Source organism: Lissotriton vulgaris, chromosome 3_1 (genome assembly GCF_964263255.1).
Source record: "Lissotriton vulgaris chromosome 3_1, aLisVul1.2, whole genome shotgun sequence".
Taxonomy (NCBI): Eukaryota; Metazoa; Chordata; class Amphibia; order Caudata; family Salamandridae; genus Lissotriton; species Lissotriton vulgaris.
Window position 1 is genome coordinate 705468269 of NC_141689.1, and position 72089 is coordinate 705540357.

Here is a 72089-nt window from a genome sequence, read left to right on the forward strand (position 1 = left end):
GCTATTACACCAACACCAGTTAGTAATGAATACTACTGATTGTTGGGTTTGTGGGCTCATGCCTCATAATACAGAGAGGGGCATGCCGTATTTGGTTTTTCCATTTTCCTATGAAGGTTCCGCCTGGGCTTATTTGGCTATGTTTTCTAAACTTTATCAAAATCAGCTGCGATATCCTCCTGGCAGTCCATATGGTGGTGGAGCAGACTTGAGTCATAGTACTTTGATTAAGGGAATTGTGACTATGGCTAAGATTGCCCAGATTAGTAAGATTCCTACAGATGAGAAGGGAGCATATGATGGATGGAACATATGTAACATATGTTACTAGCCTTACAGAAAAGGCTAAACTAAGGAGCTCTCCGCCAATCTGGACTGTACCTCATCAAGGTAATTTCTGTTTACAAATTAATGGTCAGAATGTCAAGAATCAGCCAGAGAGGAGTATCTGTTCTCATACCTATGTCTATACACCTCAGATTCCCTCACTGTTAGTGCCATCACAAGGCACATATTTTATCTGTCACGATAGAGACTATACATGGCTTCCTACTTATTTTTCAGGAACATGCTATGTGGCTTTTCTTCTTCCCCCAACGTATACTGCTCCTTCAAGTCATTACAAAAAGAGACATGGTTGGGGAGTCTTTGATCAGGAAGACACAGCAGGACAGGAGGCAGCTGACTCATTAAAGGGTTGCTTCCTTTCTGGGGCCCAATGGCCAATAGCAGAGACATCAGACACCTAGCTTGTGTTGTTGAGGCTACCATAAATGAAACTTCCGGAGCCTTGAGTAATGTGACAGCCGAGCTTCAGGCGAATCGTCTTATGACTTTACAAAATCGGATAGTTTTAGATATCATCCTTGCACATAGGGGTGGAGTCTGTAAATTGATCGGGTCTAGTTGCTGTGTTTACATTCCTGATAATGCCCCTACAGTATACCAAGCTATCTCCAAGTTACATACCATCTACGAGTCTATACATCAGGACACGGGAGATTGGTCTGTGATGGGATGGTTTTGGCGACTACTGTCCACATGGGGATGGAAGATAATAACTTTCCTTGGAATGTTCTTAGCCATTATCTTCTCTTGTTGCCTTTGTGTGCAGTGTGGCCCTGCAATATGTGGTCTTTGTGCCGCTATGTGTGTCCCGAAGCCTGCGTCACGGGGAACAGAGAACATTAGAATGATGTTACAGCAACAGCACAATGACCTCATGGCCATTGACATCGACTCAGATTAACTTGAGTCCCTGATGTATTGCCTGAGTAATGGCAACAGGAGAGTCTGAGGTTCGCGATTTCAGATTTCTAGCTTCCATTTTGTGTCCTGCCGCCATTTTGTGTTGCCCTTACTCAGGCAGCACGGCGAACGATGTGCTTTTGCTTTTTCCAGCTGCTACGTGTCCTTTCAGTTAAAAAGTAACTCCATTGTCCTTGTTCATGAAACCTGATGTCAGGGTTTGGCTGAGTTCACTAATCCATGTCTGGTTCGATTGATCCCTGTCTCAGCTGACTATTTACCCTCTCCGATTCTTTCCTTATACCATCTTATCCGACTGGCCTTCGCTATTCTCTCCTTGTATGCTCCAATTACACAACTATCCTTTGAGACACACATGCATGTCCTGCCACCTGCGAGAGGGGATTGTAAACACCATCACTGATTAATTTGTCGGGAGGGGTGGCACACGGGGTCCGAGAAAGGGGCGTATTTTGAGACACCTGATAGCTTGTTTTCCAACTTTTCTTATTGGTTCGTTTTGTATGTGTAGGGAGTGGGATATTGTAAATGTGTTTACTATAAGAGATTGTACGACATGGATTGAAGTCGCAGTCTCCTTAGAACCCACCTCGAGTGTAACTTCTAGGATAACTGTGCTTAGCTGTAGCTAATAAACCTGGCTTCCACGCTCAACGGAGTGTCCCGTGTCTCTGCTAGTTAAAAGGCAGGTAAATCCGGGGATTTAGGCGTGCCCTGCGACGCCCGGCCCATAAGGCTGGGTTCTCCACTGCTGGGGGGCCCTTGCGGGCCCCCAGGGTGTCGGGGGTGGGGGGTACACAAGGGATAAACCTATAGTACCCCCCAGCATTTGCATGTACAAGGCGGCAGGCACAGCACGGTGCCTGCCGTTTTGTGCATGCAAATGGTAAGCATGCATACTTAACCTTGTTAACCTTGCGACGGGTGCTGCTTCAAGCAGCACCCGCCGCAATCTTAAATATCCAGGATGTGACTGCCAGGGTGGCGGTCACATCCTAATTTGCACGGAGGGACCGCCGCTGCCCCTGCGGACGGTCCCTCCACCTCGGGGGTGGTGGACCGACGCAGGTCCGTCCGCCATCCTTCTGAGGCCCTATATGTTTGTAAAATTGATGAGATTAGTGAAGAAAACACACCAACTTGATAAAAGAGGGTTGAGTGTGTTTGCTGCATGCCAGAATGCCTTGCAGATAAAAGGCTGTGAAATATGAAACATGTTTCAGATGATACGTTGGATTGAAGCAATGCACTTTATAATTTGATAGCAGCAAGCATGTGGAGAAGGTCCTTGATAAGGTCAGTTTTATTTTTACTATAGGTACATATGTATTCTTTGCTGTGTTCTACCATAATATTTTCTCATCAATAGTGTTGATCACTAATATTGTGGAGATAATATTGTGATGTCAAGAATGTGTGGTGGCCGCAGAGAATGAAATAAGGGTATGGTCACGGGGGGTCGACAATGGGAAGGGCGACTTGATTGTAATATTGCATGCTGTGGGAAATATTTTTAAGAAGTGATGCGTTTGCCAAAGGTACTGTGTGACATGATAGGTACAACTGAACTTTATATGGAGAGGTTTAATGTTTATTGTTCATGTAGTATGTAAATGACAACGAAATGACAATAAAAAGTTTTTTTTAAAAAGAATGTGTGGGGGAAGCTTCAATGGCCTCTCGACGGGAGCCCTGGCACTTATTTTTGGGGAAAATTAAGCACTGCAGCCGACAACCCGGTATGCCACTGCCCTGTGGCCTTGGTTCCCTCGAGTGGGGTGTGGTCTCTGGTTCTCTGAAGGTAGCTATGTATCCAGGCATTCCTGTGGATTTTCTGCTGGGGAATGACCTAGAGTACACTATCTGGAAAGAGGTAGAGCTCAGGTCTCATCTGGAGATGAATGGATTGCCTTAATGGAAACTTATTACCACACAGTCAATGACACATGGCGGGGGAGCCAGAAGGATCTGGTGCCTGAAACAGTGGCCTAGATGTCTGACAGAAAGAGGAGGGGCAGGGAGCACAGGAAACCCAGCCCAGAACTTTCCATAGCCTGGGAGGTGGCTGAGCCTGAGTATGAAGTCCTGCAACCTACCTGCAAGACGTTGCTGCCCTGGTCCCCTGCCGCTTGTCATCAGGCAGTTTGCCTGGTCGCAAGCTGCAATAGGACCATTGCAGGCAGAGTTCTGCAAAGTACAGAAGGACTGCCCCACGCTTGAGGGCCTAAAGTGACAGACTGAGTTCCAGAAAATGGCTACATCTCTGGTGATCACCTCATGTACTGGGAGAATGGTCTCCTGTGACCCCTGAGTGTGGGTAAACCAGAGTGTTGGTGGTCCCCCAGTGGTGTAGGGACTTCTTGGAGCAGGCTCATGATATCTTTCTGGCATGACATCTAGGGGAAGTTGAAACCTTTGTCCGCTTGGTCACCCACTTATATTGGCCCCAAATGAATACCACATCAGATACGTTCTGTTGGATATGTGTTATCTGACAGGCCAGTAGTAAGTCTGGGGTAAAGCGCAGGACACCCCAGAAACATTTCCTAATGGTGGGAACACTCTTTGATATGGTGGGTGTTGATAGTGTTGGGCCTCTGGACCCCAAGACAGCCATAGGCAGCAGTTTCAGCCTGGTTTTGGCAGACCACTCCACAAGGTACCCTTAAGCCATACCCTCAAGGACAGTAACTAAGCCGAGGAACTGATGGGATCTTTAACCATCTTAGTTTGCCCAAAGAAGTTGTGTCTGACTGGGCAGCAACTTCATGTCTGTCTACATGAAAGCCATGTAGGAAGAGTGTGGGGTAACCTACAAGTTCTTCTTACCATACCAACCCCAAATGAATGGGTTCAACAAGAGCCTGAAAGGCAGGATTATGGCCTTTCAACTATCCTGACACATAAGTGGGACATCCTTTTATAATGCCTGCCATCAGGGAGGTCCCACAGAAGGGAATAGGTTTCATTCCCTTTGAACTTCTGTTTGGCCACATTGTGAGAGGACTCCTAAGTATTGTCAAGGAGGGTTGGTTGTATGGACCAAGCTCCCAGTAAACACCAAGAAGATGTAGTGAGCTACAGTTTAGCCAAATAATCTTAGATGAAATGTTTCAGGAAGGAAGCCACTGAGAATCTTGATGACAGCTAGGAGATGATGAAGCAATGCTAAGGCCAGAAGCCCACTCTAGTAGAATACCAACCTGGCTAAAAAGGATGTGCCATGGAGCCTTTGGAACCCGGAGCCTTACAGGACCCTGTGATATGAAGAGGAGGAAAGGGAAGTGACCTACCTTGTGGACCTCCAGACATCCAGGAACCTCTTACGGGTATGCATGACAACAGACTGAAGCCACACTTTGAGAGGTCTGAATTGACAATGCTCATGGTAACAGATGGTGGCAAGGAAGAGGAGAGTGAAATCTTCCCAGACCTACTGTCTTCCAATGAGTATGAATATGTGTGTCTTGTAAATGTGAATGTGTGTGTCTTGTAAAGCGCACTGCTACCCGGAGGCGTCCTGGCGCTATAGACCGTTGGGGAACCCATCCTGGCTTTCCCTGTGAGATGTTCCCTCCTGGGTATCTCCAAGGTGAAACCAGGCATCCCCGGCGTTTGTGGGGGGCCGTTGTGGAGATGAGGCAAGCTAATGCCCAGAGTTGCCGAGTGTAATCCCTGGTTAGAGTAGGCACCGAGGCAAGAATTATCGAGTCCACTGACCCTGGTTCACGACCCTGCCGTGTCGGGAATTGAACCCTGGTCCCGGGCCGTCCCCTGCTTCCGGGTCTGCCACCTCTAACCAGTGAGCCACACCACTCACTAAAGTAAACTTAGACCAAAATTCTAAGTTTATGACTTTTGGTATTCACAATACCAAAAGTTTACGACTTTCGTAATTCTCAAAGATATGTTAAGAGTAGTATATTTGTGTCTGCACTCAGGGTGGAATCTCTGCACTCTTGGAGGCATCTCCGCACTGAGTGTGGAGATTCCACTTCACACCCAGAGTCCAGTCTCCACACTGCGGGCTTAGGTGGAGATTCCACTCCAGTGCGGGAGTGGAATTCCGCATTCGGGGCAGAGATTCCACCAGAAGTGCGGAGATTCTGCCCACGTGCAGACTTAAAGATACTACTCGTAAATTACATTTGTGAATATTTGAAGTTGTGCACCTAGACTTTAGGTCTAACTTTACCTTTGTGAATACGAAAGCCATCAACTTAGACTATTGGTTTAAGCTTAGCTTTGTGAATCAGGTCTATTGATGACAGAGCAGTATAGGAACTGTCACAAGTTGCTTTGACAGTTCGTCTTCCATTTCTTTCTTTTCCCTGGGCTCACCGACTGGTATACATTGACCCAGGAGGCAGCATGCCTTTTTAAAAACAAAATGTATGGCTGTTCTGGTTAGGTGAGAGCCAATATCAAAGATGAGGTTTCTAAGATGCTGGGTTTGGGGGGTTGATTGAGCCCTTCTGTAGTCCCTGGTCCTGTCCAGTGGTAATGGTGCCCAAGGCTGCCCCATCAGGATGCGCCCCAGAACTTCATTTCTGTGTGTATTATCGGGTCCCCTATTCTCTTGCCAAGACTGAAGCTCACTCCATCCCCAGAGCTGTTGAGCTCATTGGCAAGTTAGGGGTTGACAAGCTCTTCAGTTGCACTTACTTAACATCAGAGTATGGGCAGATTATTACCCTAACTGAGGGGGGGAATGAGAGTTCAGCATGATGCCTTATAGGTTAAAGAATGCCCCAGACACCTTCCAGAAGTTGGTCATCCCACTCCTAGCAGGGCAGGGCTAGAGAACGTCAGAGCAGCTGACCTGGATGAAATTGCTGTATTCACCTCCATCTGGGATGACCCCCGTACAACTTCAAGGAAGGGCTTCAGGCACTACAACAGGCAGGCCTGACTATCAAGGGAAGTGAGTGCCAGATAGGGCAGGATGCAGTGGTGTATTTGGACCACGAGTTGTTGAAGGCCATGTACAATCTCTCCAGCCTAAGATGCTGACCATTATGGCTTGGGAGCCTTCCAGGACTCAGATTTAGGCCCGACAAGGCATAACCCGGTTGCTGGCCTCTGCTGAAGAAAACCTTGATCCCTAAGTGCTGTCACCAAGGTTCTGGACTCTTGGCTGGTGTTTAGTGTTCTCCTCCGAACAAATCCTGAAACCTAGAACATAGAAACATTTTGTCTTCAAAGACCTCCAGAAGACCAGAACGAACCTGTGAAGCAGATCCAATGAAAGGCTGTTGCCGCTGGGCCGAAGATTGCCATAGCTCATGCTTTGAGCTTTTTAACAGCAGCAAATCCTTTTCAGCTGTACCTCCGGAAAATGTCATCTAACCTCATGAAACCCTCTTCAGCTACAGCATGAAGCTTTGCCCTGTTGGAAGAATCTGAGCACCAAAAAAGTTGCATGGTCCAAAAGTATGAATCTTCACCAGGTGAAGGAGGCAAAAGTACCCAGCCAGAGAGACCTTCACATGGCACAACATTCTAATTTATTCCGCTCTGAGCTTTCTCACCAAAAATCAACAGCTTCACCTAGAACTCGTCCAGTATCTATCTGATGACACAGTCTGCTTCTTTGCCCAGCTGAGGATTTTTGACTTTCATTTCAGACACTGAGCACAAAAGTAAAACTTCTGGACAGGTTGAACCTAGTTCCTGTATCCAACCCGCACCCAATCGCTATCAGCCTTAACTTGTGCCTAGGTACTGGTCAAGCACAACGAGATGACCTTGCTTAACTCCGGCTTTTGTGCAATATATTTTACAGTTAAAATTTAAAAATTCAAAACTCTGAATTCCCTTATTGGATTTGTGTCATTGTAATTACTTTGCCTATGGGCCCGATTGACAGAATGAACTTAAGACTAAATCCTAAACTTACTACTATTTGGTATTCACAGAATGCACTTACTACTTTTGGGATTCACAGAATGCACTTACTACTTTCGGGATTCACAGAATGAACTTACTACTTTCGGTATTCACAGAATAGATTTAAGACTACTAACTTTACGTCCACACTCGGGCCGTAAATTCCGGCCCGGAGAATACCGAAAGTAGTAAGTGCATTCTGTGATTACCAAATAGTAGTAAGTTTAGGATTTAGTCTTAAGTTCATTCTGTGAATCGGGCCCTATGTGTTTAGCCTCTGTGCTCTGTGCCATAGTTACCAGGGGATTTAGCTCAGGTTTATTTAGTGATTTTAGTGGGTAACCTTGACAAGGATTGTGATTAATATTTGGAGTGGGTACTCACCGCCCTCAACTAATACTCCAAGGGGTATATGCACAAGAGTGTGTGCTAACTACCGCAAGAGTAGCGTAACGCAACTTTCAAAATTGCAGCTTATTGCGCGAAAATAGCCCTGTGTCAACGTGGAATTCACAACGTGGCGCTAGCATGCGATAGATACCAGATAACGCGTCAAATGTCCGCATGAAAATCAACGCCACGCCACAAAAATACGATACGCGAATGCCAAAAAACATGCCATGATGCCAACCGCGTTACAAAAAGTACCGAAAACCAGCCACAGGCCTGCAAATCCCATGCGTCTGGTGGGACAATGCACCATAAAAACCACAGTAAAAACACACCAGAAACAAACCAAACCACATAGCAACATGAATGCATCCTGACCTAGTGCAGAGGCCAACTCGAACCCGACAACCTCCACAGACTACCAGCAAGGAACAACAGGGTCGGGGAAGGCTAAGGAGAAGAGGAAGAGGAAGATGAATTGCTGACCGCAGGTGACAGAATACGACCAGCAACTGCCCATTAGCAGACCACCTGGAATGCTGTTGGAGTGCGGAGGAGGCCAATAGGTGCCGGCGTGAAGTGGCAACCTAAACTAGGCACAAACCCCCTACCAACATGAAGGCAGCAACAGCAACAGGAGGCGGCAGTCCAGCGCCACAGGAAGCGCTGGAAGAAACCCAGGCTACAGTCATCAGTGTGGAGATGGTGCAAGGAGTAGAGAGTACAGACACAGCTTGAGAGGACCTGACACAGCATTAACAGGGAGTGCAACGAACACGGACTGGGGGACGGGGAGATGGGCACAATGGCATACATGCACAATGAGGTGTAGCACACTGCACACCCACAATCACCCAGGATCAAATTCCAGATCCCCTGGGCACACTTCAGCACACAAACATAGCAAGAACAGCACACCCACATTGACCACAACATGGCACAATGCGCATAGCCGACACTGCAGAACAAAGGACACAACTGGCTCCGCACAGAAACATGCCTACTACATCTGACGGAGCCGGAAACTGTGAAATGGAAATCTACGCGTACGGCCTCACATCCGTCATGTAGTCTAAATGTACACTGTCCCGCAGAAGAATCCAGCACCCCCCAACCAGTCACAATGTACATTGCCATACAGTCTGCATGCAAACCAGCACAATGTGCTAACATACATGTCAACACAAAGTGAACATACATCTCCCCTTCACATAGCAGAGGGGCACACAACACCTTCAGCAGAGCACAGAATACAACACATCTGTGATGCCGGAGAGGACCACCACACCGTCGACACTGACGCCCAACAACAGCCCATGGTTATCCCATGCAACCCCCCACCAGGACCCGGCCAGCCAAGCTACTCAGAGGAGAACACAGAGCCTGCAACACACCACACAGCAGGAAGCACCTGTAAGCACAGCTGGCACGCGACACTTCACTCACCCACACATGGTACCCCAATGCCATGTGTCAGCAAGCCAAAAAGGAGGTGGTCCAACAGGTGCTGGTGGGTGCCAAACCCATGGAATGTGAACTAGGATACATACGTCGGTGTTGGTCACCCTTCAGGGCCCACTCACACCGCACTAAGGAGACCCACACTACCATAGAGACACATATAGATGCACTTTCACAGTATAGAACCACGTCCAGGGGTGCTCAAATAGCAGTTACACATCCATGTTGGCTCTGCGTACAACGGCCCTGGCCACTTCCTTTACAATTTGAGTGGGTGACGATAAAGCTACATGTCCAAGCTCCAACCCGCTGCCTGCGGTGACATGTCTGCATACAATGTACACAGCACAATGTAATGTCGTAGGGCCCAGGGCCCTCATGCATACAACAAGACCACAGGGACACACGCATTTATCATGTTGAACTGGCTATGGGCACATGCGCCCAGCCCCTTTATTGGCAGGGTCGCATGTACAGTGATGCCTGTGCTGGATGTGTGTGGGGTGAGTGTAAGCCATTCCACTCGGAATGTCTGGTGCTGGCAACCACTTGAACATTGGACACCAGTGCAACAGAAACAGAAAACACATGCATAACAGAGTCAACTGCTGAGCAACATGGAGTGAGCTGGAGAAAGTCCAGAGGGCAGCCAACACTGGGGTTGAGACCCTAGAGATGAGCAAAATCATGTCAAGAAAAAGTCTCGGATTGTGTCCCTTCGATATATTCCTGATGCAGATGCAGTGTGGTGTGTTAGACCTGCATCATCTTCCACATCAACGTCTCAGTCGGTCAGGACCACAGTTTCAACTCTGGCACATGGCGGTTGGAGGTGGTCCTTGCAGAGGTGGCGTGTGGCTCCTGCGGTGATTCGATGTCCGTGCCAGTCTGGACTCGCTTTGGTGTGTGAGCCCTGGTAGGACGCATTTGGACCATGAGGCTGCGTACAGCGCAAGGCCACAGAGAAATGGCGTTGATGACCCCAAGGCCAACTCTTCAGGGGCCATCCAATGTCTCAAAAGAAGGGGTCCTGGACCGGACCAGCACAAAGTTAGTGGCCCCAGATGCACTGCGGCAGGCACAGGCACCCAGCCACGGGCACGGTGAATTGCGGTGCAGTCAGATGGGACATGTGACCTGAGCAATGTCCGAGGTGTATGTTGCAGAGGGTTGCAGGAGACAGTGGAATGTGTCCTCCAGGGCATGATGCGGAAGGTTTGATTTGATCCGGAAGCAGCAAATTGTGGGGTGGAAAGCGAAAGCCTCGTTTTCACCACCAATTCAGTGTCATCTGCATGAGGATGAACACTGGCCCCTAGGCCATAGACTCAGACGCCACCAATGTATGAACAGTGAGTGTCCATGGGGTACACTGGGGCTGAGAGGGGATGCAGTCTGTGATGATGCTGGTACACTGATATGAACTCCACCATTGCTAAATCATGACTCTGTGACCTACTGGACCACACTGTAGGCCGGAGGCAGCGGTCAGCAGTGGCCCACAGTCACATGTGATTGGCTCGCGATGCACGGACTTAGTGACACCAGGGCAGTTATCGGTAGTGTACGATCTTCTCCGTAACAATGATCCTTTTTTTCACCAAGATGCAACACGTTATCCTCTTACACCTCTCTTTGCGTGCAATGATATGTAATCTGCCTTTGCATACTCAATGTTCAGTTCCAAATCTGTGACCTACTCGAGCACAGCCTAGGCCGAGACCAGTGCAGGCAGAAGGCAGCGGTCAGCACAGGCAATTCCCTGAGTGTCGCCGGCATAGGTTGGTGGCCCCACTAGCCTGCGTAGTTCAGGTTCAGTGGCACCACGTGTTCGGTCACCTCCGTGACTGTGACCCGGCTTTCATCCAGACTGAGCCCATATTCCTCTTCTCCTCTCTGTGCGACCACTGGTGTGGACTCTGCCATTTGTGATTCTCGAGTAGGTGCTGGATGTGAGTCCTACTGGTCAGCAGGGTAGTCCTGGTGCCACATCCACGTGTCGCCGGCTGGCATTGAACAGGGTTTGTGGCAGCACGTGTCGCTGACTGGTGTTGAACAGGGTTTGTGGCAGCACATGTCACCGGCTGGCATTGAACAGGGTTTGTGGCAGCACGTGCCGCCAGCTGGCATTGAACAGGGTTTGTGGCACCGTGTGTCGCCGGCTGGCGTTGAAGAGGGGTACTGCCACCATGTGTCGCAAGATGCCCATATGGAACTTTGCCTCAATGATCGGGGGGTCTGGTGCTGTGGCTGCTGGCCCGGATTAGGGGTCACTGCCATTCAGGACCCAGGACAGTTTCACATATGGGACCTACTGGGCCACAGAGGACACCAGTGGAGTATGTAAATAAGGAAGGAGTAATGTGGGCCAGCGTTGGGGGGCCAGAGATGGTCTGAGAGGCTGGCAGGGTCACAGGCCTCGGGCTTAGAGCTTACACAGGCACCTGGTGGGCCCTCTTTGACAAATGCCATTGTTGGAAGGTGATCAGTGTGGCCTGGCTGCGCAGGGGCGAGCCTAACGGGTTTGTGGTCCAGCAGGCCGGGTATGGCAGGTGCACAGGATCGCAGGCAACTCCTGTAACAAGGACGGGGTCAGACTCGTGGCGGGGTGAGAGGCGCCACCCTGGCAGAGACGTTGGGCTTTCCGTAAAAGGACCACACCCAGGACTACGTGCTTTTTATTCACACCCCAGATGCTGGCCTGGCGTACGCAGGGCAATCCCACTCTGCTCACACTTACGGTTTCGTAACAGGCAACATTTCCATGAGAACCCCCACTGGCTGGGGTGACATGGTTGAGTCCACTGTCCACTACACTCCATACACCAGAGCTGTATGTCTAGTGAATATGGGTGTGTTCTGCATACTGCTCTCTGTGCAGCACATCACTGGCATTGTGTACTTTCCCAATCATGGTTCTACTGCATCCTTCACACATGTCTGGTTGCCACCTCCCCCCACATTTGGCTAGTGTGTGATTGAGGTGCCATGCCATTGATGGCTCATGTTCACGGCTTGCCCAGGTTACCATTGTAAGTTGTTCTGTTGTGTCTGGTGGGTGGGTATGTTCTTGTGCATGTCAGTTATGATTTTGTGACGTGTGCATTGCCAGAATTGTGGATTGCATGGTTGTGGAGTTCAGGTGAGTGAGGTGTTCATTTGGAACTTGCCAAGGGGCTGTGCATTTCCCTTGGTGCTATCCTGGGAATGTTGGTTGCTGATGGACTGTCGGAGGATGAAGGGATCATGCACATTTGCTGTGTATTTGGAGGCGACATTGGTGAAGGTCCCACTGATGTTGCCTGCACATTGATGTGTGACGTGTGCTTCCTGTTTTGGTGATTGTGTGCTGTGTCACCAGGGGGCACATGGAGGACATGTGGGCTGTGGATTCCCCCAATGCGTGTGTGCATCCGGCTATAGCGTATGGTCCTTGCTTGATCTCCAGCGCCTCCTGCGCATTGTGTTGGACTTATGGGGACTGGGGTGCCAGGGTGATGGTGATGTACAGGACAGGTGTGGGGGACTTGGATGTGGCTGACTGTGAGACTTCGCTGACTCTGGTGGTTGTTGGTTGGGGTGTGCTAGGGGCCAACAGGTGCAGTACAACCAGCAGGTGTGGGGTTGGATGTTGGTGTCCTCTGTGTCGGTGTCGTAGGCCTGTTAGGCAATAATGGTCAGGATGCGTAGGATGGTTGTCCCTGTCAGTCTGTAGTGGACAGTGACTTTGTCAGATGTTGGGCCCGTGAGGCAGGTGTGTTTCCTGGGGGGCTGCTGTCTTTGTCTGCGCTGCCTCTGTGGTGGCCTGGGGGGGGGTCCGGGTGGGGGTTGGGGTCCAGGGGTGGTGTCGGTGGGTGTTGTGACCCTCTTGGGTGTCCGAGCTGTATGATGAGTGGCTCCATGGCATCTGCTGCCCTTCCGATGATGCCCTGGGCTGGGCTCCCTTTTGTGGTGCATGCTGCCGTCCAACTTTACACCAGGTCAGAGCAGGTGTTAATTTCAAGTTGCTATCGCGTCTTATCGTGCTTTTTGTTTTCTTATCGCATATCTGACTGGTCGTTGAGAATGTTGAGGTGATGTATTGTCGTGGCTTTTTGCACGGTAACTCCTACTCTGCATCTCATTAGCAGTAGTTGCGGAGGTCCTCTGTGGCTATGTTTTTTGCGGCTGCTATCGCGTGTTAGATGATGCTGTGAAATGTTAACACCAGCTTGTGAATGGGGAGGTAAATTTATCACGACTTTGGCTGCGATAAAGTACCGTTAATTCGGCGATAGCTCCTTGTGAATATGCCTCCAATTCTCTACAGTGTTTATCATGGGATACTCAAAATCTATTATTATTTTTGTTGATAGATGTTAAGAGTTCATGACATATTGCTACTTGTTTGTTAGGGGGTAGGCATGTATTTGAGAATCAATAGTGCTGTGCTACCATGGGTGAATTTAAATAAAATTCACCCATGGTATAACCCTGGGCGTAGTTCGCGTAGTAGCGCTAAGCGTACCTACGCGAAGTGCACTTCACACTACGAACGCTACGCGTAGCTGTGCGAACTGAATAGCTTGGTACGGAAATGCTGTTCGCAATGATTTCACAGTGACAGATGCTTGTCCGCACTGTGCAATCATTGCAAACGGCATCATGCACAGTGAAAGCAGTCGTTTTCTGCTGCTCAAGTAGATTTGTACTGGAGCAGCAGCTTTCTCAACACGAACTGGTAGTTTCTCATTGCGAGCTGTCGCGAGCGTACAAGATGACCAATGAGAAACCTGACCTCCCCGCATTGAGAATCTCGCCAGGAGGTTTATTTTCCATGCTCGCGATCAGCAACTTGATGTTGGCGATCGCGAACGAGGAAAAAGTCTCACCGGGATTTGATTTTGCTTGCTCGCGATCACCAACTTGAAGTTGATGACCGCGAGCGAGCAAAAAATGCCGTTTTTTGCACTGTGCTACGTTAATGTGTGTGATTGTTGGGGGAGATCATTCCTTCATCATCTAGTTTGTGCTTTGAATGAGTGTTAGTAAGCTGATAATAGGGGCAAACATAATTATTTTTAACTTCTTTTGTTATTTGATAATATGAAATATTTGCTAGTATGTGTTTTTAAGGTTGTCTGCTATGTCCATGTTTAGAGGTATTGAAGCCCTTGTACTTTATCTTGTTACTCTTCTTGTTATTAGTCTTTTAAGGTTAGTTATTGATGACAATTGTTCTGTTGCTTCCTCGGGGGCATGCAGTATACTATCTTTTAGTAATTAATATCTTAATTACACTTCAGTAATATTTGGCGGGGTGTTCTCTGACATTTCCCACTGTATCATATACAACATCCATTGGAGTAGTATTTTGTAAATTTCCAATCTGTTTTCTTGTTCGTGCTACTATGTTCACAATAAGTACAGCCTATTTAACATAAAAGGGGCCTGCCTATCTGGTATGTTACGTACAAAGCAGTCTGGAACTTTTTGGTGTTGTGATTTATATATAATATTATAAATAATATGTTTTTAATTTTATACATTTATGAGATATATATGTGTGTTTATATATATATATACTGGCGGTCGCCAGTAGGTAGTTATAGTTAGGATCTACTTCCATAGGAAATCCGCAACATTCTATTGGGAATAACTTTGGCGCCGGTGGACGAATCTTCGCAAATTTCTCAAAGAAGATGGCCCGCTCCGCTCCTTCCCTTAAAATGTTGGGGGGATTCGTCAAGCGGGGGGCCGAGATAAAAGGGGGGTCCCAAAACGTGTTTTCCCCATGTTAATTTCCATCGAATACTTTATGAAGAAAAGACCTTTCAAATTTGCAGGACACAGTACCATGATCATGGAACTAACAGAATTATGTTTACTGAATAACATCTTTCTCTTTCAGGGGGATTTATTTAGACAGATCTCCAGGACCGCGATGGGCACCTGCTTCGCCCCCAGCTATGCAAATTTATTTGTAGGCTGGTGGGAGGAGCAGGTGGCCTGGTCCGCCGGAAATCGCGAGTGGACTGACAACGTGGTAAAATGGCATAGATACATAGACGATCTCTTTCTGGTGTGAAAGGGGTCGACAGAAAGTGCCAAAGATTACATCTCTCACCTTAACAACAACAATGTCAACTTGCAATTCACTGGTGAGGTTAGTTCAGTGGCATTGAACTACCTCGACCTCCAGGTAACCATCAAAAACAATCAGGTGATCACATCTTTGTATCGAAAGCCAACCGCTGGAAACAGGATCTTACACGCTGACAGCAGACACCCCATGAATCTGAAGAGAAGCATTCCTTATGGAGAGCTATTGCGTCTCAAGCGTAACTGCTCCCAGGAGGAAGACTTCCAAAATGCAGCTAAAGATAGCATTGAAAGATTCAAGATAAGAGGTTACAGTCCTTCCCACCTGAATCAGACATTGAGAAAAGTAACCAGAATACCGAGGGATGAGCTACTGAGACAAAATAAGGATAAGAAAATCGAGGATGGAAAATTCCGTTTGATTACCACCTTTTCGGGCAATGCCAATTTTCTGAGATCCACTTTACGTAGAAACTGGCATATCCTGAAAACGGATCCGATAATTGGGATGGACATCCCGATATGTCCTCTGGTGACTTTCAAGAGAACGAAATCCCTTAAGGATCTCTTACTACATAGCCATCTAGACACTCCAAAAACAAGAACCAACACTGTGGCAGAAATTAAGGGCTTTTTCCCATGCGGAAAATGCAAAGCTTGCGCGTACAGCAAGAGAGTCTTAGGTTATGAAATACCTGGTCTCAGAAATCGTAGATCTATCAATTCCTTCATCACATGCCAAACACCATATGTGGTTTATTGTCTAATGTGCCCCTGTAAGCGAAGTATATAGGGAGCACCATCAAGAGTGTAAAACTAAGAGTCCTAGAGCACATGCGTGCCATAGCAAACAAAGACATGACATCACCTGTAGCTAAACATTTTGCCATTAAACACCGCAGCAACAGGGATGATCTGCAACACTTTGGGATCGATCAAGTCCGGAGCATGAGAGGGGTGGTAACAGACTTACTAAACTCAGACGCCTTGAATCCCGATACATAATTGACCTGCAAACTAAAATTCCAACAGGCCTTAACAGTGGGGATAAATTGGCCATTCACCTAGAAAAATAAGCTTAGAGACACATTTCCAGGGCCACCACACCAATCTCGACAGAAATGGTTTCACCATAGGAGATACCACCAAGAGGGTTTATTGCGGCAGTTTCTAGCGATAGGAACCGCCATAGTCGATCCACGGCAAGATTGACTAATGGGAATGTGCCTGTTATTGGACTGTACTACTATACACCTCCATTTTATGCCAACACTCTAAAACTAGTAGTGTGTTAAATATACACGTGGACATCACTTAAGGTTGAGAACTAAACCAAAAAGCTAAGAATCATAAATGCTTCCAAACAACCTTCTTACACGTGTATTGAATGTCAAACAATTGTCGTCGATTAACGACTTGATCAGGCCGATACACGGCTCTATGCAACATTGTCAAATGTATTTTAAAATGTTTATACATGTTTGATAATATGAAATTTTTCAGTTTGAATCATGAACTGGATCTATATGGTCTTTGCCGATTTTGCACACTCTAAGATGGTGCTCAAGTAATACCAATGAGTTGTCCTACCTCACTTTCTGTATGAGAACGCATGCTGCACTTTAAAATGAGCTTCGGTGCAACACTCGTGTTGACACATTGATAAAGGGCTTGACCCAAAGCGCGTCTGTGAGAAGCGCTTGAATAAATTTGGATAACTGACAAACACCCCGCGAGGGCTGCCTTTTTCTTTCCCGGCTGGGGAGGAGACTTGGAGCGGTATCTATACACGGTGCACCACCGTGTCAGCGGCACCCACCGCCAGTGCCCCGTCGCTGTTGGTGCAAACCTGAGCTGAAATATATATATATATATATATATATATATACATATATATATATATATATATATGAACGTAATCTTCAAACCTCCACACACGAGCGGCGAAAGAAGAGGCAGACCCCACGTTATCCGGGCAAGTTGTTTTATTAAGTGCCTTTCAAAAATGCAACGTTTCGAGTACTGGCGTACTCTTGTTCACACACCACATTCTTGTTTAGGGAATTCTTTTATAAATGCAGTTCTGACCCCTCCTATGGGCCACACCTACCACACGTGCAACACATGGTTAAGCCTCCAGCCTGATTTAAACAATTTAAAGCCACAGTACGTATTAGTACAATGAAATGTATATTGGCGATAAACAAACATTAAACCCATATTTAGTATGATAATGCATGATGTGGACTTCATCATAATTACTGAAAATGTGTGTTAATTGTTGTACAAATACGTTAATATTTAACATATCTTAACTGCATGAATGCATTTTGTTAAAAGTCACTAGTAAAGTTGTTGAAATGATATGCATCAATGCATGATTCAATTCTCAGTCAGTTTACAATCAAAAACTAGAAAATTCACAAATTATTTGCGTAAAGCATTATAAATGGGTTTTGATGTTGAAAATAATCACAGTACCGTTGATAAATTGATACAGAGCTTTGGCAAAACTTTGTGAAAAAGGAAAAATATCTCATTAGAAAGCACCTAAGTGTAAGACTATGGGATTGAGCTACAGTCCTATATACTTATTTAAAATTTATACATTATAAACTTTATATTACATAAATATTGAGGACTATTTACAGAAAAGTTGTTTTGTATGTGAAAAACATAAATCCAAGTGCTCAAATATATTCACAGTGCAATTGAACCACCTAAAGAAATTTTGAACCAGTGATTTTTAAAAGACTGCCCTGCTCAGAGCCCTGACCGGCCAGTTCTGAAACAAAAATCGGACTGCAGATCACCTAAAATAGGTGCATTGTTGTGTATTATATACAATTTGGGACATGTATGGTTAAACATTCTTCGCTGTGGTGGTGTATCAGCTGAGAAGTCAAAATACAATGCAATTGTTGGATACAGAGTGAGTGTGTTTCATCTCTATTCCTACAGAAAGTTGTGCATGTCCTCTGTCGCATTCAACCCGTTGGGCTGTTTGCTGTCGAGCCTGATAATATACCGCGTTTCCAATCGGCGTAATAGTTTATCGCGATCGCCACCGCGTCTGAGAGGAGCAACAGCATCGATGACATAATATGATAGGCACGACAGATCCCTGTAATGCCTGCTGTTGAAGTGGCGCGCCACCGGATAAGCACTATCGTGATTAACAATGGCACGAAGGTGCTGCAGTATTCTAACATGCACCTGGGCACCAGTACTGCCCACATAGCGCAGACCGCAGGTGCATGTTAGGATGTAAACTGCAAACTCCGTTCGGCAGTTGTAATTGCCATGAATTGGAACTTCAAAGTCAGAGAACGGAGTGCGGTAATGGGTGGTGTTCTGCCCGAATTTACATGCTCGGCAAGAGGAACATTTATGGAAGCCTTTACCTCCCAACCATTTGTTGACTGCGGGTAATTCAGGGCTGGATTTAACCAATTTACTGTGCATACTGTATGCATGCCTGAATGTGATCACGGGTCTGTCTGGAGTGATGTCACGTAGAACACCATCAGTTTTTAAGACTGCCCAGTGTTTGGCCATTATGGATTTAATTTTGCGGTGTTGTCTGCTGTATGTAGACTCTTGATCTTTCTCGACTCTTTTGTAATGCATTGGTTAGACAACCTTTGCTGTATCCTCTTGCCTGAAGTCTAGCTAACATTGCAGCAGCACCTTCCTCAAACTTCTCTTCTTTGTTGCAAATTCTTTTTAAGCGCAACAATTCACCAAGAGGGATATATATATATATATATATATATATATATATATATATATATATATATATATATATATATATATATATATATATATATATATATATATATATATATATATATATATATATATATATATATATATATATATATATATATATATATATATATACTGCTTCTTACACATAGTAAAAGATGACCAGCCTTCATGCTAGGTTAAATCCCATTCCGGATTTATTCCGAAAATATACTTTCAAACAAACGCGTTTCGGCATAGGCTTTCGTCAATGTTGACGGGCTTTACCGTATCAACTTATATCACATTACATATGGTGAAAGGGAAAGGGTATTGTTGCGATCTCCAGAGGAATTGGGCGCCATATTGGAGCATGTTATACTATCATTGAATACCAATCTATTGCAATCCATTGCATATTAATATTAGAGTAAGTATGCTCCTAAAATCAAAGCGTTTTGTATCTTCATTTCATTTTAACATTGCACAAATCATGTCATCATTGTAGCGTCATAAATAATCAACGTGTGTCTATGGCATATATCCCTTGATTCATTATAATTATGCTCTTGATGGGCTTAAACATGACATGACGTAAACACTGAAGGTCAGATTTACAAGCCCCTTGCACATCATTTACACTGCTATTGCGTCACTTTTGTGACGCAGCGATGGCGCAAATCCTGTTCCATGGTGTGGGGGTACTTACAACGTGACGCATCTGGGAGATGCGCCACGTTGAAATGCACTGCGCCACATGTAGGCGTTCCTGTGCAGGGGGGGCGTTGCGGCGCAGGAACGCATCTTAATAGTGGCAGAGTGAAATCTACAAGATTTCACTCAGTCACTTTTGGGCCCATGCTGCGTCAAAACCCTGCGCCTGCCTGAAGCAGGCGTAAGGATTGACGCAGCATTAACTAGATAGGGCCTCTAACAATGCGTCACTTTTACGGCACAGATGCGTCACGCATCTGTGCAGTTTTTTCCCAATGGTGCGCCGCATTCTAAATGCAGCGCATCCATGATGACGGAGCTGTGGCGCACAATAACTGGCGCATCCCTGCTGATTTTCAGGGATGCGCCAGTTATTGTAAATATGCCCCAATGTGTATATATTAAATTCATTGGAAACTTAATCAATCTGAGTCTGTAGCATATTGCCACTCTCAATAATGACACCCTGTATGAGTTTAATAAACATGTAATTAATCAATTTCAGACATGCTGTCCTTTGAACCGTTAACTTAAAGTGAAATTAAAATAAAGTATATACATTCTTACTCAATCCTGGCTCTTCCAATCACACTGAACTTGTCCCTTCCTCATTCTAAGAGAAGGATCCGCTATCCTACAGATGAACTGTTAAATCTTCCCCACTATTTAAGCCACCTGGTGACTTGGTTTGGAGATCGATAATGAAGCGTGACTCCAGTCTTCTCAAAAAATTTTCCCTATTAACTCCCCTTATGTTTTTTTGGAACATGGTTCAGTCAAAAATACTGCAAAAGCAGCCTGTTGCTGTCATGATGGGATGCAAAGTGGCGAGCAGCTGGGTAACTCATGTCTATGCTTATTATAGCTCTTTGGTCCTAGTTTTCCAAAGGAGAATAATGTTTTGACTTCCCTATATCTTTGGGGCCAGTTGAAAAATCTTCAAACAATTTTCTAAAATAAAGTGTTTCCCTAGGTCTTATTGTGCATGGACAGTTTTGGGGTGATCACCAAGCGGAGCTCAACAAAAATATGGCATCAAAAAAAGTGTATTTCCCATGTTAATTCCGTAATGATTTTAGACAAGACTACAGCATGAACAACTGAACAGAATTACACCAAATTTGGCAGAAATAAAGCACTTGATCTAGTAATAGCCCTTTTTGTGATTTGGTGTAAGTCCGTTCAAAAGTTTTTGTGATATTAAAGGAAAGACAAATTTGTATATCTAGGGTAGAGAATACTTGCAAATATTGACAATCTCGTGTAGAGATCTAATTGGCTGCCAACACTTCAATCAAGAAGTGTTGACATCCAGTTTAGCACTCAGCCTAAGCCAAGTTCTAAAAAGCAACTTAAAAACAAAGAAATGGGGTAATGGTAGGAATACCCTGACCCCCTATTCCTGGTGCTGGGGTCCCCCAGGTACCCTGCCAGGGCACAAAAAAGCATTACAAAAAATGTGCTGCAAAATCACGAGTACTCGGGAATTTGCAGCAAAAATTGAAAAAAATTAGAGCGGTCTCCCACACTTGTTTAATGATGAGCCCTTGGGTGGGCCAGGCCTCGAGGGCTTCTTTTTATATACTTAAATAGAGGGGTGGGCTGCGTGGCCCCCCTTCTGGGCCATATACTGCCACAGAGACCACCACCTCCCGGGGCCTTGCATATAATAGAGGGAGCGAGGTCATGCAACCACCTCTCCCAGACCATGTACGGCCAATCGACCACCACCTCCAGAGAGGTGGTGGTCACTTGGCCGTACATGGTCTGTTATTTTTTAGAAGGCGGGAACTGTCCAGAACTCCCAGGGGCTTCCCCTACAAGAATAAAGGAGAGGGGCAGCGCTGCCCCCCCATCTGTACTCACTAATGGCCCTGGGGAAAGCCACTCCCCAGGGCCAACTCCCTATCTCACGGGGTGCCAATCCCCAGGATATAGCTGTTTCCTCTCGCTTGGTAGGAGCTTTGACAGCTCCCGCCAAGCGAGAGCAAAAATTAAGTTTGCTCACAGCGGGTATGTGCATGAAAATTGCTCCTGCTCAATGGGATCAGACGTTTCATCTGTTTTAGTGTACTCTGTCAAGCGGTCAGGATAACAGATGAAAGAATAGTCCTGCATGCAGGGAGCAGCATTTTGGCTGCTCCCTATGTGCAGGAGCAATAGTGGGTCCTGCTGGAGTTGGGAGGAGCCTGCATGCACCGCAGGGCATTGGGGCTCCCCCTTGGGCCCCCATTGTGATATATTGAGATGAGATATTTTTATAGAGAGCGCATTACCCGAGGGTGTCTTAGCACTGAGCAGATCAAGAACCGAACAAGGTGAAACAGGCTGAGGAGAACCCTAGGTGACTCGGTTGTTTAAAGAAGAAATAGACAGGCCTTTAACTACTTTCTTTTTTTGTGTTTATTACGCTTTATTAAGTAGATAACTGTTACATCAAAGATAGGCTATGAAAAACAATATGACTGTAATATAATAGAGATGGAGAAACAGGCAGTAAACAGAGTAGAAAGCTGTTTTCATTTTATCAATAACATAGCGAGAAAAGGGGAGGGAGGAAAGAAACAGAAAGAAAAGAAAAGGGAAAGGGAGAATATAATACAATTCTATAAATTGAAGATCGTGGAAACAAAATTGTAAACTTATTAAAGAAGAAGCAAACACTTAAAACTTCAGAAATGAAAGCCAAAAGTGAAAGGAAACAGGGAAAAAATAAGGTCGGAAAGAAAGCAAAGACAATAATGATTTATGGAGGTTGAAAATTCTCAGAACGATTACGTAATGCATGCATTGAAATCTTAGTTAAATAATTTGTTAAAGATGACCAAAATACATCTCTATTTACATATGGTTTAACAAAGGAGGCAAATTCAATATCTAATCTATGATAATGACAGACATTATTCCACCAGGACTTCACTGAAAGTTTAGTTGAGCAGTTCCAGTTAAGTGTGATTGTCTGGAAAGCTAGGGCCAACATCAATTCAAATAAACCTTTTTTCATGTAAAGACAATTACAATTATTCTGATAAACGTCCTGTAAAAAGATTCATATTTGATAAGGGCACATGTAGGTTAAAAATAGCTGAACTGTACTTCCAAATCTCCTCCCAAAAGGAAGAGACAGCGGGACAATAAAATAGTAGATGCATCAAGTCTACCAATTTTTATCATTAGTAAGTGTAAAATTAGCTATGGTTGAGGGTGTATAATATAATATATGGCAGAGAAAAAACAAGGATTGCGTAGTGGAAGCAGATCTAGAAATCTTTAAAGACCTGGCCCATAGCTTGTTCCAAAAATCTATGCTCCAATCACAATCCAGATCCATCTCCCAAACAGTTTCTATCTTAGATTTAGCTCGAACAACATCAGGGGTAAGAAGATGTGTTTATAGCAAGGAAGACCTAGGAAATACAGTTAAGACTCTAAGTATTGGATCCACTACGGGAGTAGGATCAATAGAGGGAAAGAATTAAACACATCAAGGAATATTTCCATGAGGGATGAAAATTTGTGCCAGAAGGAACGCGGACATTTAAAGGTGTTCTGAAATTGAGGAAAGGAACATAGAGATAAACCATCAAACAGATCCCGAACCCAGATAATACTGTTGTGACGTATCTAGGGCTCTAGTGTAATTTCCCGATTCATGCCCTTATATAGGTATAACTTATCAAGTATTACGATTGTTGCAATTAACTTCTCTTGCATGAGAAAGAAGACTGCTCAATAAATAACCTTTTTATTGAAAACGTTCGTCTCTCTATTTCTCTGCACTTCTGGGGAAACGAAGCATGCAGGATTGACTGAGTAAAATAGCCATCTATTGTTTCCGCGACCCTGAAGATATATTTTTTATTCTAGGGAAACAAAGTTGTCATGTTATATGGTTGTCAGAAACTAATCCCTTCTTGTGTATTCAAGAACGTTTTTAGTGACCTCTGAGCTAGCTGGCATTCACAATTAAGTTGAACGTACTCGGTTGAGACCTAGATGACTTCAGTCCTACGTCCAAACTATCTTTTATGTTATTCCAATGCACAGAGCCTATTGGGAATATAGGAACTACACTACAATACCTTTAAGTCTCCATGATTTCCACAAAAGAGGCCTATTATTATTGGTAATAAGACAATTGTACCAAAGGGAAGACTAAAGGAAAGCATCCCTAGAGGTAATTTCAGATTGACAATGCGGTTTTAATAATGAACAAGTATGTTTAAACAGCGGAAGTGAGGTAACATCGACCTTTGTTGTGAATGCAAGGACATCCTTAACAGAAAAGGGTGCAAGTAAGGAACGTTCAATTGTGACCCACAAAGTTGCAAAAGGGGAGATTTCAGTGAGGAGCCATTTAGAAGCTAGATGAAGACAAAATGCCTTATGGTATAGTCGGAAGTTGGGAACGTTCACTCCTCCCACAGATTTAGGTTTACGAAGATGTGACAGACAAATGCTAGTTTTTTTTATTGTTCCATAAAAATTTAGAGAGAAGGGTATCGAGTTGTTTAAAATAGACTTTTGGGATGTGTATGGGAATCATAGACAAAATATATCATCATATACGAGTAAGCATCATTTTAATAGAATCAAGCCGTCCCCACCAAGAGAGAAAGAGATTTCCAGGAGGAGATAAGTTTCGAAATAAAATCAATCATTTCCTTCGTATTAAATTTAACTAAGTCTAGTATAGAGTTATTAAACCAAATGCCTAAGTATTTAAGTTTAGAACTGTTCCAACGGAACCCTGTGGCATCAAAAAGTTTTTAAAACAGAATTTGGTAAAGGGTAGAATTTCTGTTTTGTCATAATTAATTTTATACCATGAAACAAGGGAAAAATCTGAAAGTTCTTGCAAAAGGGCAGGGATAGAAGTTTCGGGATGAGATACAAAGAGTAAGATGTTGTCCGCATATACAAAACTTAAAATGTTGATCACCATAAACAAAACCAGAAATAGATGTATTTTGACAAATATGAGATAAAAATAGTTCAAGTGATAAAATAAAAAGGAGGGGTGAGAGAGGGCAACCTTGATGTACAGCACGCTGTAAATTAAAATATTGAGAAACAAGACCATTAACTACAACAGAAGCTTTAGGAGCTCTGTATAACAGAGAAATCAGAAAAAATAATTTAGGACCAAAACCATGCCATGAAGAGCTTTAAATAAAAAGGACCAGTTCATTCTATCAAAAACCTTTTCTGCATCGATGGAGACTGCAGCTAAAGGATAGGGAAGAGTTGAGGCCTTATTCAAAACCTTAAATAATAAACAAGAGTTGTCCAATGTTAATCTAACTTTAGTGAAACAACATTTCTCTAAGCCAATTAGTTTTGGTGAAGAGGTCCAAGGCTTTACGCGAGTAATTTGGCAAAAACCTTATAGTCCACATTTACTAGGGAAATACAACAGTAATTTTTACATTGTTTGGGATCTCGACCATCTTTATGGATTATACAGATTGCAGCTTCTAAAAAGGTGCCCTGTGCCTTACCAGAAGTATGAAAATATTGAAAGAAATGTACAAGTTTTGGAAAAAGAAGGTTTGAAAATGTAAATAACATTCTACAGTGAAACCATCCGGGCCTGGAGTTTCATTTTTATTAGGAAAACTTAAAGATTGAGATATTTCCAAGATGGATAGATCAGATTCTAGAGGAGCAAAATCCAGATTTACATGTAATGAAGGTGGGACATTGCTAAGATATGTGTCGATAGAAGAGGGATGTGAGGAGGACTCTGAGGTATATAGATTTTCATAAAATTCCATGAATTTATTTAAGATGTCTTGGTCTTTAAAGAGGAGTTTTCCGTCTGATAAATGAATATAATCTATCAAAACACGTTCCTTTTCGAGACCTAAGGTAGTTAGTCAGGAGCTTGCCAGCTTTATTCCGTCCACTATAATGCCGAGCATTTGTTCCGAGAAAAATATACCAGTGCGACCGTCCCAATCCAGCTCCCCTCCCCGCTCATGCCTCCCAGCTGTCCAGCTTTCCCCGAACCCTACTTAATGGTGGCCGTGCCACCGGGTGTAAAAAGGCAAGCCCGCTCTGCATCCGTTCATGACCCGACTGCGACCAGCACCGGGAACCCTGGATCTCTGCTCTGCCAACGCTACGACCCAGCGGCACTCCACGCTCTCAACCCAGGCCATAACAACAACTGCAAGCTAGCATCACCAGCCTACACCCACGGACCCTTCAGCTGTCACCGCTGCCGGCACACCTGCAGCACGGCCAAGACCACTGACACAGCGCAATCCGACTGCAAGAACACAACTGAACCTAAGACCCTGCAATGCATCCTCCTCAACGTTCGATCCCTCCACAAACACGCCACCGAAATCTGGGACCTCCTCGACAGCACTACCCCAGACGTAGCAATCTTTACCGAAACCTGGACCAACACCACCTCAGGACCGGACATCGCCATCCCCATTCCCTAAGGAATCAAGATCTCCAGGAAGGACAACCCGCCCGCGCTGGAGGAGGAATCACCATCGTCCACAAATCCACCCTCCGCCTGAGCACACTCCCCGACGAGCCTACAGACCTGATCGAACACCTTCACTTCAAGATACTTGCCAGCCCTACCTCCACCCTCCTTGGGACCCTCATCTACTGACCCCCTGGACCCCGCAGACTTTTCACCATCTCCATCACGGACATTATCTCCCCACATGCCATCGTGTCCACCAACTAAACCCTACTGGTAGACCTCAACTTCCACCTCGACAACCAACTGGACCCCAGCACCACATCCCTCCGGGACAACCTCCACAACATTGGACTCAGCCAGATCGTGACTGAACCCACACACTCAGCAGGACACACCTTCGATCTGCTCTTCACAACAGGAAACTCCATCACCTTCAGCCACACCACCGAACTCCCATGGACTGACCATCAATGCGTCCACTTCACCTTCAGAGCACCCACCATCCACAGACACCAGTACCTGCTCCCACTATGAAACTGGACTAGAATCAGCGAAGACCACCTAACCTTATCACTCAGCAACTCCACCCCAACCATTCCGGAAAACGACGACGCCAACACCGCAGCTTGAACCACCCTGCACAAATGGATCTCCGACAGCACCAACACCATAGGCCTCCTAAAAAAAAACAACAACACCCACGCCAAGAAATCTAGATGGTTCACCACCGAACTTTGAGAGTCCAGACGCACTTGCTGACACCTCGAAAAGGCCTAGAGGAACACCAAATCCATAGAAGCCTACAACAACTTCAGAGCCGCCTCCAACGCCCACCACCAACTCATCAGAAAAACGAAGAAAAAAGCAATCGAAGACAGAATCTCCACTCATGCCCACAACAACAAAGGACTCTTCAACATCATCAAGGAGTTCACCGAACCCAGCAGCGAGTCCACCAACATCCCTCCCTCACAATAACTCAGCCCCTTTTTCCACCACAAAATAAAGAGCATCCTCAACAACTTCGACAAAGACAACCAACACACTGAACCCTCACCAACCACCCCCGACACACTGAAGCCAGCGATCGACAACTGGACAGCCCTCACCACCGAAGACACACTGAAGACGATGAAGTCAATCCACTCCGGGGCCCCCACGGATCCCTGCCTCCACCACATTTTCAGCAGATCCACAACACCATCGCACCCATGCTCTGGCACACCATCAACCACTCCCTGGTGACTGCCTCGTTCCCTGACGACTAGAAAGACGTGGAGATCAGCCCCCTCCTGAAAAAACAATAAACGGACCCCACCAACCTCAAAAACTACAGAACCATTTCCCTGCTCCCGTTCTCAGCGAAAGTCATTGAGAAAGCCATCAACAGCCAACTCGCCACATTCATCGAAGAGCACAACATCCTCGACTCCTCCGAATCCTGCTGCAGAAAAAAACCACAGTACAAAAAACGCCCTCCTTGCCGCAACAGACAACATCTGTACCTTACTGGACAAAGAAGAAACAGCATCCCTCATCCTCCATGACCACTCAGGGGTGTTCAACACAGTCTCTCAACGCACCCTAATATGCAGACTCCACAACGCAGGGATCCAAGACAAGGCCCTCGATTTGATCCGCTCCTTCCTCCCTGGCAGAACGCAGCAGGTCAGACTCCCCCCTTTCCTCTCAGACCCTACACCTACCACCTGCGGAGTCCCCCAGGAGTCCTCCCTCAGCCCTATGCTCTTCAACGTCTACATGGCTCCGCTTGCCCCCATCGTAAGAACCTACGGACTCAACATTGTGTCATACGCAGACGACACCCAGCTCATCCTCCCCCTATCCAACGAGCCCATCAGCGCCAGACAAAACTTTTGAGAAGGCTTGGAAGCTGTCGCCAAATGGATGAAAAACAGCTGCCTACAACTAAACACAAACAAAACGGAAGTACTTTTCATGGGCCCAAACCCAGATGCCTGTAACAACCCCTGGTGGCCTCCCGCCCTCGGAAGCCCGCCCCCCCCACGGACCACGCACTCAAGCTGGGAATCATCTTGGACTCAGAGCTCAAAATGGACCGCCATATCAACTCCCTCTCGTCATCCCGCTTCCACACCCTCCGCCTCCTACGTAAGTCCTTCAAATGGATCCCCTTCGAACACAGAAAGACCATAACTCACGCCCTTGTCACCAGATGGCTTGACTACGGCAACACAATTAACAAAAAAATCACTGCAAGCTACAGAACATCCAAAAGACTGGTTCTCAACCTGCTGAGCCACTGCCACACCTCCCAGCACCTGCACACACTCCACTGGCTCCCCATCGAAGCTAGCGTCACCTTCAAGATGCTAACCCACGCTCAGAAGGCCCTCCACTACATCGGACAAGCATACCTAAACAGCCGACTCAAATTCCACCCACCCCAAAGGACCCTACGATCAGCCCAGCTCTCCTACACCATGGTCCGCCACACCAGAAAGACCAGATCGGGAGGCTACTCCTTCTCCTTCCGCGCGGCCAGTGCCTGGAACGACATTCCGCTCCACCTCAGACAGATAACATCGCTCCCCATCTTCACAAGAAACATAAAAATCTGGTTCTTCGACAGACCCCCTTCTTGATGGACTGGAACCTGCGAACCCCCCCACACACCCAGCGCCTTGAGACCCTTACGGGTGAGTATTCGTGCTTAACAAACACCTGATTTGATTTGAATACGCAAACAATTATCAGTAGATGTTTTATTAAAGTCAAGTTTTGCACGAACAAGCCCCTGTAAGGCAGATGAGGATGTATTAAATAGGTGTTCTTAAAAGTTTGATATTGGTTATCAAAACCTTTTGCTGATTAAGTAATTGTTTATTTTTCCTGGAAACAAAGTCTTTAATGAAACCATTTGCTGTAGCTTTAAAAGAGTCCCACAGTAGTGAAGGAGAGGTATCTGGAGACGTATTAAAAGTAAAGAATTCCTCTGTAAAGGAAATAAAAAAAGAAGAAAGAAGTGGATCTTGCAGGGGAGAATTATTAAACCTCCATCTAAAAGATCTGGGTTGTGAGTGGAGCAAGTCGAAGTCAGCAACAACCGGGGTATGGTCAGAAATAACAATGGGTTCAATTTAGGAGGAAATAAGGTTCTGTGTTAAAGCAGGAGAAAGAAATATATAGTCTAATCGGGTCAGAGTGCCATGTGGTGGGGAGCAAAAGGAGAATTCTGTGTTGGCAGGATTACAGCGCCTCCGAGCATCCACAAGGAGTGTCTGGGATATTGTACTTTGAAATTGTTTGTGAGTCTTATGAGGGATGAAACGGACTTGGGATTGTCAATCCATGAAAGGGTCAATCACTTGGTTACAGACACCTCCTAAAATAAAGAACTCTTCTTCATGTTGAATACATTTTTTATGATACTAGGACAAAAGGAATAATATGGTTGATTTGGACCATAGATATTAAAAACTGTAAGAGAAATATTGTTAATGAGCAACTTAACTAATATCCATCTACCTTCCAAATCAATTTCTTTACAAATAACAGAACATTTCAAACATTTATGAACTAGAATATTTACCCCATTTTTCTTAGTGATCGTAGGAGACACCAAAAATGGAGGTCTCTTTCCCAAAGAGCAACACTTCTGTTTTGTCCGAGTTCAGCTTGAGACAATTACTCTGTATCCAACTCGCGCCTGCAGCCATACATCAGCAGGAATTGTTTGCATCTTTCTCAACCTGTGATAAGATGGAATCCACTATCTGCGTATCGTCCGCGTAGGACAGTAAAGTCAGTCCAAAAATATGGATGAGCTTTACCAGGGGGCTGACATATACGTTGAAAATGGTAGGTCTGAGTGCAGAGCCCTGCGGCACCCCGCAGGGTAGGGAGAAATGGCTGGACTTAGCATCTCCAAGCTCTACCCACTGTTTTCTGTCTTTCAGAAATGAGCTCAGTAGAGTTAGTGCAGTGTTCCTAAAGCCTAAGGAGTGAAGCTGTTTGATAAGTAATGTATGGTGGACCGTATCAAAGGTGGCAGAGAAATCCAATAGGATTAATGTCACTCTGCCTCCTTTGTCCACCCTTACTCTTATTTCCTCGGCTGCAGCCATCAGTGCTGACTCCATACAGTGGTTTGCTCTAAATCCAAATTTAGCAGAGTTCAGCAACTGATGAGTGTCCAGGAAAGTAAGTATTTCCTGATTCATATCCTTCACTAGCAACTTGTCAGGCAACGGAAGCCGGAAAATTGGTCTATAGCTATCCACCAGCTTGGGGTCCAGGGAAGGTTTCTTCACCAGGGGAAGAATGGAAGCTTTTTTCCAGATATTTGGGTAGTGCCTGGAGCTGAGAACCTCGTTTAGTAAGTCTTTAAGCAGCCCAGCCACCTGGCTTGCCACCTTGTTGATAATCAGTGGGGTGCATGGGTCCAAGGGGGCTCCTGATTTAATAGAGCTCATGAGACTTATCCTCCAAGAGAAATCTTTTATAGTTGATTTTTTTTCAGGGGAGTAGTCTTTCCTCCAATTGCGCGCCTGATATCTGCATTTAAGCTGTGCTGCTTTCAGTATCAGTGAGAACCATGGGGCTGATGGATTTTTCCTGTGGCTCTTCAGTGTTTTACCAGACACAACTTGAATGCATGCTGCATCCAGCCAGCGCGTATTTCTGATTGCTGCCCAGTTTATATCATTGATGGGAGCGAGAACTGGTTTAGGCAGAGCATCCTGCAGTGCCTTTACCTTGGTATTCTCCCAAGGCTTATATATAATGCTTCTAATTGCTCTGTTTAAATCAGCTCTATTGCATGAGGTTGTGACAGAAAAGAAGATGGCCTCATGAGCCGACCAAGGGAGGGGCAGGATCTTGTCTATTTCTAATTTTCCTCTGTTTGTGAAGATTCCATTCAGCATATGATTAGCTGTGTGAGTTGGTACTTTGTTTCACTGGGTAGGTTGAAACTATTAAGAGTGTCAACCAGGTGCACTGAGTCCGCATTAGAGGACAACTGTAGGTGAAAGTTGAAATCCCCTACAATCGTGAAACGTGTATGAGTTATGCAGGATTCCATAAAGGACTGGATTTTGTCAACTGTCTTGGGCCAGGAGGACGGTAATTAGCAATCCTTTAAATGTATATGATTTGTTTAGTTTACTATTAAAACTGAGCACTTCACAGACTAGATGAAATATTGGTGTGAAACTAGCCTCAAGCGAGTTGCAATAGACAATCGCTAGCCCCCCCTCTTTTACCTGTTCTGTCTAGCCTCTCAATGTTGAAGCCGTACAGGATAGCAGTCTTAATGTATGGATCAGACATGCTGTCTGCCCAGGTCGCAGTAAGAAAGGTAATATCAGGGTCATGCTGGATCATGAGGTCTGCAAATTCATATTTGTTCATAAAAAGTGTTAAGGAGCATGCAGTGGTGTGCCTTTCTGGCCGTTTGCCTGTTTGTTATTTCTCTGGTGGGGACTCTAGGGATAGCAGGCCTTGACCCGCCGCCTGCGCTAGGGGAAAAATTGCACGCATGACACCTATTGTTTGAGCCTCTGCACCCATCATGAGGGAGACAGTGGCTGTTAGTTCCGCTGCAGCATAAGGTAAGGAGTTTATTCCCCATGTAATTGGTTGGCGAAACAGTGGGCCTGGCCCCTGTCGTGCGGACAGGCTCAGACGAGCTTGCCTTTGGTGCACCCGCTGCACTCATCCGATGCGTGCCTGGTTCCTCGCCAACATTTATGGCTGAAGTATGTGAAAAACTAGAGCACCTACCCTCAAGATGGCGGTTGGCCCGGAGGTGGGATGAAAGTGAAGAGTGTGTGGAGACCTCCCCCTGGCTCCCTCAACTCAAACCAGAAAATAACTGGTGGTGGCCGGGAAAGCCAGGGGAGTATCCACAGGTAAAAGTGTGCTCAAATCAAATTGTGGGTTACAGTAGAAAGCCTTCAAAACAATTTCCCCCCTCAAAATTGGTACTTGAAGCTTGTAGTTAGAAAGCAGAGTTTGCTGATGCCAGGTAAGAACACACTTGCCTCCTATGGAGTTGATCAGCCTTGTTGCACACTGGGTACCCTGGTTGGGCTCCAGGGCTCCCAGCTGAAGAGGCCATGCCCCAGGGGACTGGGTGTTTGAGGCTGAAATTGACCTGGGGGGCCGCGCAGGACCACAATAACTTTTGACCGGGCCGCATGGGATGGGGTTTCCATGGCCAAAATCAGCCCAGGGAAGGGGGCTGCATGGCCCTCTCCCCTTCCAATAATTGCCAGTGGACTGGCCTTGGGTATGGGGTCCACAGGGCCAAAATAGGGCTGGGGAGTGGGATTGTGTGACCTCCCTCCCCATTAATCCATGTCGGGCCATGGGGAATGGAGTCCCAGGGGCCAAATTTGGCCCCTGGGGTAGGCTGCACAGCCCCCTCTCCTTCAATAATTGACCAGGGCCCTGGGGATGGGGTCCCCAGGAACAAAGTAGGCCTGGGGAGGGGTCGCGTGGCCTCCTCCTCTTCTATAAAGGACACATGACACTGACTTCCTGGGCTTGATGAAGGTAAAGCAAGTTTGTTTTCTCAGCAATTCCACATTGAAAAAGATCTGAAATCGTTGTTCGAGTTGAATGGATCATTTATCTATTGGAGTGCAATCTGTAGAGACTGTGGTGAGTAGGTTCTTACCTGGTGAGAATAAAGCCCATGTTCTTCCTTTTCAATTACTACTTGTATGCAAATGTACAAACCACTTGAAAGCTTCACCAGTTTGGCCCGCCCACCTTAATAGTATGCAAAGGGCCTGCCGCCCTTTGCCAGGATGAGAGACAGCTTAACACCCACTCAGACATGTACACCCACTCACAGGACCCACTTTGACAGTCATGCACCCACTTACTGAACAACTCATACTCTCTCATACCCACTCACAGATCTACTCAGAGACTCATACATTGACTCACAGACCCACTCAGAGACTCAAACACCCACTCACACACCCACTCAGAAACTCATTCAGGTACTCATGTATACACTCAGAGACTGACTCACACACTCATGCAGGCACTCACAAGCCTACTCAGACACTCTCACGCCCACTTACAGTTCTACTCATACACCCTCACCCACACATTCAGAAACTCATACACTCACTCACAGAACCACTCAGACACTCTCACAACTACTCACAGACCCATTCAGACAATCATGCACCCACTCACAGACCTGCTCAGACATGTACATCCACTCAGGCACTCATGTACCCACTTACAGAACGACTCATACCCTATCATACCCACTCACAGATCTACTCAGAGACTCATACACTGACTCACAGACCCTCTCAGAGACTCACATGCCCACTCACAGACTCATTCGGACACTCATGCATTCACTCATAGACTGACTCACGCACTCATGGAGATACAACAAACCCATTCAGATACTCTCACACCCACTCAATGACCCACTCAGACACCTATTTACTCACTCACAGACCCACTCTGGGAATTCCCAGCATGAGGGAAACACTGGGGAATTGGTATCTGGGAGTCTGCCCAGTGTGACCCAGTCGAAGATCGGAAGAGGAGGAAGACGGAGCAAACAGAGTGTCAGGTAAGTCACTAATCCCAGGGCTTCTTTCCCAGCATGAGAGAATTGCTGGGATTGGTCTGAGCAGCCTGGTTTGTCATTCACACAGTGCCTGGGAGTCTGTGGCTTTTCTCCACCAAGCTGTGCAACACAGAAGAAATGCTAAGTGTGCATGACGGTTTGGCCCACCTAAAATGGTCGGTCCACAACTCCTTGTTCTGAAGATCAGAAGGCTAGCCCGGCCCGCCCCGTGAGTTAGATCCCCAGCAGAGGCAACAGCGAAAAAGAAAATTATATTAAATCATTTTTTTATCGTTTTATTTTTCACTGTTGCCGCTGCTGGGTAGCAGCAGTGGGGCGATACTACTCCACAATAGTAGAGGAGCAACCCCTGATTACATCTATAATGACATCACTGATGATATCATCCACAGAGCCACTCACACACACACACACACCCACTCACACACCCACACAAGCACTCGGACACCCATTCAACCACTCACACACCCACTCAAACACCCACACAACCACTCACACACCCATAAATCCACTCACAGCCTCTCAACAGAGCCAATCACACACCCACATAATCACTTACATACACATTCACACAGCCATACAAGCACTCACAAGTCTACCCACCCACGCATACAGCCACACAAGCACACCCTCTCAATTAACCAAACACCCACTCCAACAGCCACTCACCCATACAGCCAATCACACAGCCACTCACCCATACAGCTGCTCACACACCCACCTATTCACTCACCAATACAGCTACTAAAAAGCCACTCACTAACCCTTCCATCTACTCAAACGTCAACTCATTCCCCCAAACAGCTACCTACACACCAACGTATTCACCCATACAGCCACTCACACACACCCTCATCCATCCATATATCCACTCAGTAACTCATACAGCCACTCACATACTCCCAGACCCATACAGTTTCACACACACCCACTTAATAACCCATAGAGCTTCTCACACACCCACTTATTCACCCATACAACCACTCACATACCTAAACAGTATCTCACACATCCACTCACATACAGATATACACAGTGATACAGCAACTCACATAATACATGTTTAAACATGGAATCACTCATTAGCAGTAGCTAGTCTTCTGGCATCCTGATATGGGCCTCAGGGACAAAACAGCTTCCCTTTAGCTCCTGGACCCATCTAAAGTGGTGCCCCTCAGGTCCTGGACTCTTGGTGTGGCTCAGCAGGCTCTCAAATCAAGCTTTTGGGATCTTCATAACTGTGAACCGGCTCATTTGCACTGGAATTGGACCGCTTGCACCGAAGAGCAGCAAGATCCACTGCCAAACCTTCTCTTTGCACATCAAGCACCGATCACAGCGGAGGACTGCCAATGCAAGGTTCCAGCTTCCCATCTGTGACTCTCAGCCTGCTTGTCGCACCACGCTTTCCACCATCAGTGACGCTCTCCTTGCTCCCTGCATCCCTTTGCAATGCAAATGGTACTTTTAGCACAAAACGGTACTCTTAGCACAGATTTAGTAATTGAAGAGATCTAGCAGTCTATGATGGGGGATAAGTTGGTACCATCTAGACTATGCTTATGTTCCTTTAATGTATGTGGGTTAAATAATAATGGGAAACGGCAACGGGTGGCTGCCGAATTACGTGTGATCCAGCCCAATCTGGTATGCTTACAAGAAACACATATACCTTGGAGTAAACTGAAGATCCTAAATGGCCTGCACACAACAGTCTACCATGAATCGGGGGACAGACATTTTGGCTAAACGTGGGATCCAGGGCACAGGATAGAACACTGGTAGACAAACATGGTCAGTGGGTGTCATTGAATGTTTAAGGGGGACCTTTAAGTTACCCTGTGCTCAGTCTATGTATCCAGTTAGGACGAGGCAACAGTATTGGAGGGACTCAATCTAGAGCTAGCATCATGGTCTACCCCATTGATTCTGTGTGTGACTTTAATATTCATCTAGGCTGCCAGGATCTACAGAAACATTGGAAATTTTACATGGGCAGGAAACCTAAAGTTTTTAGGACGCTATATCACTTGATGGGGGACCATGAACTGATCGATATCTGGTCCACATTACGGGCCCAGACGCTGGCTTCACTTTTTATTCTCACCCTCATAATAAACTAGTGCGGTTAGATAATTTTTTTATCCCAGTGACATTACTTTCGGGGGCTAAAATACATGTTTACCCAAGAATTATAGCAGACCACGGTCCACTGGTGGTAGACATCCCGATTAGTAACACTGTTTTCTATCCAAGATCTTTCTCGTTTGATCGTAAGCTCCTAAAAGACACAACATTCACTAATCATAAGAATAATTGTATTCAAGCAATTTTTAGAAATCAATTGGAATTCGTCCTCACATGCTTATGTTTGGCCTTAGTAACTGCATCGTAATCGGGCCCTAGGTGGGACTGCTTTCCTAACCGCATCTTAATCGGGCCCAAAGAAGGGAGGAAGCATGTATTCTGGACACCCCTATTACCATGAAGGACCTTGAGGAGGCAATAAATAATATAAGTAGTGGTAAGGCGGCGGGTCTAGATAAGTTGCTCCTGGAGGTTTATAGAACCTTTTTTCAGGAACTAAAAATAGATAAGTTGGCCACCCTGCATGGTCAACCACATTAAAAGGGTGGTGACGCTGCAGCTAATGTGCAGGGTACCACAGTAGGTTTGGTATTATTTGACGCTGAGAAGGCATTTGACCGTGTCTCAAGGATGTTTTTATGGGGCGTTTTACGCCATCTAGAATTTGGTTCGGGTTTTATTAAATTGATCCAAGTTATGTATAAAACCCACTAAGCTCGAATTTGTATCAGTGGCCTAGAGTCTGAACCAGTGTACATATCGAGAGGTAAAGACAAGGCTGCCCATGCTCCCCATTGTTATTTTCGCTATATATAAATCAATTTTTAACTATGTTAGAATATTTGCACAAATCAGGCCTGCAATGGGGACCCCAGAGGGACCTATGAAGAGACATACTTGGGCATGAAGATTAGGACATGTTTGATGGAGTTAGTAGAGGTTAACTGGAGGACTATCCTTACAAGCGTTAAACAACAGTTAGAGAAAGTTGAATGCCTTCATCTTTCACTGGTGGGGAGGTGTAATATCTTAACAATTATGATTTTACCCAAAGTTCTCTATTATTTTAGATCTGTACCGCTAGAGCTCACTTGGGGACAGCTGCAACAGCTGCAATCATTTTGTATTCGGTATTTATGGGCCCAAGGGAAGCCGCTGAGAGCGACGCGCTTCATGTCAATACCCTGGGAGAAAAGTGGCTGGGCTGTACCAGATTTTACATTGTATTATTACACTTGTATTCTACAAAACATTCGGATAATGTTGACAGGGGAGGAGGTAGACAACCCTGCAGAGTTTCCATCTATATATCAGATGTTATTGGGTGCAGAGATCAAGAACTGTCTGTTTAAGATGCTGGAATTTATTTACCACAAAAAGACCTGCTTCAAGGTGATAACAACTGCTGATAAGGTGTGGAAGGTGGTACAGAGAAAGTTGCAGATTGAGGGGGTTTGTCACTATACACCTATAGCCACACTCACTGTACTACCTGCTGTCTTTAGAGATAGGATAGTAGATAAGTAGAAAAGTAAAGGGATTTTATATATAGGCAATCTATATAAAGATGGGGACCTTCTCCCTTTCGCAATATTGGCTGATAAATATAAACTTCCTAAAACTGAAGGATCATAGAGCCAAACAAAATAGTCGAGGCCATTAGACGTAAGCATTGAAATGGGGTGGTATTTAATTGTCTGTTAGACATACAGAAAGAAGACTTTGAGACTCAAAATGTGAAATGGGGAAACCAACTGGGGTGTCAAGGTGTATATATGGAACAATCGATTGATACAGCTGGGAGGATCTTAGTTTCCGCTAATTTAAAGGCACAGCACTTTAAAACTATATTTAATCTATACCACACCCCTGCAAAAATGTTGAAGTGGGGAGGAGTTAATGATTGAAAATGTTTCCGATATGACGCTGATTGTACATATCTTTTTTACATGTGGGCATTTAACACAGCTATTGGGCCATATTGAGTTCCTAGCGGAAATCACCAGGGTCAGAATAAGAATTACGGTGCCTGTTATGCTACTGGGTATAGGAGATGGTATAACAGCTGGACAACCAGCCTCTGAATTTCGCTATCTGACTTTTATTGCAGTAGCTGTGGCTCAAATATGTATATCCTCCCTGTGGTTGCAGAAGGAAACCCCAACTTTTGAGATGTGGAGAGCTAGATTTTATATTGTTTTTAACCTGGATCTTAGGGGTCTATTATGATGCCATCGCATCATGAAATGGGACCGCCCGCTATGTGTGCGGCAGTCCCGCATACACAATTAGGATGGCCCACCACACTGGCGGGCGCATCCCACATTTATTACATTGAGGCAGGTGGTGCTGTCAACAGCACCCACTGCAATGCAAAAAAGGCATTTGAATGCACAACGTGGCAGATACTGCACTGTACCTGCCACGTTGTGCATGCAAATGACCTCCCATGTGCCCCCCCAAATATCCGGGGGGCCCGCAATGGGCCCCCAACTTCGAAAACCACAGGCCTTAAAGCTGCTTTCCGAATGCATTGTAATATGGATGGCAGTGTCTAGCAGACGCCGCCACCATATTCAACCCTTTTCTGTCCGGTTGACTTGTCGACAGGGCGGAGAAGCGGCAGACAGTCTTCCCATCCGCTGCGGTCATAATGTGGTGGGAGGAAATGGGAGACGGGCGGGAGATAATGTAGGGCGGATCACCACCCTACAACAAACAAAAGCTCCCTTTCCCTTATTTTTGTAAGAAATGAGGATCCGTGTCTCTCACCCTCTCTAGCGGGACTAAACCCAATATTATTACTATGCTAAGAGGTCTAAAGTAGGTTACCAAAAATTGATTACAAACAATGTGTTGCAGTTAAAACAAAAAACATCTTATTCGGTTTGGTGCAGGTCCTTACCAAACAGAATAAGATGTTTTTAAACTTGAAATTGTAGTTCTGAAGAAGGTGACGACCATTATTTGAACACCGAAACGTAGCGTCGACATACTATTTCAACAATTTGTTTTTAATTGCAACAAAAATCATTTCTTAATATGTGATAATGAAATGGTTTTTTAATGTTCAACATGTGTAACAATAATATGTTTACTGGTAAATAAATGAGACATCTAATATATTCCACATTTTTTTTTTTGTTTTAACTTCTCTAACATCAATGTTATTCTGTTTTTACTATAAGAATATTTTATGTAAGACTAAACTCAGTCAAAAATCAGAGCCCAACAGTGTCTATGATCTTTCGAAGCATAGTCAACAGTTCCTGGTAGTTTAAGGAATTCCAATTTCCATTGTCGAGTTCCATTTCTTTTTTTTAAAAAGCCAAAAAAGTTAAAAAAATGCTTGTTTCCTACAACTTCATTGATCCTGCTTGTTTATTTAATCGATCTCTTTGTCTTTTAAATTAAGAACATTCTTAAGTGTCAAATAAATTCACAGCTGCAAAGCATGAAAAACATTATTAAATCAGTTTTCTGGATTAACATTCCTCATTATTTTTCCAGTAACCAGAAGACCTTTCAATAACTACCCTCTACCTTTCCCTAGATCCATATAATAGTATAGTTGATAGCTGTGAGAAATTAGGTTTTGGTTGAAGGGGGTGTGACCCCTCTTCAAGCAGCAGCCACAATCCCCTTCAGGGTGAAACACCAAAGTCACTAAATTATCCCATGCTCAGCATTCTGGTAGCTTGGCACAAAAGCAATCAGGTTTAACTAAGAGGCAATGTGTAAAGTATGTATGCAGCACACAAACAGTAATAACGTGGAAACACAACATAAGAAAAATTCCACAACAATTTACAAACACAGAGTAAATTTTTAGGAATAATTTGACAACAGTCTAATCAATAGAATTATATTCATGCATTTTTTACATTTATGTGAAACCTATTGCCTAAAAGATCAAAGCGACAACCGCGGGCATCTAGTCCGCAAAAACGGGTTTAAGTCAAAAGTTATGGCGATGGAGCACAGTTTGGATACAAGAAGCAGATGCAGCAATGTCTCGGCTCACCTTCTGACTCAGAAGAAAGTCTGCAGAAAAATGTCGGCGAAGGTGAAGTTCAGCAGGCCAAGGCAGCACCGATGTTCAGGAGGAGGAGTTGCCGTCAGGAAGCCACTGGCTGACATAGTAGTGAAGAATCCATCATTTGACTTAGTCTCTTTTTTGGAAGTTGAATATGTTCCACAGGACCAAGCTGCAGGCTGTATCTGATGTGGGCTCCGAGAGGCCGGATACCTCTCCTGTGAGGAGATGCTGAACAGAATTTGCTGCCACAGAGAAGAAAATAGCGTGAGCTGCAGCGTATTGGCGCCAACCTTTAGCGCATAGATAAGCATGGAGATCCCGGTCTTCTTTCGGTTTTCAGAGCACTTTTTAGTAAGAATTTTTTCAGTACCAAGTTTTGGATTTTGGCTATCTGGGCATCACTAACAATGCTCCAGAACTAGAATGGCACAGGTTGGAGGGAAAGACTCACTCAAGCAGGGTCCAAGTGTGGGTTCAAGATGATTGGATCTTTTTCTGTCCCTGGGGCTCTTATCAGGAGGCCATTAAACTAGCCCTTGGGGTCGCTGAGGTAGACCTGGGATCAAAGAAAAGTGTAGGGCACAGCAGCAGAGCAGACCTCTTGAGGCTCAGAGCAGGCTTCAGGAAACAAAGCAGTTCTTCTTGGGCAGCAAAGCAGTCTTCAGAAGAACATAGCAGACCACAGCAGTAGACAGTCCTGTGAGAGTCCTTCTGCAGGTCCAGAAAGTAAACCGAAGAGTGGGTCTGAGAGTCCCCTTTTAATCTCCGGTGCAGTCTTTGAAGTGGGAACAGTTTCTAGAGGCTCCCATTTCAAATTGCTTGGAATTTCCTGCCACCCTGCCCTGGTTCCAGTCTGTCTACATGCACAATGAGCTAGTGTTAAGTTATTTGTGTGAGAGCAGGGTTCGACCTATGGATGTTAAAGTAGGGTTGTGCGCATATTTACCCCTCCCCCATCCTGCTTGAGGTGGCCCATGCAGGCACACCTAATACCTCTATTGTGTGACTGTCTGGCAGGAATATACAAAGGACAACTACCACTCACACCTAGTCATGTGACCCTAAAAAAAGCTGTAGGCACCAAATGGTTGGGACATAAAAATACTAACTTTTTAGAAGTGGCATTTTCAGAATTGTGACTTAAACCCCAACTTTACTATTAAAAAGGATTTCAAATTACAAATCCTCAGATAACAAACATGACTTTGTTATCTGTCACCAATCAAAAGTTAGCACTTATTAATAGTAATAAGGTAACCCAATATTATCATATAAGGAGGTTAGGCCTCCCAATAGTAAAAAATTATTTTGTGAGCTTTTTCATTACCAGGACGTGCAAAACCTAAAAGTGCAAGTCAAATGTTTTAATTACAATGCACACTGCCCTATGCTCTGTGTAAGGCCTACCTTAGGGGTGGCGTTGATGTAATAAAAAGGGAGTTTTAGGCCTAGCAATGAGGTTATATTATCATTCGAATTGGCAGTTTCAATTGCATATGGGCTGAAATAGTAGACCTAGGGCATATTTTAACAATCTACTTAAGTTGGTGGCATAATAAGTCCTACAGGCCCGCTAGTTGTTTTTAATACACAGGCCCTGGGTATAAGGTATGCCATTTTACTAGGGACTTATAAGTAAATTAAGTATTCCACTCAGGTAGAAGCCAATTTTAACATGTTTTAGTGAGTGAACAGACCCACTTTAGAACTGGTTAGCAGTGGTGAAGCGCAAAGAGTTCCAGGGCCAAACAAATGAATTCAGCAACAATAGGAGGGGGGAAGGTAAAACGTTTGGGAATTACCTTGTGGAGAGGACCAAGTCCAACTATACAGCTTTCATTTGCACCACAGGAACACAAGGAAGGCAAAATATCCCAAAAGTAGGATGGATTAGTGAGTAATGGTGAAACCACACCCATATTATTGCATGCTATGGTATCTGTGGTATTCTTTAGGTTCCATCACCACTGCATCTCGGTTAGCAATATAATCCTAATACTGTTGTGCCTGAGTATTGATTGTGTTTCATCTTCTTTGTTTCTGGGTTGGCACTATAATACCACCACTGTTGTGTCTATGGTAGTCGTTCTGTTTTATTTTATTTTCTCCACCACATCCGGGCGAACACTATAATCTCACTGGTTGCTGCGGTATTCTTGTTTGACATCTTCTCTTCAAATTGGCCCCATATTGTGGTATCTGTGTTGTTCCATTATTAAAGGACTATTGGTTTGCCTTTATGTTGTATTATTCAGAGGAAAAAGGGTAAAGTAACTATTTGCAATACGCATATCTCGTCACCATATCTGATATCCACCTTGCTTAGGTGCAGCTAGAAGTTCACAGTGACATGGTTGGCGAACAATCTCCAAATGCTAGACACACCACAGAAATTCTTCCCACAAAGATCACATGAAAAATACACTGTCTTCCAATATTTTACAACAAATGGATTAGCCTCTTACTCGTCCACCTAAAACAATTTGGATTTCATATGCCAGTACAAAATGATTAGGTCTGTGACCATTGACAACAGCCCTCTCATGCAGCTCTGAAGACCAGATAATCATCCCTTCGCCACATGGCCACATTTTCAAAATCTTGTGAGAATCTTCACAAAATCTTTAACACCGGTATCAACAGTTAAAAAAGATTAATGATGTCATTATGCAATTTGTTAATATCTTCATAATTCATACATTTTCTTTTTTCTTTTCTTTCAATGAACACTTCTCAGGATAGGTATGTATTGGCAGAGTAAAATGTAGCTTTATCAAAAATAGAACTGTGGTGCAATGGCACACTGTGCTGCTTTTAGCCTACGACGGCTTTACTATCTTGATGCTGACCTCCTTCCACTAAGTGAAAATGTGCCATTTAAATTAGCTATTATTTTCCAGAAAAATAACATGCAGCACAATGCTGTGCCTGGTGAGTAATGCCATCCACATATTTTCCTTTGAAGGGCACATATTTCTTTCTCTAAACACTAGGGTTGCATTGTAACTGTTAGAGTGCCTCCACGGGAGACAAATGAGAGGGTGTCTGAGTAAATAAATCCATAGCTAGCACACATGATTAGGCATCAGATGCACAGAAAAGACATATTTTCTAATAAAATATAAACAAGTCATTGTTTTTTACCCTTTTTGCGTTTCCTATTGTGAAACCAACCATACAAGCAAATTATTTTATTGTGCTTTGTGCTATTTTTAATGATTCATTTGGAGACAGTCTAAGGTCCAGCACGCTGTTATGCAGAAGACTTCATCACGAGCACATTTCAGGTCACATGAATCTGCTTCTAATTGCACGCGGTGCTTATGAATTCTAACGAGATGCCTCCCCTCTCATCCATTCATGTGAAGCTCTCCAGATGAACCTGTACTTAATTATTGGCATTATTGAACTAAATTTAGTCTGACTTCTAATTAAATGCAGAATTTATTTCTAAACATTCCTTTATTGTCAATGTGGATTTGAAACCAGTAACCACCTGTTAGACATATCATCCTTAGAGTGGTCTTTTCCTAGACTTTTTCCCTTTTGTCTCAAAGTTTTGCTGATTCTTTTTGTTGGTCGTAGTAATCTGAGCACTTTACCACTGCTAACCAATGCTAAAGTGCATGTGCATCTCCCCTAAACATGATGACATTGGTGTATACACGATTGGCAAATTTGTTGTAGAGGTAAGTTCCTTGTAAAATGACATACCATATAACCCGGACCTGTACTTCAAATGCTACTAGTACTCTGCAGAACTGATTGTGTCACACACAGAAGTAACCTTTCTTAGGCCTGCCATTGCAGTGCCTGTGTGTGCAGTTTGCTGCCACTACGACTTGGCATTTCAAACTGCTTGCCAAGTTGTAAACTCCTCTTTATTACACATAAGTAGGGCTCCCGGTTTTATGGTATTTATTTTTTTGCCATTTCCGTCGGTATTTATCCATATTTATTTTTTGGGCATTTTATCTGCATTTATTTTTGCCACAAGCAAAAGACGACGCTACAGCTTTTATTTTTCCACATTTATTTAAACTGTCAACGCACACCTACGCCTGGTTGTTATTGGTCATCTTGTATCTTGTTTACTGTTGTTACTTGCACAATTGTCACTTTTTCCTCATGTAACGTAATGTTTGCTCTTGTACTATGCACATTTGTAATTTTCTCATCATGTAACGTTACTGTTCCTATTGTGAAGTGCTCTGACACCTTCAGGTAATAAATAAATAAATTCCTTGACAGGGGGCCACAGCATACGTAGGGGGAGTTGTAGCAGGGACAGCTTCCACATGGACACGAGCCAAGGGAACAACAAGTTAAAATGCCAATGCAACTCAGGCCTCATGGGACAGATTAATAGCAAAAACAACAGTTGATGGACAGAATGCAGAACAGTGTCATACATTCACCCCAGTACAGAGATCTGGGCCTAAATCCATCGTTTTTTTGCACTCCACACCACCCCAGTTCAGACCTGGCCATATGCAAATCAGCCTTGACCCTGTGCCTCATGGGAACAGTCCAGCCCGAACTGCCAAGCCATGTCTTTCCCGGACTGGAATCAAGCATCCTAGGACCGGTTTCTGGCTATCAGCCGTCTTCAGCCAGGATAGCTTGACTCCAGTGGTGTGGTGACTCTGCTGAAGGAGAGCTGAGCTCTGCCTTCCCTTCAAGTGAACTCCAAGGGCTTGCTGGCTTGCCTCCGGTTTCCTGAAGTCTGAGGGACACAAAACACTTCTTGCAATTCTGCTAGTTCTGCTGCTGAACTCTGCCATCTGTGAGTCCTACCCTTGCCTGTGGTGCCCTCTCCAGTTCTGGGCCTCAGAAGTAAGTTCTGCAGCTGTTTTGCTACAAAATAGATGCATTGTCACCACTGTGCCGGTTGAAACCAATGTAGTGCTCTTCAATGCAGATGCAGTGTTATACAGAGACAGCTCTGTGCGGCCTGTCGATCACGCAGTACCCAACTACAAGGTTCGACGACAGCGCAGCGCTGATCCAAGCTCCCGACCGAAAGTCTCCACTTTGATGCATCGACCCGACTGCATGAATCGGAAATGATGCATCTATAGTCTTCTCTCAACTCTGGCACTAGTCCTGGGAACCAACACATCGCCTTCACTGCGTGGAGAAACATTAACGCGTTTCATTCCTGGGTACAAGGAAAGGTACTTTGTTCATCAGGCACTCTGTGGGTCCTGTAGATGGCCTGCGCTTCCACAAGGTTGGCCCAAACTTTGACTTCGTCCTAGTTTAGCATGACCTAAAGAAACCTTTTTAGCACTACTTGCTTCTAAGCACTTTACATGATGTATTCCTTTAAAATTCAATATCTCAACTGCTATAAATTGTAAATGTGTCATTTTTATCTTGTTTTGTTATGTGGAGTCTGTTTGTGGTATATTCATTGTGTTACTGTGTGTGTGTGTGTGTGTTTGTGTGTGTTTCACAAATGCTTTGCACATTGCCTCTTTAGATAAGGCTGAGTGCTCTGTGCCAAGCTACTAGAGAGTGAGCACAGGTTATCTTTTAGTTTGTACTTAGCTTACCCTGAATAGAGTGGTGGTTCATGCCTGGTGTGGGTGCATACCTCAGCCAACCAGGAATCCCATTTCTAACACCAGCCTGTTAAATATTTTTTTATTATTATTAAGGCTTTTTGTAAAATACTGTATACAGCCTTTTTCTTTCTTCTTAGAGCAGACAGAAAACAAAGAGATGTGGTTTACTGGCTGGGAGGGGCAGCTTGAGCCCTGTTGGGTAGGGTAACTAACAGTGCCCAGTTTTCTTTAATGCAACGCCTGCTCTTTTTTGGTTCTATTGAAAACAATGTGAATTACAACACTACTGGCACACCTGTGCCTTCTGCGAAACCTAACAAAGTTGCTTGATTAAAGAGAACAATGTTGTGCTGAAGCATTACAACAGTTTTGCAATGTAATCCTGGGTTTATTTAAGCGTAAGAACTCCATTGTGGTCACATTGAGGGAGAGAATTTAAAATTAACAAAAAAATGATACTGTTTAAAAGAAATGTACAGAATTTGCATGCAAGCTTTGATGAAAATAACGGTGTTTTAAAAACAAGCTTGAATAGAAAATTCTAAATAGGCATAAAAAGTTTGATTCTTGACCTCTCCATGAGCAATTTTTTTTTATAAATAATGTTACTTATATAGTTTCAAATATTTCCATAAAATGTTTCCTTATACATAAAGACAACGGTTGGCACATGATTTAGGAGAATATGTGGTCTAACGACTACAGCGGTCGACCTCGAAGCTGGGGAACTGGGTTCGAGCCTCGGCAGGTACACTCAACATCCTGTGATTCTGGGCAAATCACCTATTCTCCTTGGGCTAACAAAAAAAAACGAATGTGTACGTCTGTAAAGCAACTGGTGCTCATGTAAAGCATTCTGATACCTTTGAGTCTAATTTGCACTTTATAAAAACTCCCCCCCCCAAAAACTTAATTTAATGGGGTAATGAAGAGTTTATACATTGAAATACCGAATTGAAAATGTGAACGCGACTTTCTATTCCACTTGTTTTTCACAATCAACGGTGATTCTGCAAAATTTATTTTTTTATTAATACAGATGTTACGACTTCTACATAGACTATTGTTTAGAGACTTGATATTAGAAGGTTGAAGATAATAGTAAATATGTGGGAAATTAGGCCTCAATGGGACAATATCCACATTAAATCCTAATTGTTAGAATTTAGTTCCAAACATAGCATTGCTGTTTGTGAACTATTGTATTCCTGTGAGAAGACGAAGAGTGATCCTGTTCCCAGGAGAACATTGTATGCTTAATGGCTGATGGGAGAAGAGAAAAGCAACATGTTGCAAAGCTTCAGAATGTGATGTCTATAGTGTGTGTTCCTAAAGTTGGTTACCACTTCTTTCTGTTGAGACTTTTGTCCACTTTCCAGACCATTTTCCATGCCATTTTACTTAGACACAGACCCAGAGTTTAAGTCATATTGCTTTGAGACTCTAATGAGTTACTCGAACCTCTCTTCATGAGAAGTTCTACCATGATATTTTGACCTTTTTGAGCAGACTTAAATGCCAAAGATTCATGCTTTTTTCACTCTGGCGAACTAGAACTCTTTATGGATTCTAACTAATTCTATTTTCACCTTATTCTTAGAATAGGGATTCTTTCCTTTATGTGGGGGGCCTTAATGCCTTTATTATATGATGTGATTAACCAATATTGATTTAGAATTTCTGGCATGTATTGATTATTGAGATTAAACTTAATTTAACTTGTGATTTGCAATAAAGATGATCTACCAAAAAATTTATTAATAAAACCCTTTAACTCATACCTCAATATCATTATTGACTGAAAGTGGATTAGTTATGTGAATTATTAGTTTATGTGATGTTCAACCCTCTTCTTCTCTAAAACAATGGCAAAGAGCTATCGCATATGAGAGGAAGCAGCGAAGGAGTAAGCCTTGATGCTGGTAAACCGTGACTTTTAATCACTCTGATTTTCTGCTGCATCATGTCCTTCCCTCCACCAGTCAGCAAGCAACTGCCAATGGATAAAACTCCCACACAGAGTCACAAATACACAAGAATTTTCCATCGAAATCTATTCTATGAGCAAATTATGAGAGAAGATCACAACAAACAACATTTAAGATTTTAAACAGGATTTAATTATGGGGACTATGTTTGTTCAACTATTGGCGAGAAGGCAACTGGGGGCGGCACGAGGGCACAAATAGTGGCAGAAAATAGGAGCTATCTGATCTAAGGTGGCCCCAGTGTTATTATTGAAGTCTGTCGATTGTGAACAGAGATGTGAGCAATTAGATGAGCTGGAAGAAAAACATCTAATCGTAAAATCGGAACAAGAAATGCTATTTGTACCATTGTATTGCCTTTGCACACTGATATAAATGTTGAGTGTCTCTAATGTTAACCCAGGCTGACATTATTAACCGCATCGCTGCGGCGGTTATTTTTCCGCTACGCAGCTTTTTTGTAAAAGCCGCTTTAGATAACGAGCTCAGCTCGTCATCCGCACACGCCCACCGTGGCTGATGACGAGCTGAGCTCGTCATCAGCATCGAAGGGGTTAAAGACAAAGTCAAAAACATCTTGCCAGTATTTGTATCATGAAAATGCAACGGTACCTAGTCTCTGTTCGCGATAGTTAGTGGTAGAGTATATATATGTGTATATATATATATATATATATATATATATATATTTATATATATATATATATATATATATATATATATATATATATATATATATATATATATATATGACACTTGTAAATTAGCACAAAAGAACAGAATAATGGGTAAAGAAAAATATTTCACTTTTGCTTCCAAGATAAACATGCAACCAAAAGCTTATTTTAAGTCAAAACCAAAGGCATTGGGAAAAACTTACCAATGTATAGAGTAAAGGTAAAGGTGACTTGCTTTTCACCTCCGCGCCCATTACTTGCGGGGTCCCACAGGGCTCTGCCCTGTCACCCCTACTCTTTAATATTTACTTACAGCCATTAATTGCACTCCTGAATAGGATGGATTGCCTAGTATATAACTACGCTGATGACACCCAGATAATCATCCGGCTGGATGATGGTCCAGGAGCGTCTACCAGGTTGCAGGACATACTTAAAGCCACGGTTAATTGGATGTCCAAAAACTCCTTAAAAATCAACCCGGACAAGACGGAAGTGTTGCCCATTTCCATCACGGGCAACCCCTGGAACGAGAAATTCTGGCCTGTGGAGCTGGGTGTGACACCGAAACCGGCGACCGCAGTTAAAAGTTTGGGCTTGTACGTGGATGATAAACTCTCCATGAAAAAACAAGTCACTACGGTTGTGGGTACCTGTATTGGCCTGATGCGACAACTGAGGAAAATTTCTGCATTACTCTCATTTTCCACCTTGAGACATGTGGTCTCAGCCACAATCCTGGCTAGGCTGGACTACGGAAACTCCTTGTATATAGGGCTACCCCAGCGGCTGCTGGATAAGTTACAGGGGGTTATGAATGACGCAGCCAGGCTGATCTACAAGAAACCCAGGACGGCCCACTCGTCCCCTCTGATGCAGGAGCTACATTGGCTCCCGATTCGGCAGAGGGTTGTATTTAAAGGATTGTGTATTGTACACAAGGCGCTGTATGGTAATGCACCAAGATATTTGAAATCCCGCCTATCTCCATATACGCCGAGCAGGACTTTGCGCTCGTCGGATGCTACCCTCTTATCCCAATCCCGTTTTAAATTGGCCACGGTGGGGGGACGTGCTTTCTCCAATACACTCCCAGCTCTGTGGAACAAACTGGCCCCAGAACTAAGGAAAGAATGCAATTTGTTAGCCTTCAGAAAAAAGTTAAAAACAGTTTTGTTCAAGCAAGCATGGAGCAGCCTCTAGGTGCACTGCTAAGATCAAGCAAAATGCCAAACCCCACTACGTAATCTGGACAATCAGCGCTTAGAGACCCCAGTGGTTATAACGCGCTATACAAATTAAATAAATAAATAAAATAAAATAAATATTAGCACACTCTAAATAATCTATGGCCCTGATTACATGTTGGTTAGAAATTTCCAACCCCTGCGTATACTCATGTTTATTCAGGGATTGGAATTTCGAGTTGGATTGAATGTACTGCATCCGGTAAATACCAGGAGCATTAAATATCTCACACTTCGTTAAATTTCAGCAGGTCAAACCTCCTGGAATGTAATAGGGTGAAAGTATACAACATTCCCCATCCTGTGCAGACTTTGGTGCAGTAAGCACCAAAATTTGCACTTCATTCCTCAAAGCTGCTAATCTGTGATATTATTTATCACACCCGATAACTAACGTACATAGAATATCATTAATTATTAGGTGCGATAAATTGCAACTTCTTTCTGACAAACCTGTAACCAGGTCCTCAGTCAGTATGGTAAGTCCTTCTTTTTTGTTTGCAATGTGGCGAGTTGAGTAGTCTCTTCTTGCATTTCCAATACCATTTTTTGGTCAAAAACTATTCCATTAGACTGGTGCTTCACAGTCATGCCGTACACTACCGCGCTTCGTTTCTTTCTACTGCATTCCTCGGACTGGAACTTTCCCTGTGTCTGTGTGGCTCATCTGAGTTTGGTTTAGGTCCCGTTAGGGCCCCCTGCACGTTTTCTCTTCACCTGAGCTGCCTTTCAACTGTTTTTGCCTAAATAAGCACGTTCAGAGTGTGTTTTCTTTGATGGCAAGCTTGACACACATACAAATATCTTGGGAATTTGTATTTCTCTTAGTCATTGGTTGCGTTCCACCTTTAACTAAAAGAAATACAAGGTCAAGTTCATACATTCTGTCAAAATAATGTTATTGTTTCCTGGATGCAAAGACATTTACACAATAGGACTATGAATCCTTTTTTAATATGAATGAACCACAGAACATTTCAAGAATTCTACTGCCATATCTGCTGTAAATGTCCTTATGGATTCAAAAATACAAGACATTCTGTAATCCCTATATAAACAGGAGTCTCTAATTTCTTTATAATTGGAGACTTGTGACGCACCCACTCTCCAATTATAAAGAAAATACATCAGAACTCAACTATTAAAAGTTATTACAGTTGAGTTCTGACATTACAATGCTTGTTGCCAGAGACAGCAGCTGAGGTGAAAAGCAGGTCAGGTCAATGAGCCTAATTGAAGCATCTGTTAAAGACAATGAAAACTGAACATTGCTTTTCTTTCTTCCGCTCTATTTTAATAGCTTACAATGACAAGCAGAGAGAATGTGTTTATTTTTTACATTCTCTAGATAGAGAAAAGCTAGACTATTTCTGCATGCTAGAGGTTTTATTGTTATTCTTCATGTTTACAATCATGTTTTACTTTTTCATATGAAAGCGCTATGCACTAAGGTTTTAATGGGTTTGTGGGAAAGATGATGGTGTGACAGAATAAATTACCCACTGGTGTACATAATAAGGATTTTTTAAGTCACCTCAGAGTACCATAATCCTATAAAGAAACACAGCCCTTGACCTTGTACCTCTATTTTTTGTTTACATTTCTTTATTTTTTTTGTAAATTAACAAAGGACATTTCACATGCAAGTATAGCTATCATATGCAATCTGAGTTACCTTGCTATTTCAATAGCAGTTCAGTTCGTGATTAGCGCGCATCCATATTTGTGACATGCCTAAGTTTGGTAAGGTGGTAATGCCACGGCCATTACTTAGGGACTCTAACAGCCTTATTCATCAAGGCCTAATCGGCTCGCAAAGGGCCAGATTCTGAGAATCTGGCCCTTTGCGAGTGCGATTTTTGCATTTGGGATTCAACATCCCAAAAGCAAAAATCGCTATTTGCTAATTCGCATATTTGCGAGGATTTACATTTAAGGAATCTCTATTTGAGATTCCTTAAATGTAATTCATCATCCATTATACAATTGCGAAATCGCAATTTCGGGCCGCAATTTACCGCAAGGTCAAACCTCGTGGTAAATTGCGAAAACTCAGAAAAATGCATTTAAATGCATTTTTCTGAGTTGCACGTTACACACACACATGTCCTTTGGACATGTGTGTGTGCAACACCTGTGTTCATTTCCATTGCAGGGGTGCTACAGGGTGTCCTTTGGACACCCCTGGCACCCTTGTACTCGCAATCTCATTTGCGATTAGCTAATTGCTATTCGCAAATGAGGAATGACTCCCCATGCATTCCTATGGGCCTTTTGGCCCATAGGAATGCATGGGGAGTTATTCCTTATTTGCGATTAGCAATTAGCTAATCGCAAATAAGGAATCAGTGGGAATCGCAATTAATATTGCGATTCCTACATGATTACCGTTTTGCGAGTCTCAAATAGCGATTCCTTATGATTCGCTATTTGAGCCTCGCAAAACGGCCCGATCATGAATCAGGCTGCAAGTGCGCTGTGATTGAGCGAGATTGCATCTAATAGTGATATTGGTGCTGAATTGCTGTGCATATGGGGGGAAACTAATGGAGGGTGAACTGTGTGCACCTGCCCAACTATATACCCTGGCGATTCAATCGCTATTTTCTACCCATTACATCAGTACTGCCGGTAGGCGTCTCACCCATGTGGAAGGTACCCGTGGTACTAAGTGAGGGGCAGCTGAATGTTGGCGGCGTAAGTTTGCGTATTGGACATGGAGACTGGTTGTTGCATCTATTGAGTTCTGTCCCCACTTATCTCAGGTGCCCAGTTAGTCTCCGAGCGTGGGGACTTGGGCCACTGCTGGGTTTTCTGATGGTCTAGAAGTATAGCATCCCATGCGGACGCCAGTGGAGTTTTGCATAAATCCCAGGGCATCTTCCCGCCTCAGCACCACACTCCCCTCCTCCACCCAGTCTGTGAGTGAGCGATGCCACGCTTCCCATGAGGGGGGCTCAGGACCTTTCCATCATTTGGTGATCAAACGCTTAGCGGTGATCAGGCCTAGGTCTATAAACCCTGATGTCGCCTTATATTTTTTGGATCTGCAGAACAGACCCAGAATGCATACTTCCCATGTCTTTTCCACTGTGCGCTCGTTGCAGTCTGATAGGTGAGTGGTGACTGACAGGCAGTAAGCGGCTAGGGCAGTTCAGCCACATAGCATGTTGATTAGGTCTGCATTCACCGACTGGCAGCGAGGGCATTGCGCATGTAGTGAAAATATCTATATTTTCCAGCATGAGATATGCCCTGTGTATTATATCGAATTGTATGAGGTCGGAACCTGGCGTTTCTAGGTATAAATACAGGCCCCATCAAAATGGCTTCCCAGTCTTTGTCTGTGCTAGGGTGGTGTAGGTCGACATCCCAGCGGCTTCTGAGTAGAGTCAGTTGTGTCGTGTGCATACGCAAGGAGTCAGCAAACCATTGGACGAGATGCCTCTCTGTGCCCATGGTGTGAATGTATTGGATAGTGTGATATTTTGAGAGTTCCTGCGACACACTGCCCCACCATGCTCTCAACTCTGCAAGCAGAGAGGCATATAGAACAAACTGGATCTGCTGTAGTCCGTATTCTGACACTAGTGCGTAAAATGGTGCTAATTGTCCATCCTTGTAAACGTAGCCTAATTGACCTTGTTCCTCTACATGGTTATGGATCTCTTCTGTGACTTGCAATATCCATATAATATACAGCGAACTGTACTTTATCCCTATTATTATTGATGTTATTGGTAAAATTGTTAAAGGTTTTATTTATGCCCTGTCCTAACCTTTTGTTAATAGCAGGAAGACCTTTTCTAATAGTGCAATTGGGTAATCTTATCTTTTTCATGTGTGGCATAATTTCCAACAAAGACATTTCACTGACAAAGGGTCTGATTTATAGTTATAGTTAGGGGTGGAGTAACTTGCATGTCTTACTACTATATTATATCCTATGTCACTTGTTATATGGCAATGGGATATTCAACAACCTATAAATCAGGTGCAAAGTTTTTAAATGTCCTTGCAAAACCAACTATGGGGCCTCCGAGCCCATGAGTGCCCCTTCCAAAGGACTGTTCCAGTCTCTACTGATACTGGCTGGCCAGAGAAGGGACAATGTCACAAAGAGGTGGAGGCCAGTTAAATAAAAAGACTTTGGGCAGGATTTGCAATATGGCAGACAGCCTGCTACTCCTGGATGACAGAGTAAAGTAGTCCATCGGTCTGACGGAGGTAACATCAGCCAGATTTATTCATGACCTCCAAGCCTGTGGTAATTTCTCAAAGAATTGCCTGGAACCGCCATAATGGCGCTGCCAGTCAGTGCTTTTTGCAGTTTGTTGCAAAGCTCTTTCAACATGATGGAACCCTGCACCAAACATGTTTTATTAAAAGAAAATTCAGTAATGAGGATTTCATTTCTGAAAATAAAAAAGAAAATACTCTTCTTGTCATGGGTGCCCACTCCCATGGCAAGGGGAGGTTTTAGCAGTTTTCACTGCCCCCTGCCGCCAGGGTTTTTTTTGGCGGTGAGGGGCAGTGAAAATTGACCTCTAATCCTGGACATATAACTTAGGGGAGCTAACTTGCAGGTCTGTCTCCAATGGTCCTTTCTCCACTGGTCCATCAGAGGTGATTAAAACTTAAGGTCAGCCCACATCTAAGTTTGGAGGTTGAAACTTTACGTTGCTGGTATGTATACTGCATTGCTGTTGCAACAGTGTATGCTTACCACCAACATACAAATAGTGCCCTTTATCATGTTGGTCAGTATGTCTGATGTTCGTCCATACGCCTCTGACTTAAATTCTGATGCACAGGATGGCTCAAATTTAAATTGATTTGTACCAAATAAACATAAGCTGAAGAGAACTTGGGGGCATATTATCAAGGGGGTTTATCTCCGCTTTTTTGGCTTTAAAAGCCAGGAAAGCGGAGATAAAATTATCTCCCTATTACCAAGCTGTCGCTAACACCAGTTAGCGACAGCTAGTAGGAGATAGCGACCATCTTGGGCCCCACTTTGCATGTCAGTGATATTTATCACTAATGAGATGCAAAGTGGGCGTGCCAAGATGTTAGAGACTGAAAACAGTCGCTAACATCGCTATCTCCTATTACCAACTTTTGGAGATATTCGCGCTAAGCGGGAATATCTCCAAAAGCTAACACCTGCCCTGAGCAGTTCTTAGCCATGTTATCCAATGGGAGGTGGATAACATGGCTAAGAGCATTTGCTCGATAATGCATGAATATCGCTGACTTTTCAGCGATATTCATGCATTTCGGCCGTTTTTTATCGCATTTGCGATAAACCTTGTTAATAGCAAGGTTTATCTGCGATAAAAATCGCCGATGTGCGGCGATAATTTTTGTCTCTAAACAAGTTAGAGACAAAAATTATCGCTAGTTGTTGGTAATATGCCCCTAGGAAATTCACAAACGAAAATAAGAGGTTTTCTTCACATACAGAGTTATGTGGCTCTATTGGGAAGCCAATCCTTACTCTCTCATCCCCTGGGTTCACTGACAGAATATCGACCACAAAAATATAGACGTAAAAAATATTGAGGTAAAAATATAATATGCAAGCATATCCACTCCCTATACTTAAACAGGTAAATACAAAAATATCGAAAAGAATATATAGTTTACAATAATATGGTTGTATTAAATATCAAATTTAAAATATATATATAATTTAAAATATTGAAATAAACATAATTTAAAGACTAACTTTATTTATAGAATAAATATTATTAAAAGTATATTTGAACAAATACAGCACATAAACTGCTACAAAAAAATGTAAACACACACACACTCATATATAATTATACATATATAAAAAAATATCCACTTGTCACCTCCTCCGATGTGTCGGGACTCTTTCAGAGGTCGCCCTGTACCATAATCCACTATTCACCAAGCGCAATGGTGCACAACTGTACTCCTTCCAGCACAGATAACACCAATATAAATTCCAGTTAGAAAAGAAGTTTATTCAATCTTTCATAAGCATAAGGGCCTGTACAAAACACCCTACGCGTTTCAGCAATAAACGCCTTGCTCACGGGTAAATACAGTTCATTCAAAACGTACATATATTCAAACAGTGAAAAAACCTGTGACGTGAAGTGCATCAAAACAAAGAATAGACTACTGTCCCACAGTCTGCATAGGCCATGTTGTAATGGTTATTTTGTACATTCAAATGAAGTATAACACATCTGACCCCCCTTAACTGGCTGCCTGATACATTACACAAGAGCAAAGCTCTAAACATATCATCGTTTTTTATAAAGACTTTCGTATTTTCTATACTCTTTATTCAGAACCCAGCGTAACCCACTTACCGGGTGTTTTACACTAAAGCTGGGAAAGAGTTCAATAATAATTGCTCTATCTACTAACAAAAATCGCAAGGAGACTGCCATTAAAAGTATCTATTGCAGCCCCCTTCGGTAGCATTATTAAATACATAAACTCAAAAAGCCTGCCAAACAGTCTGAACTCCATTTGTCTAGAACTCCCAAGTGGGTAAATTTGCGCTCGCTGTTCATATCACAGGCTATAACTGCTGTTGCTCTGATAGGTGTCATAACTCACCCAAACCTCTTGTATTCCCTGCATTATGTAATTTAGGTTGTCCCCACATACAATAATTAATAACAATCTCAAGTGGGTAATTCCAAGCTCATAAGGAAGAAAAGATCAGTGTCCTTTTCACAATTCCAACACATCCTGGACCTTATGCTTATGAAAGATTGAATAAACTTCTTTTCCAACTGGAATCTATATTGGTGTTATCTGTGCTGGAAGGAGTGCACTCGCGCAGCATTGCGCTTGGTGAATAGTATATACAAAAATATAAACTAATATTTTAATTTATAAAATAATTTTAAAAATCTTAAATAGCATATTATCAAACATTTATGTAAACATATTTAAATACACCAAAAACATAAAATATTCAAAATGGCCAAATCAGACATCGAGTCAGCGTTCCGGTTGCTCCCGGTACACCCAGTCGATCAGCGTCTCCTTGGTTTCACGTTTCAGGGTCGCTATTACATGGATAAATGTATGCCAATGGGTTGCTCCATATCTTGTGCTTATTTTGAGAAGTTCAGTTGTTTTCTGCAATGGGTATTCACAAGAAAGACGGGTTTTCAGCATGTGATGCATTATCTCGATGACTTTCTGTTCCTGGGGGCAGCCGGGGATCCAGAATGTGGGCAGGCTTTATCAGAGTTTTGTGTCTTAATGAATCACTTCGGCGTGCCATTGGCACCAGGTAAGACTGTGGGTCCCTTGACTTCACTCGAGTTTCTGGGGATCGAGCTCGACTCGGAGGAAGGCTGTTTTCGGTTGCCCAAAGAGAAGGTGTTGAAATTCAGGGCATCCCTTGAAACATGTATTGGAGAGACTAAGGTGAACCTGCATCAATTGCAACAAACGGTGGGCCAATTGAATTTTGCCCTTAGAGTAATCCCAATGGCCCGCCCCTTTTCCCGCTCGATTGCACAAGCCATAGTCGGCCTTAAAGAGGGACATCACCGCACGAGGCTCTCGGCAGAGATTCGCCAGGACATGCGCATTTGGTTGGCATTCCTGGCGGATTTCAATGGTCGAATTGTCTGGAATAAGCCGGCGGTGTCCTCCGAGGAGCTGGGGCTGTGGACAGATTCGGCGGGGAGTATAGGTTTTGGCGCCATATTCGGTAATCAATGGTCGGCTCAAAAATGGCCGTCATGGTGGCACGAGAGCGGGCTGACGAGTAACATTGCTTTTCTCGAACTTTTCCCTATTTTGGTGGCCCTGAAGACATGGCCTGAGGGGTTCCGAGATCACTCTGTCGTGTTCTGGTCTGATAACATGACCGTGGTAGAGTGTATCAATAGTCAGGCAGCACGTTGCAAATGGGTTCTGAGACTGCTTAAAGAAATTGTATTGTTGTGTATGCAGTTGAATGTGATCTTTAGGGCGCGACATGTCCCAGGGGTGCTGAACCAAGCGGCTGATGCGCTTTCTCGTTTCCGTATGCAGGCCTTCTGGGGTTTTCTGCCCACAGCGGACCCGGTGGCGGCACCCTTTCCCGAAGCTCTCTGGTCTCTCGGTGCCCCGAACTACAAAACCTCGTGGGAGAGAGTTTAGCACCCAGGACAAGGAAGGCATATGAAGGGGCGTTCCGTTCCTATTGGTCCTTTTTGGGTTCTGCTAGGGGGGAGCGTTGGGGCCAGGAAGAGCTTGTTGTAAAATTCTTGCTGTCTTTACATCGGGCAGGCAAATCAGTAGCTACGGCCCAGAGGCATCGGGCCGCCATTTCCTTTATGGCAAGGGCTCATGGGATCCAGGACCCAACAGCGTCCTTTGTGGTACAGAAAGCGCTACGGGGGTGGCAACGCCTTGAGGGTCGCAGAGTAGATGAGAGGCACTCGATAGGTCTGGATAGGTTGGCCCTGTTATTATCCGTACTCCCTGCGACATGTTCATCCCAGTATGAAACAGTGTTATTCCGGGCCGCCTTTGTGTTAGCATTCCATGGGGCAATGCGGGTAAGCGAACTGGTGGCGAGGAACAAACGGGATACGATGGGGGGACTGTGCCGGGAGCACATTCAGGTAAAGGGGGAGGCAATGACTGTCTCCTTTGTCAGGTCCAAGGCTGATCAGGGTGCGATAGGGGATTGCGTAGTAATACATCGGATTCCCGGATCTCCCATGTGCCCTGTTGTTTGCTTAGAGGAATATTTAGTGCAGAGGGCATCATCATGGGGGGGGACCTTGTTGAGGCACGCTGATGCCACCCCACTGACGAGATTTCAGTTCCAGCGGGTGCTTGCAATGGCGCTTTCGGCCACAGGTTTGAACCCCGGCGAGTTTGGGACCCATTCCTTCCGGATAGGGGCTGCTACTGAGGCTACAGCCAGGGGTCTGAGTATAGAGAAAGTGAAACGTTTGGGGCGTTGGTCCTCGAATTGTTACAAAAGGTATGTGCGGTTGCACATGTTGTGAAGCTGCTATCATGTACTCACGCTTCTTGTTTTTGTTTGGTTTACAGTTTCGCAAGCTCACGAGGCGGGGCGGACTGTGCAGTCGACCCGACACCTGGGAACCAGCGGTCAAACATCACCGGCTGCGGAAAAAGTGGTGTGGGTCGTGGGCCACTCATACGTGAGGCGTGCCGCGGACGTATTCAAAGCAGGTGACATGATTCACGTGGCTGGGGAATACGGGTACAGGGTGACCTTCTACGGAAGGGGCGGGCTCTGTATTGACCAGTTTCAAAATTTTATGGAGGGTTTGTTAGGGCGGACAAGGTCACCGCCGTCTATAATCATAGTCCATCTTGGGGGTAATGATTTGGTAACCACTGGTAGACGACTGCTTTTCGAGGCAATGCTTTCCACTGTAAGTTGGTTGGCGAGAAGAGTTCCAGGGTGTACAATTGCATGGTCCCATATGATTCCACGAAAAGTGTGGCGGAGGGCGATTTCGGTTTCTGCTCTGAATCACTCAGTAAAGAAAATAAATAACAAGTTGGGTAGATTGTTGCGTTCAAGTACTCTGCAGTCTATTCCGCATGGTTGTATCAAGGGGGACAGTATGTATTTGGGAGATGGGGTCCATTTGTCCCGGGTGGGGAATGAGTTACTCATAGGAGACCTCATAGCTTGGCTAAGAAGTTTAAAACATGACCTTTAGGCAGGAGTTGTGTGGGGGGTCCGGATAGCCGGTCAACTATCCGGCCTGTGGCGGTAAGGTCATGATCGGTGAGCAGTAATTGGAAGATCCCTATGGGGGGGGCGTCACCCATTACGGATGGGAGCGCCCGGGGGAGGTGGCCATTGGCCCCTCAACGGGGAGGCGGTTCCTTCTAAGGATGGGCCGCCGAAAGAAAAGGAAAGGCGGTCAAGGCCCCTTCCTTGATAGGAGGGGCTACGGGCCCCTCCTGGGGAATTTCCTGGGGCCAGGACACCTGCGACGGCAGATGTGGTAAGTTGTGTGGAGTGGGGAGGGGGTTTACGCTACCTTCTAGACACCTCACACGAGTCCTCGGACGACCTTTAAATGGCGTCGAGTTCATTGGGGCCCCCGTCAAGTCAAGGGAAATTGGTAGATGCATTTGAGGTACAGCCTCTGTGCGGTCGCCCCTCCCGAGTGGGGGGGGTAATTCTGGTTTAGGGATCTGACACCGGTTACGACCTTGCCGTTGGCCCTTAACGTTAGGATGTACAATTTCAAGTTAAATGTTTTGCAGGATGTTAGTTCGGCTAGGAGAACCTTTGTATTAGAGATATGTTAAGGTTAGCCAAACATCGTAATGTGGAAATGAAATTGTACATAATATGAAACTGTTATTTTAATGTTTTTTAATTTTGTTTCATATTTTAATAAATACGGCCGGGAGGGTCACTCCCTCCCGCCTTCCAAAAGTTCAGAACCGTTTCCGTTTTCCCATCCTTGGGGATTGCGTCGAGAGGGGGTGGCGGGTATCTCAGCCATATGGAAAGGGGCGACCACTCGGTCCCCCCGAACGTATGGTGGAGTACCCCGATCCCCCCGGGAGGCCATCTTGGGCGGGAGGCGAGTCTCGGCTGGTATGCCCGAAGCGGCGTAGCCGGGGCGCGCCTTTTCCCGCCCTAGAGTGGGTTGTCGTAGACGCTGACGCCGCCGACCACGCCCCCGGGGGGCAGGCGGAGGCGGGTTTACGCCCGCCCGAAGACGGATAAAAGGAGCAGCAAGTCAAGGAGGCATCCTCTTGTTCCTGTGCTCTGAAGCTGCACCTCCCCGCTGCACGTGAGCTCGAGACGGAACGAGGAGCCAATTTTGACCCACCCACCAGCCCCTGAAGACAGCAAGTGGATTTGTTAATAAAGTTGTGATGTGGTAACTCTATTTCTTACAGGTTGCGATGATGGACGTGTTATTTGTGTATGTAATAAAAAGAATGATCATCTAGAGTATGTTTTCGAATAAAGTTTTGCACTAGTGTTGATCAGTAAGCATACGTGAAGTAGTTATGGTTGTCTTTAATTTAGTGAGTTAGTTAAATTGTCGTATTTATTTTGGTCGGGCGGTAAGGTCATGATCGGTGAGCAGTAATTGGAAGATCCCTATGGGGGGGGCGTCACCCATTACGGATGGGAGCGCCCGGGGGAGGTGGCCATTGGCCCCTCAACGGGGAGGCGGTTCCTTCTAAGGATGGGCCGCCGAAAGAAAAGGAAAGGCGGTCAAGGCCCCTTCCTTGATAGGAGGGGCTACGGGCCCCTCCTGGGGAATTTCCCGGGGCCAGGACACCTGCGACGGCAGATGTGGTAAGTTGTGTGGAGTGGGGAGGGGGTTTACGCTACCTTCTAGACACCTCACACGAGTCCTCGGACGACCTTTAAATGGCGTCGAGTTCATTGGGGCCCCCGTCAAGTCAAGGGAAATTGGTAGATGCATTTGAGGTACAGCCTCTGTGCGGTCGCCCCTCCCGAGTGGGGGGGGTAATTCTGGTTTAGGGATCTGACACCGGTTACGACCTTGCCGTTGGCCCTTAACGTTAGGATGTACAATTTCAAGTTAAATGTTTTGCAGGATGTTAGTTCGGCTAGGAGAACCTTTGTATTAGAGATATGTTAAGGTTAGCCAAACATCGTAATGTGGAAATGAAATTGTACATAATATGAAACTGTTATTTTAATGTTTTTTAATTTTGTTTCATATTTTAATAAATACGGCCGGGAGGGTCACTCCCTCCCGCCTTCCAAAAGTTCAGAACCGTTTCCGTTTTCCCATCCTTGGGGATTGCGTCGAGAGGGGGTGGTGGGTATCTCAGCCATATTGCCGAAGGTTTAAAGCATACTGAACTGTGGATAAAGGAAATGGAAAATTTGATTAATTACTTAATACTGAAGGAGCAGGTTGCAAAAGGGGTTGATGTTCTATCATGTATGGATGAAACTAAGGTAGTGAAACAGTTTACCAAAACCACTGATAAACTACCAAACAAATGTTATGATACTCCTCATGCAAATGCTGCTCTCTAGGAACCAGTACAAGGATTGTTAAGCGTTATCATTGTGGTGCTTCTGGGCACATAGCTTCCAGTTCCAAATGTGTGGCTAGAAATGTATTATGTCAAACTTGTGGCAAGAGGGGTCATTTTGCCTTGTAGGACCAAGTCTCGGTTTGTTCAAATACAAGAATTGGATGGTATGTGTGAAAATTTTGTAGAGCTCATGTTATGTAGTGATGATTGTGATGTTTCCCATGTTCCTGTCAAACCATGCCATGATCCTACTATCTTAGTAGTGTGGTGTTATTAGGGAAAGTACTTCTTCGTTAGGCAAACCCCACTGAGTCGTAAGTTTGGATAAGCATGATGTTAAGATGCTGGTTGACTCGGGGAGTTGCTACACGCTATTATCCATGGATATGTACTCTAAAGTATGGAAAAGTGGAAGTGATGTTGAGTTCTGGACAAAGCCTGATATTAAATCTGTTGAATATGGTGGTAAGACAATTGATATTTTAGGATTGAAGTGGATGGTAACATCATTTAGTGGAAAAAAAGTATATAGTTGAGTATATTTAACTAAGCAAGGATCCAATTTATTGAGGTTGTCCTCATCAAAAGGATTTAAATATAATTCTCAATCCCATTGCAGATGAGCCTGTTATGTCCACAATAGTGCATGATATTTGTACAACACATCAAGCAAATTTAATGGAGAAGTATCCAGAAGTTTTTTCTGAAAAACCGGGTAGCTCAAAACATTTTCACACAAGATTATTCTAAAAAAGAATGCAATTCCTTTTGTACATAAGGTGGGAAATTTACCGTATATGATGAGGGATCCATTACAAAGTGAACTTAAAAAGTTGCTTGCACAAGGTATAATTTTTACACAAGGTATCATAAAGCCAACGAATTTTTGAAAACATGGATAATGTCTTGTGTTTCCAGGATGATGTGTTGATTGTGAGGAAAGGGGATGAACATCATAATGTGGTAATAAAAGAGGTTTTGATAAGAATGGAGAATAATGGGCTGACCATAAAACGAGAAAAATGTCAACTAAAGAAAAGTTGTGTAACATACTTGGGACATAAAATATCCAAAGATGACATCAAGCCTAAGAAAATTATAGTTTCAGGCATTAGGGATGCTCCTACTCCTCATACTACGGACCAGTTAAAGTCATTCTTAGGTCTTGCAGAGTATTTCTTGAAGTTTGTCAAAGGGTTCACAGAAATAGTGGAACCTCTGAGGATGCAAATGAAAAAAGGGTTGTGTTTGAGTGGAATGACAACTGTGATCATGCATTCAACAAGATTAAGAGTCGTATTGTGAATGCTCCTATCCTTGGTCATTTTAATGTCAAAGCTAAGACTTTCATTACAACGGATGCTAGTGCTGTTGGAATTGGTGTGGTTCTAACTCAAGTGAGTGATGGAGAAGAGAAAATCATTGAATTCGCATCTAGGATGTTACGTGATGCTGAATTATCATATTCCGTGATCGAAAAGAAAGCCCTGGCATGTTGTTGGGGCGTAAAACATTTTAAATATTTTTTGTGGGGTTTACCATTTAAAGTCCACACCGATCACAAGACTTTAGTTCATTTACTTAATGGAGGCAGAGGTTTGGAGGGTAGTGTTACTCCCAGAATTTCCAGGTGGATGTTGTCGGTGCTTGAATACAACTTTGTGGTTGAGTATGTTAAAGGGTTAAGGAATGTTGTGGCTGACTATTTGTCCAGAATGCTAATAGAGGAATTTGATACTGATGTGGATGATGTCATTGAGGAGGTGTTTAAGAGTGGTAGCAAGGAAGCTTCTTTTAGTAAACAAGAATCAATGGATGCTATGTCGAATGATGAAATCTTGCAACATGTAGTAAGATGTGTGTGGGAAGGATGGAATGAAAGTTTCATTGAGGATGTTCGCTTTAAACGTTACCTCCATCTGGAAAGCGAATTAAGAGTGTGTGACAGGAGGTTAACGAGAAGGTGTCAGTTTGTGCCGCCAGCTGGGCTAAGGAGTAAAATTGTGAACATTGCCCATGAGGGGCACCTGGACAGAAATATGACTAAAAGAAGGGTGCGACAGTCATATTGGTGGCCGGCTATGGATGGTGACAAAGAGGATGAAGTGAAGGAGTGCTGTGCATCTGCCCAAGCTGATTAAACTAAGGTAGTTAGACAACCTCCTTTAGCATGTATGTCATTTCCCAAGCACCCATGGGAGAGAGTAGCAATAGATTTTTTGGGCACAATTTCCAGACTTGGGTCACATAACAAGTTTTTGATGGTTCTGGTCAATTATCATTCCAAATGGCGTGTGGTTGAAACAACAGAGTGTGTGAATACACAAAAGGTGATTGCATTCATGGACAGAGTGTTCTTGAATGAAGGAATTCCAAAAATCTTAGTATCAGACAACAGTGTCCAACTAGTCCCAAAGGAAATGCAAGAATTTTTATGCAAAGTTGGAATCAATCATGAAAGAGTTGCTATGTTCAGGCCACAAATGAATGGTTTAGTTGAAAGAATCAACCGCTTGATAATGGAAAACATCTAATTGTCACTTTCAAATGGATTATCGTTGCGTAAGTAAACCTAAGAAGCTTGTGTGGTCATATAGAGTGACACCACATTCTATGACTAAGGAAGTTTCTGGATGGTTGAAAGACAAGAGTTGTGTGTGGGTCGATCGAACTGCTGTGGAAAGTAGAATAGCTGAGCATCAAATGACCGCAACGAAGAACTATATTGCCAATAAAAGTGTCAAAAGTTTGGGTGGTCGTAAAGAGTGGTGGAATTGTCATAAAAGGTGACAGCAAATTCTCTGAACCAATGCAAGTGAAATCTGTAAGGAATAATATTGTTGTTCTGTCTGAAGTTTCTACTTGGATCACTGGTAATGTTTGCAAATGTGGAGAAGTGTGGCTCAATGATTAGAGTGGCGGACCCTGATGCAGAGGTCTAGCACGGGACCAGGGTTCAATTCCCCGCCTCGGCGGGTCTTGGGCTCAAAATTCCACGGACCTGATAATTCTCGCCTCAGTGCCTATTCCAATCATGGAGTCCCACTCTGCAACTCTGGACAATAGCTTGCTTAATCTCCACAACGGCCCCCACAACACTAAGGATGCCTGGCCTCCACCTTGGGGGTGCCCTGGAGTGGACGCCTCACAGGGAAAGCCAGGATGGGTTCCACAGCGGTATTCGTACAAGTGCCTTGAGACCCTTGCGGGTGAGTAATGCACTATACAAGTATCAATTTACATTTACAAATGTGCTCCTCTACCTGTTCTTGACAACAAATTGTTTTAATAATATAATATGAATCTTTTGTTAAAGGGGTATATAAGGGGGTAGATGTGTGGAGTTATCTTACATCTGTTGGGATGTTGAGCCTGTTGCCAGACTGAAATGTTATCCTGTGAAAAGAATAGTTTTTTTCTGATAGCTGTGAAGCTGAGCTGGAGGTACCTGCTGTTACTCTTCTATAAAAATACACTGTTTTCACAACCTGCGTGGAAGTAGTTCTTTACAGCATTGCATTGCGGAAGGGTAAACTCTACTATTCCTACTCCAGTTAGTACAACAGTAGGAAAAGTGTTGTATTGCGGAGGGGTAAGATTTACTATTCCTACTACAGTCAGTACAACAGAAGGGAAAGTGTTGGATTGCAGAGGGGTAACATTTACTATTCCCACTACAGTCAGTACAACAGTAGGGAAAGTGTTGGATTGCAAAGGGGAACAATTTACTATTCCCACTCCAGTCAGTACAACGGTAGGAAAAGTGTTGGATTGCGGATGGGTACAATTTACTATTCCCACTCCAGTCAGTACAACAGTAGCGAAAGTGTTGGATTGCGGAGGAGTAAAATATACTATTCCCACTCCAGTCAGTACAACAGTAGGGAAAGTGTTGGATTGGGGAGAGTTACAATTTAATATTGCCCCTCCAGTAAATGCAACAATAGGGAAAGTGTTGGATCACGGAGGGGTACAATTTACTATTCCCACTCCAGTCAGTTGAACATTAAAAGCAAACAAAATATCTTCAACAAAATAAAAAAATAAAAAAAAATATGTTGAAAAAATATATTTATTTAAAAAAAATGTTATAATGGTAAATACACATCAGATATACCTACAAATATTATTATAAATAAAGTACAAAAATGATTTTCATACAAATAAATATTTTTGGTTAGAAATTATTCATTAGCAAAAACATTAATTATTACAGAATGTTAGTTTAGTTACTTCCCACACTATACTACCACAAAAGTCACACCCTGCACCTAAACATTCATCAACCACTTAATTTTCAATCATTAAATATTCATTATTAATTAATTACAATTAATGTACTTCCCACAACATACCTCCACAAAACACACAACACAATTAATTATGAGAATAATAATTATTATTATTAATTAAAAAGTATTAATTGCGTCAAATGTATTTACTTCCCACCCCATACGCATGCACAACCCAGAAACCACATCTAAAATGTAAATAAATATATACATTTGCACAATTAGCATAATTTTCAAATTAAACAATTATTATTTAATAAAAACCAAATTATAATTCATTGAAATGAATTAATTTCCTTCACTTAACCCCTATAATTCCCACAACCTTCACCTAAAATTTAATTTTAAAAACATTAATTACACAATTAAAATTACCTTTAATGTTATTTAACAACTAATTCTAAATTAAGTAAAATTAATTAACTCCCCACCCTTTACCCCATGAACCCAAAATCCACACCCCCAAAACATGTATTTAATCTATTAACATATTAATGATCAATTAATTAAAGAATATTAATTAACACTGAATTAAAAATTAATACAAATAAATTAGTTTCCACCCTCAACCCCTTTTAGCCCCACAGCCTGTACCTAAAAAATTAAAAAAAATCATAACTAATTACCAATGAATTAATATTAATGAACAACTGATTCTTCATTAATTAAAAATAAATTACTTCCCAACTTTTACCACTATAAACCCCATAACCCGCACATAAAATGTACCCCCCAAAAAAATGTAAGCATGATTAACACTATTAAATATCAATGAAATAAATATATTTGAATATTAAAAAATCATTAAATTATTATAATTAAATAACTTTCCACCCTAGTCCCCATAACCTCACAACAAGCTACAGAACTAAAAGACGTAAAATTTAATTCAGGTAAATGTAATAACTACTAGAAATGTAATACATATTTTGAAAAACATACACAATACTTATGGAAATAAATTACATTACATAATTTTAAAATATATACTAAAATACATAACACTCATTTAAAAATCTATATTTTAAACAACTATATTTTTGCAAACGATATTAATGACTTCTTTATTTTTAAAATTAATATTACTTACCTTCAAATCAATATTCTTGACAACGATATTCTTGCACATGATATTTCCATTCCACAATATTTCCAACTCGATATTAATGTCGTTCAAACTTTTTACACTGCTTTTCTGTCTCATTACCATTCCCCTGATCACAGGATAGTCAACTATTTCTCATTTTGAGGAGTACCTTTCAGCACGAATAAGAACCCCTCTTGACAAACATGAAGGTGTCATTTATGTGAAATTCCTGTAAACCTACCATTGTGGACAGGTTCTATCTTTGCCAATCGTAGATACAAACCCATCTAAAAGAGTTTCAAACATCAGTGCATTGGATCTTTCTGAGGCAGTTGTAATAATAAGATGTGTAGTCCAGCCATAGTAGTTTTCATGTAGCTTTATTTAAGTTGTAAGTTGTACAAAGGATGAGCCCCACCAGGAGCAGCCTCTATGCTGCTCCGCCCATCCCCAACTGATCAAGCACTACAATATTTCACACGCCAACATTCTCACATGCAGCCTTCCAGGCTGAGAAGCATGCTACAACAGCAGTTTACCACTTTCATGGTTATTTCCTCTATCTCCAGGAGAGTGAAGACTTCTTCCTTTTCTTTGGAGTATTCCGTTTTCCTGAACATCCAAAACTTAAAGTTGTGAGGTGTCTCGAAGAATCCAAGCATTGTAACTTATCGCTCTGAACGTATTAAATCTGATTTACCTGTCTTCCTCCACCTTACCCAGATGGGATAAGTGGGTTATGGCCAGAGCTGGTATTTCCATTAACAATTTTGGAGCCAATTCCTCTAGTGGAGCCATGGCTTCCAAAAAATTCTGAGCACACAATGATTTAGAAGATATTCTGAGATCAACTGACTCATTTTCTGCATCAACTTTTACAGCTTTCTATTGCAAACCTGTATCTTTTATACTGTGTCTGGTGTTAGTATCTTTAAAACATGCATATTAGGACCCTTCAGTCTTGGCATAAAATGTGGATAACAAATGATTTATGTAAGAAAGTCCTAATTTTCTTAATGAATGGAAGTGAACAGTATTCCTCTTCTAAAGTATTGAATTCATTTGATCCAAAGGTTTTCTCTTGCTTTCTTTTTTTTGTAATTCCACAGTAAATGCTCAGTCTCATAAAGTATGCATTGGACGACAAAGAATGTACAGTCTTTCACTTTCTTCTCATCATCTGCATGTTCATCATAATATTTCTCATCATGCACGAACTGGATTAATATGAGCCGAGCCGCACCAAGAAAGAGGAAGGACTGATCACACATTGCGTTATGTTGATCTATTACAAATCAAATGAATAACTTCCTATTTAGTGTTCTCTCACGCTGAAATCATTTACAAAGAGCAGGCAGTTAGTGGCACTCTCTACACATCGAATGAGCCTCTGCTGTCCCTGCCATTCAGAAATTGTACAGTATGTAAATATGTTCTTGAACACGCATGCTTTTTCATGTGAAATGCTTAAATATGAAAGCAGGGATTTGATGTTTTCTTCCTGCTGCCTGGCCTTCAAAGTAGTGTTTTGTGTTTTAAGAGTCACTGTCTGGCACTTACAGCCAGAGTTCTGAGATATGAATTGCATTTCACGGATTGTTATTTAGCTGCAGAATGTTTGATGTCTACGCGAAAGAACACTAGAGTGTCTCAGCTACTTCACACCTTTTCAACAGTAATAACTCCTATTTCAGGCATTACACGTATCTTTTCGCCAAAGCTATTTTTTTTATTCCTCTCCAGCAGTGCAATGGACACTGAAATATCACTGAAGTAAAAACCAGTAAGCAGTATTTTTAGAATTGGGGGTCTCTGGTTGGCCCAGGTAGGTACTTGTGACAAGCATGGACCATCTCCTCTAGTCAGGCAAGGAAATTACTCTCTCAAAATAACCCCTGCTCACCCTCTAGGCGGCGTGGCGCAAGCAGTCAAGGCTTTTTTTTCAGAGGCGATGTGAGTTAAGCACTTGTGACCACATAGAGTAACCCAATGACAACACTACAAATGAACACCACACAGTTTTTATATAAAAAAAATAAGTATACTTTATATAGAGTTATCACAAGACCAATAAATGACAAAAAGAATCCACAGTACTGTTAGCTTACAAGAGTTCAGGTTAAAACGGCTTAATTCAAGGTTCTGTGCGAGTCAGTAGCCTTGTCCGGCTACAGCGTTGTTAAAAATAACAGAGTCTAGCAAATCCAGCAGACCGCGTCGGTACGGGCCCACTCAAATGGTCGACAGTCATAGTACCTTTTTCTTGAGGCGGCCGGCACGGATGTGCAAGCTGTTCTGGGGATTGTCGCGGTGTAGAAAAAGAAAGCGTTTACAGGTCACGGTGTCCTTCCAGTCACGGTGCAGGCTACGCCTCGTTGACGGAGTGGTTGAGCTCAGAGCTCGCGTTGTTCGAGGCGGACGTTGCTCGTTGTGGTGCTTCCAGCTTTACAGTGCGGCGAACGAGCCAGAGTTCGGGAGCTGAGGTCGATCAGTCCGGACAGCGGTGCAAGTCGGGCGGTGCGTCGCAAAGCGTGTGAGGCGGTGCCCAACTCCGGTGCGGTCACAGGACTCGAAATCAGCAGCAGTGACCGCTTCGGTCAGACCAGTTTGATTCGGTGTAGCGAGGCGTTGCACGTCGCGGTGTCCTTGCAGTCGAGGTGCAGGCTATGGCTCGTTGACGGCGTCGAGACGGAGTCGGTGAGCGCAGAGCTTGCTTTGTTTGAGGCAGACGTTGCTTGGTGCGGTGCCTACAGGACACCGGGCCGGTCGTGAGAGTGGCCTCTGTAGCCACATATTTCCAGCAGCAATTCACAAAGGCTGGTGAAGTCCACTGGTCCTTGGACTTCGGTCAGGGGGCAAGCTCTCTTCCAAGCCCTTGGAGATCTTTGCACAAGTTGAAAGAAAAGAACACAAAGTTCTTTCTCCTCTCTTTGGCAGTAAGGCAACCACTGCAGGCCAATCCACTAAGTTGCACTTCAGCTTGGGAATAGTCTCTCCTCAGTTTCTTCAGGTTCCTCTCCTCAGCAAAGGTTTCTTCTTGTAGTCCTAAAGTGATCTAATTTCATGGGATCAGGGTCCCAATACTTATACCCCAAAATCCTTTGTTCTCTGAGGGAAGAGGGGCCTGTGCCAGTCAAAAACAGTTCTGAAGCACTCTGTTTACCGGACTTCTCTTTTCCTTTCACATCGCAGGACAGGCACATCAGACGCCCCACAGGAGGTGGAGCCAGCATTGTGGAAGGCATGTACAGTCCTGGAGCACTTTGTTGACAGTCTTCCTTCTCTTCTTTCAGTGAGCAGGGCAGAGACATCAGACGCACCACAGGGGGTGAAGCCAGCACCATGGGGGGCGGGCACAGTCCTATTCAGGTCCCAGGTGCAACTCCTCCCTCTCATCTAGATGCAGATCTCTCTATTCACCACTGGGCCGTCTCATTCTGTCTCCTGGAATCCCCCAGCCCTGTCACTGAAATTCCAGACAAGGAATACACAACCTCGCAGAGGCAGGCCTAAATGGTTAGGCAAGCAAATACCTACTTTCTAAAAGTGGTATTTGCAAACACAGAATATTAAAATAAACTTCACAAAACGATGTATTTTATTATTCTGAGTCCAGGCATAGTAAGCTCGAATTTCTACCATGTTCTCTTAGTCTGCTAGGATTATAAAATGTAATAATTCTAATGGCCCATTCTGGCCTATGGAGAACAGGTAGCCTTGCAATAGTGAAAAACGAAAATGGCTGTAATTTATTATTAGGACATGCCACACACATCAGGGCTTGTCCTACCTCATACACCCTGCCCTTTGGCCTACCATAGGAGGGACTATTATGAAGAAAAGGGAAGGTTTAGGGACTGGCAAGTGGGTGCACTAGCCCAGTTAGCATGACAGTACCAGACTGCACGCAGGCTCTGCAATGGCAGACCTTAGACATATTTTTCAAAGCCGCTTCTGTGGGTGGCACAACCAGTGCTGAAAGCCCACTAGCAGCATTTAGATTTACACGCCCTGGGCACACTCAGTGCACTATACTAGGGTCTGACAAGTAAACCAAACATTCAATCATGGAACCACTAATCAATACATCAGTTTACAGCAGTGAGCATATGTACTTTAGCACTGATCAGCCGTGATAAAGTGCCCAGAGTCATAAAACAGCCAACAACAGGTCTGAAAAAATATAGAAGGAAGGCAAAAAGTTCAGTGATGACCCTGCAAAAAGGGCCAAGTCCAACAAGTATGAATATTGCTAAATTCCTTAATCACAGCTATATTATAGATCTAAATGTATTCCAATTTACTAAATATTTCATCAGTTACAAAAGGGTAATGGCTGCAACCTTAACAAAAGGATTATTTTTGATTATAACTATACATCACATTTCTGTATATTAGCAAAGACTTTCAACAAATATTATGATGTCATTTTCTAAGGCTATGTTCAAAGGGACATTAACATTAGGGTTCTCTTGGGGAAACAGGAAGTCATGAAAGTTTATAGTCAGGCAAAAAGTCCATTGTTGAGCCTCTTTATTAATACACCTTACTAAATCTGCATCATGCACCGTGAGTTAAGGGTTCGAGAAGTTGATCTGAGTCTATACACAAAGCTGTGTCCTAGAAACACATTTAGCCTTTCATGGGCATCCCACCATCTCTAGTTCAATGCAGGCTATTGCATGTGCTCCTCTAGTGCAGGACTACACAGCATAGTAAGAGTCCCTGTCTGGCAGACCCACAGTGCCTGGTTGCCGTCTTTCAGCTTTTTTAACAGACGCTGGAAAATATTGAATGAGGGGTCACTTTCTCAATTTTGATGTGGACTCCACGCACCTTCCCAATTACTTGAATCCTAGAATTCTTGTAAATGGGCTGACTACCTACTAACTGAAAACTCTGATTGCTTGATTTGTGAATGAGCCGCTTTCATTCATGACCATGACTTTACGCTTACATGATCCACAGACTGAAGCCTCTCATTTTTAACAGTACCCCCAATGCCATAAGCAAAACTCTCGAAAGACCCTTTGTGATTGAGGATGTTCAGGAACTTTAAGGGCTAAGACATGCAGAGGGCCACAGGTAAGACCAACCCAGCTCAGCTAAGATTAGATCAGCTTCATTTTCACTAGCAAGATCAGTCATCATGCAGGACTTGGGAAGGAAAAGGTCTGACAGAACTTATGCCTACCTGTTCAAAGTAGGAAATTTCCAAGGTTGTTTTAAGTGCTTAAAACTGTTCATGTAGCACTCCAATTTCTTTAGACGGTTAAACTGAAAAACATGCTTTACCTTTTAGGCAACTGGACTTACATCAACTACTCCAATGAAAGGTGTTCCACCAGAACTGTGATGTCATAAATGTTGTGGACAAGAATGCAGCAGGTAAGAATATCGTTTTCGAGATACCTTATATCGTTTTTTTAATATAGGTGTGTCTAAAATTGTTCAAGA